Raw genomic sequence first — 70,137 nt, forward strand, 5'->3', positions numbered from 1 at the left:
CGCCCCCCTGAGCCAGCCAGTCCCCTGCCCTCAGCCGGATCAGAGCCCTGCAGAGAGGACAGGCCCCATATCCCAATCCTATCCCCCTGAGCCGGCCTGTCCCCTGCCCTGGGGTCGGATCAGAGCCCCCCCAGAGGGGACAGGCCCCGTGTCCCTCTCCTGCCCCCCTGAGCTGGCCTGTCCTCTGCCCTGGGGTCAGATCAGAGCCCCCAAGAGAGGACAGGCCCCGTGTCCCACCCCCCTGAGCCGGCCTGTCCCCTGCCCTGGGGCTGGATCAGAGCCCCCAAGAGAGGACAAGCCCCATGTCCTGCCCCCCTGAGCCGGCCTGTCCCCTGCCCTGGGGCCGGATCAGAGCCCCCCAGAGGGGACAGGCCCCATGTCCCTCTCCCGCCCCCCTGAACCAGCCCGTCCCCTGCCCTCAGCCGGATCAGAGCCCTGCAGAGAGGACAGGCCCCATATCCCAATCCTATCCCCCTGAGCCGGCCTGTCCCCTCCCTGGGGTCAGATCAGAGCCCCCAAGAGAGGACAGGCCCCGTGTCCTGCCCCCCTGAGCCGGCCTGTCCCTGCCCTTGGCCAGATCAGAGCCCCGCAGAGGGGACAGGCCACATGTCCCTCTCCCGCCCCCCTGAACCAGCCAGTCCCCTGCCCTGGGGCTGGATCAGAGCCCCGCAGAGGGGACATGCCCCGTGTCCTCTCCTGCCCCCCGAGCCAGCCCATCCCCTCCCTGGGGCCGGATCAGAGCCCCCCAGAGGGGACATGCCCCGAGTCCTCTCCTGCCCCCGAGCCAGCCCATCCCCTCCCTGGGGCCAGATCAGAGCCCCCCAGAGGGAACATGACCCGTGTCCTCTCCTGCCCCCGAGCCAGCCCATCCCCTCCCTGGGGCTGGATCAGAGCCCCCAAGAGGGGACAGGCCCCGTGTCCCGTTTCCTGCCCCCCTGTGTTGTGCATTGTGCTGGTTGCTCTGTTGTCCTCCCCCCTTCCTTGCGCACTGGGGCTGCCAAGGCCGCTGGCCCGGGCGGGGCGCGTGGAAGGGAAGGTGTGTCGGCTGGCGCCTTCGGGTCTGCCACGGGGCGCCGGAGCGGAGCCGAGCTTGGCGAGGGCTGGGCCATGTCCGGGCAGCCAGCGGGCAAGGAGCTGACCTCGAGGAGGGACAGCAAACAGACTGTGCGATAGGACTCTGAGCAAACAGCCCTCTGGAGCCAGCCGCTGCCCCGTGATGCCAGAGCATCGTAACGGTGCTTCGCTGCGTCTGGGCAGCGCCTGGCACAATGGGGCCCTGAGCCCAGCTGGGGCAGGGACTGGCTCTCGCCGTGTCTGGGCAGCACCTGGCATGACGGGGCCCTGATCTCAGCTGGGGCAGGGCCTGTCTCTGGTTGTGTCTGGGCAGCGCCTGGCACAATGGGGCCCTGAGCCCAGCTGGGGCAGGGACTGGCTCTCGCCGTGTCTGGGCAGCGCCTGGCATGACGGGGCCCTGATCTCAGCTGGGGCAGGGCCTGTCTCTGGTTGTGTCTGGGCAGCGCCTGGCACAATGGGGCCCTGAGCCCAGCTGGGGCAGGGACTGGCTCTCGCCGTGTCTGGGCAGTGCCTGGCATGACGGGGCCCTGATCCCCTGATTTTATGGTGGCACCTAGAAGGTGGCGCAGAGGCTAAGGAGTAACCTCGTGTCTGAAAGACCCCGGTTCAGGTCCCTCCGGCCTGGCTGCGTAGATCGAGTTCAGTATGAGTTCGGTGCTGAAAGCCCTTTGCAGCTCTGTGCCGGTATAAACAGGAGCTAACAGCCCCTTCTGGGGTACTGGGAGGTGCCCAGAGGCTATGGGGTGGGGGGGGTTAGACAGCCAGTGCTGGGGGGGTGAGAGGCCTGGGACCCTCCAAACCGTTTCTGTTGCCCTGTGGGGAAAAATAGCAAGAGGCGAGGGCTGGCGTACAAGCCACTCGGTCTCTCCCACCTGCCCAGCCAACGAGGGTGCCGCTGAAATCCCACCGAAAACTGCCCCTGGGGGCAATAAATCCAAAGCAATGCAACGGCAAAGCGCCCACCAGACTGTCCCGCCTCGTCGGCGCCGGTGTAAAGCCGCATTTGGGCTTTTCTACCCATGTCACAGCCTGAGTCCCTGGGCGAGCCCCAGCAAAGCGCTGTTGTGCTGAACTAAGCAACCACAGGGGAACCATCGCTCCTGACAGCCAGAAAAACTTGCATTTAGTTCTGTGAATATGTTAACTCACCTGCAGGTTAATTACTAGTCTAGTCAATTAATAGATCAGTTAGTAATTACTATTTGAATTAACCCAAACTGTTTTACATACCAGTCAATTAATAGAGAGGTTAATAATGTATTACTATCTTAATCAAAATATTAGCTGGGAAACAAATATAGTCAATAGGTTAGCTAATAAATAGATTGCTATCAAGGTGATAAATATATTAGCAATTAATAGAGTAGTTATATTTTAATATGTTTATTTTATTATTTATTTTATTTAATGTGCCAGCTGGTTAATTAATCCAGTAGGTGATTAATAGATTTGTTGATTAATATTTTGTTTAATTAGTTGTTTAATAAATACACTAGCCAATTAATAGACAGAAGTTAACCAGTCTTGTTTAATGTTAGCTAATTAATACACTAACCAATATGTATTATGAATCAATTGATTATCTTAATCAAAATAGTATATGATTAATTCATATAATACAGAATACACTAGTGAGTTTATTAGAATGGAAGTTAATATAATAGCAAGTTAATTAGCATATGTTAATTAATACATAAGATACTTAATTAATACACTAGGCAACTGATTACTATATTGGCCAATTATTATTTCTTTGTTAATTGAATGATTTCTTTTGAAAGTACTAGAAACAAATTATTGAAATCATTTCATAAATTAAATTTATTTGTTATGAAAATCACTAGAAAAATATCTAAGTATTTTAATAAATTCAATTTTAAAAATGCCTACTTAGTAATAAAAGTTGCAAAATGAAACTGCTTCCTAAAGAAAATTCAAATGCTAGTCAGTTCTGTTTATTAACTACTTTAATAATTAATATTGAATGTTCTAGAAATTCGTATTTATTATTTCTATTAAAGTAATACTGATTATTTTTCAGTTGCATTTTTCTAGTATTTTCAAATCATGTCAAATTTCACTGCCTATAGATTAAAATGATCTCCTGGGTTTAATCAATTTACATGCACTAATTAGTTAGCGATTAAACTATTGAAATAATGTGAGACTTTACATTTCACATCATTTTTTTCAAAAATATTCAAAGCATTTCCTTTTCTCAGGCCAATAAAAATAATCATGTTTAACTAATTAATGAAAGAAACAACCGAAAGACTAAGAAATTAAATGAAAACTTCCATTCCCAAAGACAATAAAATAAATAAACCTCTTCATCGAATATGATTACTTTAGGCATAAGAGCCCTGGAATCAAATAACTGAAAACACTTTGCTACATTGCATTTTAAAAAGTCACAGGCAAAAGGAACAGTATGCTTATTAATTGAATTACAAGAAACAAACAAAATAATTTAATACATTTACATTTAAATAAACTATTTAAATAATGTTATTGTTTTTTGAAACAATAAGTCATTTTATACAGGTAGCAAAATTTCTCTTTCGTTTGATTGATCCATTAATTGTTTTGGCAATTACTAGAAGCGAATGATTGAAATAACTGAATCAATCAACATTTGAATGTTGTGTCTGATATTGCTAATATCCTCGGTGCCTTTTGTTTGAGGAAGCTGTGGCTGTAACTTTGTTAACTCAGTGAATTTTCTTTTTAAAAGTGATTACTAAAAATACAATTAAAATCCTCCGAGTTTAGAGGACAACATTTCTTTTTTCTTTTTTTAAATCGGGCTTTTGCAGAAACGTCTCGTTTAATCAATAAATCTTCAGGCTTCGCGGAACTGAGGTCATCGAAAGGAAAGTCCCCCCACTGGAAATTGTTTGTTCACAAGAACCGGACAGAAAGGCAAGAGTTGCTCTTAGCAGTCGCGGTGACACACGCGTTTACCAAAGAACAATCAACACATTTGCTTTGCACTTTGGCCCCAATCCTGCAAACACGTCCACGCTAATAATCTGAGCCAGTGGTTCTCAGCCAGGGGTACATGTACCCTGGGGGTACGCAGAGATCTTCCAGGGGGTACATCAACTCATCCAGATATTTGCCTGGTTTTACAACAGGCTACAGAAAAAGCACTAGCAAAGTCAGTACAAACTAAAATGTAATACAGGCAATGACTTGTTTATACTGATCTATATACTACACACTGAAATGTAAGTATAATATTCATATTCCAATTGATTTATTTTATAATTACATGGTAAAAATGAGAAAGTCAGCAATTTCTCAGTACTAATGCGCTGTGACCCTTTTGTATTCTTATGTCTGATTTTATAAGCAAGTCGTTTTTAAATGAGGGAGCATAAACGCTGCCAAATTAAGTGCAAGAATGTAATAAGAAAAGCCAAAGAGGAGTTTGAAGAACAGGTAGCCAAAATCTCCAAAGGTAATAACAAAATGTTTTTTAAGTATATCAGAAGCAGGAAGCCTGCTAAACAACCAGTGGGGCCCCTTGATGATCGAGATACAAAAGGAGCACTTAAAGACGATAAAGTCATTGCGGAGAAACTAAACGAATTCTTTGCTTCAGTCTTCACGGCTGAGGATGTTAGGGAGATTCCCAAACCTGAGCTGGCTTTTGTGGGTGACAAATCTGAGGAACTGTCACAGATTGAAGTGTCACTAGAGGAGGTTTTGGAATTAATTGATAAACTTAACAGTAACAAGTCACCGGGACCAGATGGCATTCACCCAAGAGTTCTGAAAGAACTCAAATGTGAAGTTGCGGAACTATTAACTAAGGTTTGTAACCTGTCCTTTAAATCGGCTTCTGTACCCAATGACTGGAAGTTAGCTAATGTAACGCCAATATTTAAAAAGGGCTCTAGGGGTGATCCCGGCAATTACAGACCGGTAAGTCTAACGTTGGTACCGGGCAAATTAGTCGAAACAATAGTTAAGAATAAAATTGTCAGACACATAGAAAAACATAAACTGTTGAGCAATAGTCAACATGGTTTCTGTAAAGGGAAATCGTGTCTTACTAATCTATTAGAGTTCTTTGAAGGGGTCAACAAACATGTGGACAAGGGGGATCCAGTGGACATAGTGTACTTAGATTTCCAGAAAGCCTTTGACAAGGTCCCTCACCAAAGGCTCTTACGTAAACTAAGTTGTCATGGGATAAAAGGGAAGGTCCTTTCATGGATTGAGAACTGGTTAAAAGCCCGGGAACAAAGGGTAGGAATTAATGGTAAATTCTCAGAATGGAGAGGGGTAACTAGTGGTGTTCCCCAAGGGTCAGTCCTCGGACCGATCCTATTCAATTTATTCATAAATGATCTGGAGAAAGGGGTAAACAGTGAGGTGGCAAAGTTTGCAGATGATACTAAACTGCTCAAGATAGTTAAGACCAAAGCAGACTGTGATGAACTTCAAAAAGATCTCACAAAACTAAGTGATTGGGCAACAAAATGGCAAATGAAATTTAATGTGGATAAATGTAAAGTAATGCACATTGGAAAAAATAACCCCAACTATACATACAATATGATGGGGGCTAATTTAGCTACAACAAGTCAGGAAAAAGATCTTGGAGTCATCGTGGATAGTTCTCTGAAGATGTCCGCGCAGTGTGCAGAGGCGGTCAAAAAAGCAAACAGGATGTTAGGGATCATTAAAAAGGGGATAGAGAATAAGACTGAGAATATATTATTGCCCTTATATAAATCCATGGTACGCCCACATCTCGAATACTGTGTACAGATGTGGTCTCCTCATCTCAAAAAAGATATACTGGCACTAGAAAAGGTTCAGAAAAGGGCAACTAAAATGATTAGGGGTTTGGAATGGGTCCCATATGAGGAGAGATTAAAGAGGCTAGGACTCTTCAGTTTGGAAAAGAGGAGACTAAGGGGGGGATATGATAGAGGTCTATAAAATCATGAGTGATGTGGAGAAATTGGATAAGGAAAAGTTATTTACTTATTCCCATAATACAAGAACTAGGGGTCACCAAATGAAATTAATAGGCAGCAGGTTTAAAACAAATACAAGGAAGTTCTTCTTCACGCAGCGCACAGTCAACTTGTGGAACTCCTTGCCTGAGGAGGTTGTGAAGGCTAGGACTATAACAGCGTTTAAAAGAGAACTGGATATATTCATGGCGGTTAAGTCCATTAATGGCTATTAGCCAGGATGGGTAAGAGTGGTGTCCCTAGCCTCTGTCTGTCAGAGGGTGGAGATGGATGGCAGGAGAGAGATCACTTGATCATTGCCTGTTGGTCCACTCCCTCTGGGGCACCTGGCATTGGCCACTGTTGGTAATAGGATACTGGGCTGGATGGACCTTTGCTCTGACCCGGTATGGCCGTTCTTATGTTCTTATGAGGGGAAACTTGGGGGTAGGCAAGACAAAGCCGACTCCTGAAAGGGGGACAATCATCTGGAAAGGCTGAGAGCCGCTGGTCTGAACGATTCTGTGCCGCTCCGCAGAACAATGGCTGAGTCACACCAGCTGGGAATCGGGCTGGGCCCCGGGAGCTGCGAATGATTGACGCCAGTTGGGAGCTGGCCCATAAGTGTTTCCAAAGTCAGAGTGTAAGACAGAGCAGAGTGACTCAAGTTACGTACAACATGACCCCCCCCCCCCCAAATGAAATCCTTTCGCCCTGCTATACACGGTCTCACCCTTTTTTAGGGCTGGGTTTTGCAGGGGGCGGGTGTGCCTCTGAATATCAGTGGGAAGTGGCAGCATGTCAGAGAAACTCTCCTGTGGAAATCAATAGTGAAATCACTAGTTTGATAATTGAGACTGAGTGAAGATTCCCCATTTAGCACTTGCCTGGAATCAAAATACCCCACTTTGAAGAACTGTAGCCCCAATCTTGCCCGTTTAAAATGGGTCTAACCCGATGCTTTTTCCATCCAACGTGCCATTAACCTGTGGAACTCCTTGCCACATGATAGCCACTCAGGCCGACGTCTTAGCAGCATTGAAAACAATAAGGCGTGGCTGCTTATTTAGATAATACAAATGCCCATTTAAAATTACCAGGGTGAAATCGATCAAGGTGAGTTTGGGAAGAGAGAGAAACCAGGTTAGACGGGCCCCAGGGGTGTGTGCCTAGCTCATCCCGGTTATGTTCAAATTCTGGGATGATGGGTGATTAGGATTGATCGATTGGTGCCCATTCGTAATGAGTGCTGTGATGGAAAACAGAATAAAGAGTTCATTTTTCCCCTTTGAAATGCTGGGACCTAATTAGCTGGCTGGCTCAATCCCTCATTTGATGCCTGGATCATCTTGTGGCTGGGAGAAAAGTTGCTAAACTTGAGAGATTTACAAGAAAAGCTGAGCTCATTCCTGTCCCAGCCTCGCTCCGATCTCCGCGGTGTTGTGGGGACAGACACCCCGACCGTGAAACTTACTGTAAATGTTTGGAAATCTCATTGGGACAAACGCCAGGAGGGATTAAAGTCAAAGGCCTGCGAGAATTAACGTCGCACGGCTGATCGACACCAGCTGGGATCTGGCCCCATGGACTCCAGTGGTGTCATGGCCCATGACACCGGCTGGGGAGCCGGCCAATGGTTCGTTGGAATTTTTAGCCCAGCTGCGATAACCTTATTGACGGGCTGTTTACGGTTTCCCTCTCCTCACCTGTCCTTTCTTGGCACGCGGGGGATTGGCTGTTTCGGGACCGGGGTGGGGATGGCTGGGCTATAAACACAGCTCTGGTTTGGGGGCCGAAGTCAGCGACCAGCTCAGCCCTTCGGAGACACACCAGGGGAGCAGGGAAGGGGAGACTAGAAAAAATACAAGGCAGAGAAACATCACAATGAAGCTTCAAGTCGCCTGCGTGCTTCTCATCCTCGTCATCACTGCTAAAAACTCCTGCTGCTTCCAGGGCCAGGTAAACGCTTCCCAGACTTTTTCTTGTTTTTGTATGATGGTTGTACTGAGACGTCCCAGCTGGGATCAGGGCCCCGTTGTGCCGGGTGCTGCCCAGACACAGCGAGAGACAGTCTCTGCCCCAGCTGAGATCAGGGCCCCGTTGTGCCAGGCAGGATTATCAGCCCTTTTCCAGGCATGGGGAAACCGAGGCACAGAGCAACTGGCTCAAGGTCCCATGGGCTCTTGGCTATAGAGTCGGGAACAGAACCCAGGCATCTGGACTCCCAGCTCAGGGCGTTACCCAGTACTGACTTTCTTTAGGATTAATATCTCACACACACACACACACACACACACACAGCCCCATGCACGTTATTCCAGTCCCTGGACCTGCGCCCAGGATCTGGAATCGCAGACAGGTTTGTGGAAGGGGAAACGGCCATTTCTTTTGCACCACAAATAGTTCAGATTGATTTTTTTAACCAAAATCTCCTGTTTTCACAATATGAATGTCTTTTTTCTGGAATAAACTCAATGTTCTTAGCGGGGCAAAGACTTTTGAGCTATACAAGGGGAACAAAATGTGACGAGAAATTTTTTCCCACTGTCTATTGAAGGAAAACTTTTTTTAAAATCTTATTTGCTACTTGTTGCCCGCCTTTCCGATAGGTTTATGTTCTGAATCTGTGGCATTAAATTGCGTACACCACAAAGCAACGTACATGTCCTGAGTTGCAGAAATATGTGTAGCAAATTAGAGGAAGAACTGGGGATTGAACCCTGGTGTCCTGATTCCCAGCCCCCTCCCCCTCTAACCACTAGACCCCACTCCCCTCCCAGAGCCAGGGATAAAACCAGGTGTTCCGGCTCCCAGCCTTCCCTGCTCTAACCCACTGCACCTAGCGTAAAGCTCAAGTCTGTCTTCTCTCTGTCTCTGCAGACAGCAAATGCTGCTGGTTTGTTAACGCAACAAATGGAAACCAAAGAAGAAACTCAGGGTCTGCAGGTAAGAACTGGATGGGGGGGGGGGGGGCACTGGGCTGCAGGGGGCGGGGTGGGGGCTCTCCCCTGGCAGCCAGGGCTGGTCCTGATGCCCCTGGGCGGCACTAGGGGGCGCTGTGCTGCAGGGAGCAGGGTGGGAGCTCTCCCCTGGCAGCCAGGGCTGGCCCCGATGCCCCAGGGAAGCACTAGGGGGCGCTGTGCTGCAGGGAACGGGGTGGGAGCTCTCCCCTGGCAGTCAGGGCTGGTCCCGATGCCCCAGGGAAGCACTAGGGGGCGCTGTGCTGCAGGGAGCAGGGTGGGGGCTCTCCCCTGGCAGTCAGGGCTGGTCCCGATGCCCCAGGGCGGCACTAGGGGGCGCTGTGCTGCAGGGAGCAGGGTGGGGGCTCTCCCCTGGCAGCCAGGGCTGGTCCCGATGCCCCAGCATGGCACTAGGGGGCGCTTTGCTGCAGGGAGCAGGGTGGGGGCTCTCCCCTGGCAGCCAGGGCTGGTCCCGATGCCCCAGGGCGGCACTAGGGGGCGCTGTGCTGCAGGGAGCAGGGTGGGGGCTCTCCCCTGGCAGTCAGGACTGGCCCCGAAGGCTGCAGTACCAGGCGCGCAGTCCCTGAGCCTACAGCCCTCCGGGACGGTTCTGGGCTAACTAAATGCCAGACACAAGGGCTATTAATGAGCCAACGCACTTCCCTTGTGGCAGGCCTGGGGCTAGAAAACCAGGAGTCCTGGCTCCCAGCCCCCCCTCCCCTAACCACTAGACCCCACTCCCCTCCCAGAGCCGCAGAGACAACCCAAGAGTCCTGGCTCCCAGCCCCCCTGCGCTAATCCCTAGACACCCCCCCCCCTTCGCCGGAGATTGAACCCAGGAGTCCTGACCCTGTTCTCCCCCCGCAGGCCCTGCTCCGGAGATCCAAGCGCCACAACAGCCACTTCCCCATCTGCACCTACTGCTGCAAGTGCTGCCGCAACCAGGGCTGCGGCTTCTGCTGCCGCACCTGAGCCAGCCGGCTGGCCGCGGCCGGACCACAGCAGCGCTCGGGGGCGCCGTCACCTCCAGCCACGCCCAGCCCGGCTCCCCCCGCTGCCCCCGGCACCGCTGCCTCTCACCTCTGCCCCACCCTGCCCCGGACCTGCCTTATTTATTGCTCCGTTTGCTTCGCTGTCTTTTTGTTATTGGACATTAAACGTGGTTTTTAAAGTCATGAGCCTGTCGTCATAGTTACTGAATTGGACCCAGGAGTCCTGGTTCCCAGCTTCCCCTCCCCCCCTCCCGCTCTAACCCACTAGACCCCACTCCCCTCCCAGAGCCAGGGACAGAACCCAGGAGTTCTGGCTTCCCCCCCCACTCCCCTTCTAACCATGATACTTCAGAGGTGGCTGCATCTCAGAGCTGGTTGAGCCACGTGGCATAGCTGTGCGGTTGTTCCCCAGCTGTCCCACCCCAGAGGTGGCTGCATCTCAGAGCTGGTTGAGCCACGTGGCATTGCTGTGCGGTTGTTCCCCAGCTGTCCCACCCCAGAGGTGGCTGCATCTCAGAGCTGGTTGAGCCACGTGGCATTGCTGTGCGGCTGTCCCACCCCAGAGGTGGCTGCATCACAGCACCAGGCATTGTTTATCATGACCTTCTTCCCAGTGCTTTGGTACCCCTGGGCCTGGGCAGTGAGTGTCCAGCCACAGCTGAGCGGCTCGAAGAGCGAGGGGAACCCCTGAGGGAAACCGAGGCAACATAAAACTCTTCAGCCCGGGGAGGAGCTGGGAATGGCTTTTATTTAGCTGCAGCAGTGAAAGGGTTAACACAGGCCGACCTGCTCCGCATAACTCTGTCTGGAGTAGTAGCTGCCTCTCAAGGGTATTAGCAGAGTGGCCCCCAGCTGAGATGGGGGGGGGAAAGTGGGTGGGCGTGGCCCAAACACAGCCAAAGCGAGTCCCTGCCCCAGCTGAGATCAGGGCCCCGTTGTGCCAGGCGCTGCCCACACACAGCGAGAGACCATCTCCAACAAGCTCACAGTGTAAGTAGCCAAATGCAGTGATATACTCCCCATGTTACAGCTGAGAAACTGAGGCACAGAGGGGGGCGGGGACTTGCCCAGGGTCACACAAGCATTCCGTAGCAGAGCTGGGAATAGGTCTCAGGTGTCCAGCGTCCCAGGCTAGCACTTTAGCCACAAGGCAGGCTGGATATCCCACCGCTAACACCAGTCTCTCTTTAGCTCACTCCCTGCAGTGACCCTGTCCCTCTCTCTGGCCTTAGATGTTGGCGTAGGTGTTTTCCTCTGTGAATTGTTCCCCGTCGCCTCTCTCCATGTAGCATCTTCCTCCTCCTCCTCCTCTTCCTCCTCTCCCTTTCTTCTCAAGGGCTCCCCCTTCCCCGGTGACGTCCTGTGTGGGGAGAGACCGGATGAGCGGGGAAGAGTGGCCGCCATGCCCAGGGGAAAGGATGGGAGGGGACACCAGCGGTGGGTGCTGGAGGGGGAAATCCCAGCAGAGGGGGATTCTGGGAGCGGGGGAGGGGGTCCCAGAGCCTTTGTGGAGTTCAGGGAGGGATCCCAGCAGGGTGGGGGATGGGGCAGGGATGGGGTTGGCGGGTGCAGGGTCTGGGATAACCTGCTGGAGGGCCGGGAACCCACCTGTCTGTGGGAGGGCACCGTAGACGCTTGCTGCTCGGAGGAGTGACAGACCTGCCCATCTCCGGTCCCTTGGCACCGTCCGGCCCTGGCGGGGCCCCTGCTGCCCTGCCTGTGGTGAAACCATCATCAACATCCCATCTAGCCTGGTGTCCCACCTCCTCCCTCCTACCTTGATCAGACCCAGGGGTCCATCTATCCCGATATCTCCCCCCCCGCCCCGACCGCTGTCCCAGAGCAGCAGAGCTGCATGTGGGGGGAGCCCAGGGCTGGGCTACAAGGGGGCTGTGGGTCCGGAGTGAGGGGCACCGGCAGAGCTGGGGGGGTGAGCCCAGGGCTGGCACACCAGGGGGCTGTGGGTCGGGAGTGAGGGGCACCGGCAGAGCTGGGGGGGGGTGAGCCCAGGGCTGGCACACCAGGGGGCTGTGGGTCGGGAGTGAGGGGCAGCAGGTGGAATTTCACACTTCCAAGGAGTGATAGTTGATCTTGGGGGATCCATTTTTCCCCCCATTCCAGGCTACAGTTCCCACCAGATCCTTCTCCCGTCCTGCCCGAGTCTCACCTTCCCTTCATGACTTTCCAGGCCACTGCAGCCCCGGCACCAACCAGCACGAGGCTCCCACCAGCCGCCAAGGCCACCACGAGTGTCCGGGAGAAGCCCGCTGCAAACCAACAGCTGGTGTTAGGGGTGGGATCGGCTGGGCGGCCATGGGCCCTACAGGGCTTGTAATGAACTGGTGGGTATGGCATAGGGGGAGGGTCCCCTGAGTGGGAGAGCGGCCGAGGGCTGGCCCACAGCTCAGGACCCTCGAAGTCCCCGGGGAGGGTGCGATTGGGCAAGCGCCACTCGAGGCGGGGCGGGGGTTCCCCTCGGCCGCGCAGTGACACGTGGACGCTCCCCCGGGCCCGCGGCCCCGCACCCTGCAGTTCCCCCGCGGCAGCAGCTCCGGCGGGTCTGCAACGGGCCATGGGGTGTGCGGTGGGATTTGCCTCCTGGGACCCCACTGCCCTCCTATAGACCCCAGGAGTCCTGGCTCTCAGCCCACCCCCTGCCACTAGACCCCACACCCCTCCCAGAACCAGGGATAGAACCCAGGAGTCTGGGCTGCCAACCCCTGGCTCCCTTTAACCACTAGACCCCACTCCCCTGCCAGCGCTGGATAGGGGTCACTCACAGTGGACCTGGAGCTGGACGGCTCTGCGGGTGCAGACCCCAACCACGGCGGGGTACGTGACGGTGCAGACGAGCTCTTTGCCGTCATCCCCCGGGGCCGGCGTGAAGCTGAGCACGGAGCTATAGGAGAAGCTGCCGTTCGCCAGGGCGACCGAGACGTTCCTGGCTGTGTAGTCGAACCCCCCTGTCCAGGTGATTTGGGGAGGGGTCCGAGAGCAGGTCCATGGAGCCTGGCAGGTCACATTCACCAGCTGTCCGGAGAGCAGCACCTCGGGGACCCCCAGCACCGGCTTCTCCGTCAGCTCTAAGCAGGCGACACCATTAAAATTCAACTCAGTGGGGAATTACTGGGGTTAATCCCCGGAACTCCCTGCCCCTGGGTATTACTGGGCTTAACCAGTGGGACTCCCTGCCACTGGATGTTGTTAATCTCCAGAACTCCCCCACTGGGTATTAGTGGGGCTAATACTGCTGAGCTCTCCAGGGCCCCCCAGCCTCACCTGTCACGTCCACTAGCGGCTGGGTCTCACGGTAGGTGTATTTAAAGTCTCCCTTCACAAAGCGGAAGTAGTAGCGGGCCCTGTCACTGGCTCTCACGTCGCTGATGCGCAGGGAGCAGTCGTCCGAGGCGTTCCCCACCAGGGTGATCCGGCCCCCAGGCTCCCGCAGGGCCCTGGCAGGATCTGTGGTTGCCACAGCCGGGCTGGTGTCCTTGTTGTCGTCCCTGAGGAACCAGTATTTGTAGGCGACCCCGGAGGAGTTGAAGTTGGCTGTGAAATTACAGGGGAGCAGGACGCAGAGACCCTGCTGGGCCGTGACGTTGGACGGGACCTGGATCCGATAGACGGGCGCCTGGCAGAGCCGACCTGCAGGGGAAACAGACCAGCTCTGCCAGTGCCCCTCAGTCCCGACCCGCAGCCCCCTGATCCACCCCCACCCCCCCACAGAGCTCTGCCGGTGCCCCTCAGTCCCGACCTTCAGCCCCCTGATCCACCCCCACCCCCACACAGAGCTCTGCTGGTGCCCCTCAGTCCTGACCTGCAGCCCCCCGATCCACCCCCGCCCTCACACAGAGCTCTGCCAATGCCCCTCAGTCCTTCCCTGGGGAGAGAGAATAAAAAGACACCAACAAGGGAGTAGAGAGTGGGGTCTAGTGGTTAGAGCGGTGGATGGGCGCCAGGACTCCTGGGTTCTCTCCTGGCTCTAAGAGGGGAGTGGGTGGCTAGTGGTTAGAGTGGGCGCGGGGGTGTTTCCAAGTCACTGATGTTGGCCAGCTCTGAGAAGGAGACTCGATTTCTCAGCTGGGTCAATATTTGCCTTTATTAATTGGTGAAAGAGGAAGCAGGTTTGGGCTGGAGTCAAGGTTTTGGGGGAGGGGCATTATACTAACCAGCCCCCCTCTTCCTGGACATCTCATTCTCCCCACAGCTCTGCTGGTGCCCCTCAGTCCCGACCCGCAGCCCCCTGCCAGACCAGCCCTGGGTTCCCCCACCCCACAACTCTGCCAGAGCCCCTTTAATTCGTTAAACCACTGCAAACTTCTCTGGAAGACATGGTGGAGTACAAGCTTTGCTCAGAGAAAAGTGTAACCCTAATCTCTCCTATACACACTGCAGAGGCCGTTTTAACTTCAGGCTCTGGACAGATAATGGAGGAAACTATTAAGCAATCAATTTGCAAACACCTAGAAGACAATAGGGAGATATGAAACAGCCATCATGGATTTGTCAAGAACAAATCATGTCACACCAGCCTGATAGCTTTCTTTGACAGGGTGACAAGCCTTGTGGATAGGGGGGAAGTGGTAGATATGGTATATCTTGACTTTAATATGGCTTTTGATACTGTCTCGCGTGACCTTCTCATAAACAAACTAGGGGAATACAACCTACGTAGGTGCATAACTGGTTGGAAACCATTCCCAGAGAGTAGTTATCAGTGGTTCACAGTCATGCTGGAAGGACATCACGAGTGGGGTCCCCCAGGGAACAGTTCTGGGTCCGGTTCTGTTCAATATCTTCATCAATTATATTGATCATGGAATAGAGCAGGGGCGGGCAAAGTTTTTGGCCTGAGGGCCGCATCGGGTTTTGTAAATTGTATGGAGGGCAGGTTAGGGGAGGGGGTCGTGGCCCGGCCCCGACCTCCTATCTGCCCCCGCCCCCGGGACTCCTGCCCCATCCAACCACCCATTCCCTAACGGCCCCTCTGGGACCCCTGCCCCATTCACACACCCCCGCTCCCTGTCCCCTGACTGCCCCCGGAACCCCTGCCCCTGACTGCCCCCTGCTGCCCCATCCAACCCCCTCTCCTTCCTGACTGCCCCCCCCAGGAACCCTGCCCCCATTCAACCCCCTGTTTACCCCCCAACCACCATCCACACCCCCACCCCCGACCACCACCCCGAACTCCCCTGCCCTCTATCCAACCTCCCACCTGCTCCCTGCCCCCTGACCACGCTGCCTGGATCACCGGTGGCTGGCGACGCTACAGCCACGCCGCCCAGCTGGGGCCGGGCCACGCTGCCGCCATCGCCGCCGCCACCACACAGCACGGAGACCGGGTCAGGCCGGGCTCTGCAGCTGCGCTGCCCCAGGAGCTCCCAGCCCCGCCACCCAGAGCCTTGCGCCGGTGGTGGAGCGAGCAAGCTGAGGCTGCGGGGGAGGGGGGACAGCAGGGGAGGGACCGGGGAGAGCCTCCCAGGCCAGGAGCTTGGGGGCTGGGCAGGATGGTCCCACGGGCTGGATGTGGCCCGCGGGCCATAGTTTGCCCACCCCTGGCATAGAGAGGACACTTATAAAGTTTGCAGGTGATACCAAGCTGGGAGGGGTTGCAAGTGCTTTGGAGGATAGGATTAAAATTCAGAATGATCTGGACAAACTGGAGAAATGGTCTGAAGTAAATAGAACGACATTCAATAAGGACAAATGCAAAGTGCTCCATTTAAAAGGAACAATCAGTTGCACACATAAAAAATGGGAAATGACTTCCTAGGAAGGAGTGCTGCGGAAAGGGATCGGGGCGTCGTAGTGGATCACACGCTAAATATAAGTCAACTATAACACTTCAGCAAAAAAGCAAACATCATTCTGGGCTGTATTAGCAGGCGTGTTGTAAGCAAGACACACAAAGTAATTCTTCCGCGCTGATTAGGCCTCAACTGGAGTATTGTGTCCAGTTCTGGATGCCAATGAAGAATGTGGACAAATTGGAGAAAGTCCAGAAAAAATTGGGTGTGTTTAGTCTGGAGAAGAGAAGCCTGAGAGGGGACATGAGAACAGTTTTCAAGTACAAGTACATAAAAGGTTGTTATAAGGAGGAGAGAGGTAAATTGTTCTCGTTAACCTCTGAGGATAGGACAAGAAGCAATGGGCTTAAATTGCAGCAAGGGAGGTTTAGGTTGGACATTTGGAAAAACTTCCTAACTGCCAGGGTGGTTAAGTACTGGAATAAATTGCCTTGGGAGGTTGTGGAATCTCTATCATGGGGGATTTTTAAGAGCAGGTTGGACAAACACCTACCAGGGATGGTCTAGATAATACTTAGTCCTGCCATGAATGCAGGGGACTGAACTAGATGACCTCTCGAGGTCCCTTCCAGCCCTACAATGCTGTAATCTATTCAACTAGAACTAGTACAAGCTACAGAATCTTGAAAAGACATTTAAAAAGCCGGAAATTCAATGTCTTCATTATACTCTTTTTCTCAGCAAGAGTCCGAAAAGCCTGAACGTCTTGGAGAACGTAGAAGATGCTCCAGGACTGAAGTTCAAATTAGTCCAACCTGGGAAAACCTGCTGGCTTTCAACGAGCGATCCTTGGCTGTGGTCTTAAAATGACTGCAACCGTTATTACTGGCTTTGGAAAGTCTCTACCGAGTGGGACGAATCTAAGGAGTGAGGCTGGTGGATTACTTTTGGTACAACGTTCAGAGAAGACAACGGCTGTTCTCTCTCTTGTAACTCTACTGATGAAATCACTTGGGTTATCAGACAACGCCATTCAAACATCTGCTTCAACAGTCGTAGATTTTTGTCCAGCAATAGAAGATACACTTGGATCAATCAGAGACCTATCCACTGCAAGAAGCAAAGACTTCAGTCCGGAAGTTGACTAATGAAGGCATTTATATTGACTCCTTAAGTGAAGAGGACAAGAAGTGTCTGTTAAGCCAGCTGAAAAAGTACTACAGAGTTGTCTCTTACAAATCTACAACAGCGACTTCTGGATTCTATCAACCTCTGTGTAGCTTTTACAGATGCCTTCTCGTAAAACACCGACAATTTAGTGGTGTGAGGCACTCCCAGCAATGGGGCTGCCATGTGATCAGGACAGCAGAGAGGATTTGGACCCAGAGTGGAATGTCATACGACAAATGAATGAAGATTTGACTTCAGCTTCTTCTTCATCATCACTCGTGGCGCGACCTGATCTTTGTGCTGTTCCCTGGGCTGGCAGAAGTAGGAATTCATCTCCTGCTGCTCCCAGTCACAGCAGTTCGGGTCGAGCGTCTCTTTCCTCACCGAACAGAACGCCATGTTCTGGGGGGAGTCGCCTTCTGCCTGGTCAGGAGCAGGAAGGAAGGAGCCTGCCATGAAGGCCTGGCAGAACTAGGCACAAGCGAAGCCACCAAAGGGGAACTGACAACATTTGACAAGTCCAGAATTACAGCAAGAAGCCAAGAAGGCTGGAGCTGTCGTGCTTCACAGAAGGCTTGAGTAGCCAGCTCTAATGTGGGTGACGGTTTTACAGCATGAATTAGAGCTAATAAAATGGTTGTGACATATTTCTCAGCTGTTACCATTGTGCCATACAGCCCCCCCTCGCCCTCACGGGCTCACCCCTCATCCCCTGTGACTTCAAACCCCCCCCCCCCCATTTCAATTCCTGGGGAAAATGCTGCTTTGAAATCACATTCTCCCAACAGCTCTGCCGGTGCCCCTCACTCCCGACCTGCAGCCCCCTGCTAGCCCAGTGCTGGGCTCCACCCCCGCCCCTGCCCGCAATCTGCTAGAGCCCCTTTATTTCCCCAAACCATAATTTTTTGACCAATATCAACTCTTAGAGCAGGAGGCATCTGGGACCCAGGACTCCTGGGTTCTATCCCCGCTCTGGGAGGGAAGTGGGGTCAAGTGGGTTGGGGGGCTCGGAGCCAGGACTCCTGGGCTCTATCCCCAGTTCGGGGGATTCCTGCCAGCCCAGCTGTCTCTGCTGTTGTTCTCTTACCCTGGCAGAGCAGTGCGAGGATGATTTCAATGCAGAGCTTGGTGGAAGGGGGCATCTGGCTGGCTCCTGGCACCCACATCCTCCCGCTCCGCGGCTCCGGGGGGCAGCCAGCACCTGGACTCGGGGGCTCCACGGTTTGCTCCTTTCAGTGGGTCCCAGATCGCTGCATGGGGAGGTGCTGGTGGGAAAGAGGGTGGGGAAATGACTGAGCAGAGCGGGGGAGTGGGGACTAGTGGTTAGAGCGGGGCGGAGCTGGGGACCAGGACTCCTGGGTTCTCTCCTGGCTCTAAGAGGGGATTGGGGCGCTAATGGTTAGAGTGGGGGTGGAGGGTGTTTCCAAGTCACTGACGGTGGCCGGTTCTGATAAGCTGGTGGAAGAGGAAGCGGTTTTGGGCCAGGAGCCAAGGGCTTGGGGGAGGGGCATTTTACTAACTAGCCCCCCTCTTCCTCGACCTCTCATTCTTTCCCCAGCTTTGCCGGTGCCCCCACTCCCGACCCGCAGCCCCTCTGTTACCAGCTTTGCCCGTTACTTTGGGGCACGCTCATTTATTAGGGATACTCTTCTCGGGGGAGGAGGGAGGTTCTGTACTTCTATTAATGTGCTGCTTGTGTCACTTGTGTTCTCATTCGGAGCTCTACTTCTCCCTGCTGTAAGTCCCCACCCAATGGAGCTACCCTGCAGGGCCTCGGTTCCCCAGATGAAAACACGAAAACGAAAACACACACACACACACACACACAAGTCTGAGTGGACCGGGTCAATCAGCACTTTCAAGGGGAGCAAGGTTTGTGATCAGAGGGTTGAAATTTAAAACTGTTTCTTGTTGTTGGTCCAATTCCACTCTGTACAATCCGGGCTCATGAAATCCCTCCAAAACGGCAACGTGCCCCTAGAATTTAAACCAAATTGTTGGCCTGAGCTTGTCACCATGTGTGACCATTCACGGAATTACCCAGTCTGGGGGACCTTGCTGAGTCAGGTCATGTCCAGCTAAAGTCCAGTTCAGCGGTTCCCCATTTACAAGGAACCGTGTGATATTCTTGCCTGCTGGCGTGATCAGAGACAGCCGCAGTTCATCTCCGGGTAACAGAGGTGTCTGAGTTACACGTAGGGGCATGGTGGTTCCCCAAACAGCAGAGGAAACGAGGGCTACCCTGCACCTTCCGCCACCCAGCAGGCTGTCACTGGGTGTGTTTGAGGGTGTACGTCCTGTTCAAGACCACAACGGCTTCCAGAAGAATGGGACAGAGTCTGGGGTGGGCTAAGTTTCATAACACAACTTGAGTGACACCCTGGTGGCACTCGGCGTGCAATTGGCAACGCTTTCCCAGGGGCAACCCGAGGAGTTGCCGACAGCGTAGAACTGGTAGCGACACTGCAGGGCCAGGGGGCTGCTCCCATTCCCATAGAATCCATGCATGTGGCAAAGCAATTTGACTTCCTGGGCTCCAGCTGGCAGGCACCTCCCGAGGTTCAGAGGGATCACAGGATCAGCATAGAGCTTGGACCGCATCAAACTCCAGACACTTATGAAGAGCAGGGTGCTGGTGCAATGGTGGGATGTCCTGGCTCGTGTTCGGGACCTGCGAGAACAGAGAAGAGAGAACAAACTCCCACACTCCCCCCATATATACTGGGAGAGGCTGGGACTAATATTGCAGGGTGAACATGAAGCAGTGACCTAGTGAGGGTGGCCATAATAAGTCAAGGACTTTTCTGGACTTTTCCTGTCTCAACATCGGGGTAGGCACTGACCAGCCCACTCGATGCGTATCTTCCAATGGCCCCAAGCCATTCCTTCTTGCTGGCCAAGAAGGGTGGCCAACAGGATGGAGAAGACAGTCTTGAGGGTCAGGTGGTTTATCCTTCCACTCTTTGAGCTGTGAGGAATGAAACCATTTCCGCCAGGGTTTTCCATTTCTCCCATTCAGGATTTCTACCTGATACACACTGGGGCTGGCCCGATTCACAGCAGAGCAGCGGCCATCCCAGGTCCGTGTAAAGAGCTGCGTAGCAGTGACAGAGGCAGTGTTGGTTTTAGTAGGGATGGCTTCCACCCTGGAGCTTTTCAAAACAAAGTCAGTGGATTCATACACAGTTGAGAAACTTTGACAGCTAGAAACTGAACCAAATTTCTCAGCACCTACACTGTCGCTTGCTACAGGCAAGGATTCATTCTGAGCTAACTTAATCAATTCACTTCCACACCTTTCAGTTGCAACGTACTGCTTGCAAAAGGTAGTGTAACCCTTCTGCCCATCAGAGTTGGCAGCAACAAGCGCCATATCTAGGGCTGCCTTTTCAGTAAAACAAGGCAAAAGTGTCTCGAGCCCCCACCCAGTGACCTACACACCACCCCCCTGGGCGCCTCTAAGAGGCAATACTTCCCCTCTGGCAAGCACGGAGTCTAAGTGTAGCAAAAGTCTTTTCATAAAGGAGGGAAACAATGTGGCATTATGTTGGGGAAACACCACAAACAGGATTCATAACACAGACCATGAGCAAAGACCCACCCCCAAGTAAGTTTGGCAGTGTCCTTTCCCCATCTGGGTCTTAAGCCCAGCAACCCAAAAGTCACCCCCTCCCACAGTTTCTGACCTTGGTCAGTGCAGCCCCCAGAGTTCAGAAGTTCATCTGCAGAGTTTACCTCCCAGCCTGGGTGGAAGTGGGGGAGGTATGGGGGGCATCTTACATGCTCCGCTGCTCAGGTCCACGGCCTAGTGCCACACCTCTCCATGGGGTTCTGCTGCAGTCTTCACCACCAGCCACACCTCTCCACCAGCCACCCTGCTACCCACTCTTCTCCACTAGCCACCCGACTGGCCACTCACCAATATTCAACCACTTCAGCCTCCCCTCCCCCCTTAACACAGCTCTCAGTGATTTCAGCTGTTGGGGGGGGGGGGCAGTGCTGGCACACTCAGAACACCTAGCACAAGGCTGGTCTAATGCTCAGACCTACCTGTCAATCATCTCAGCTCTACAGCATGTAACAGTCTACTTAATGGAGTTAAAATTAGCTCTATTAAACTGATAGGAACAGATATAACTTAGACAATATTTTTACTTCAAGGTCCCAGAGACACAGACAAGGTTTTTATCTTAAGGCTAAAAGACCAAAAACATCAAGACACTTGATCATGGCCTTGGATAGACCAAGAGACTACTGTGGCTTGATCTTAGCTCATAAAGAGCCAAGGTACTACACAATGACAAGAAAACAGATCAAAGAGACACTCAGACCCAACCAACCCCCCTAGATACATATCCCACTCCCCCACCTCTCAGCTCACTGGGCTTTGGGACCCATGTCCCTTGCCTAGCGAGTGCTACTTAGTTGAGGGCGAGTCCCTCCGTCATAAAATGCCAAATACAGTTCTACTGTCCTTGATTCACATAACCAGGATAACAACACTTCATTACTCCTGCCCCAATAACAAAGAGACTGGGGGTCCCACAGCAGACAAAGTGACCATTTGGGCAAGCAGTCCCTTCATGCTAGGCAAGGTGGGTGTGCCCATGCAAACGAGATCAGCCCCTGAAGTCCTTTTCCACAGCTCACCACCAGATGTCAGGGGAGAGCTCATCCTGACTCTGCTTACACCAGCATGAGGTTTTATTCCTTCAGGAGCACCTTTAGGCAACAATTCATTTTCCCCAGACATTTTGTCCTTTCCCTTTTCAGCTAGGGGCTGCTCTACAGAAACATCTTCCTGAGCATCTTTCTGGGTTTCCGTTGAGTCCAGAACAACTTCTGAGACAACTGACATACCTTCAATCAACGTAAGCTGAGAGGCACATTCTGTCTGCTCCTCAGACAGAAGATTGGAGACAACCTCTCCCCCAGCAGATAAACTGCCATTTTTAACAGTCCCAAAGTCTGGAATTTCCTCCCCTTTGTTCCCAGACAAGCGTTTGGAGATCGGGGTAGCTCCCTCCATGGGCAAGTCATTACCCCGACAGACACAGTCCTAAGAACACTTCCTGCCTGGGTTTTAGTTGAGTCCAGAACCACATCTGGCACAACTGACAAATCCTCAGTCAGCATAAACTGAGAGGTACCTTCTGCCTGCTCCACAGACAGGACACTGGAGCCATTTTCTCCCCCAGCATTGAAACTGCTTTTCTGACTAGACAAACAGTTTGAACTTCCCTCCCCCTTGTCACAGACCACATGGCTGTTCCCAGACAAACACTGGGAGAGTGGGATGGCTTCGCCACTTCCAAGAGACAAACCACGGGAGACAGTTTCTCCCTCATACCCGTTGAGCTGAACCTGGTTAGTGGTGGGTCTCCCTTCGGAGATCCTGTCCGCTAGCAATTGGGCTAACATCCCTGGGTTCCCCACTGTAGCCCTGTAACGATGCTGGTTCTGGCAGGACCCAACCGAGAGTGCCAATTCAGGACAAATTGCTTAAACAGGGCAGTTACAGCCCAAGGCTGGGGGTTTTCCACCTCTAAGGCAAACCAAACCAGCCAGACAAAGAGGACTTTGGTCTCACCCCACTGGCTAACCACAACTCACACAAGCAATCTCCTTAGACACTCCAGTTTCCCAGTATCACCACCAGTGCCACTCGTTATGGGGACAAATGGTTATGAAAACCAATACCCCAGTAAAAGAAAAAGGTTCTCCCGATCCCAAAGGACCAAGCCCCAGACCCAGGTCAATATACAAATCAGATCTTACTCACAAATCACGCTGTTGCCAATCCTTTAGAATCTAAAATCTAAAGGTTTATTCATAAAAGGAAAAACATATAGATGAGAGTTAGAATTGGTTAAATGGAATCAATTACATATCTAGTAAATGGCAAAGTTCTTGGTTCAGGCTTGTAGCAATGATGGAATAAACTGCAGGTTCAAATCAAGTCTCTGGAATACATCCCCTGCTGGGATGGGTCCTCAGTCCTTTGTTCAGAGCTTCATCTTGTAGCAAAGTCCCTCCAGAGGTAAGAAGCAGGATTGAAGACAAGATGGAGATGAGGCATCAGCCTTTTATAGTCTTTTCCAGGTGTAGAAACACCTCTTTGTTCTTACTGTGGAAAATTACAGCAAAATGGAATCTGGAGTCACATGGGCAAGTTCCTGTATACTTTGCTGAGTTGCAAGGCGTATCTGCCTTCTCTCCATGGGCCAATTGTATAGCTGATGGTCCTTAATTGGCCATCAAGCAGGCTAGGCAAAGCTAACACCAACTTGTCTGGGATGTCTCCCAGAAGCATAGCATAAGTTTGAAATACAGACAGTATAGAGTCAATATTCATAACTTCAACTACAAAATTGATACACACATATAGACAGCATAATCATAACCAGCAAACCATAACCTTGTCTTAGACACCTCATTTGACCCCCTTTATACAAGATTTGGTGCCACGACAGGACTTTGGTTGCAACCATGTTCTATATGGTCCCAGATTATGTCAATAACGTCAACCCCTCACAGTGGGTCTCCTCCATACGTCGCACTGACATCTTGCGATCAGCTGGGGAGGCCCGCGGGGACCCTGGCATCCCTACTGCTTGGCCGACTCCCTTGAGAGCCTCCACTCAGAGGAGGGGGCAGGGATCTGGCTTTGACAGGGAGTGGGCATGGGGGATGCATTCCGTACTGGGGCAGCGGGTTGTGGGGGAGCTCCCTGCATTAACTCCTTTCTCCACATGACCTGAGACAAAGCATTAATCAGGATGCTGAGGGGCTGGCGATCATATTTTCCCATATCCTCCCCTACATTCACCAGTTCCTTCCAAATCATGTTCCTAAGGGTCTCCTTGGGTCGGCACTGCCCAGGGTTGTGGGAGGTAGGGGATTAGGATTGGGAGGGCGCCTGGCAGAGTGAGGACCATTATTTGTAAACGTGATAGCCTGCACGGGCTCTGAGGTAGTCTTTTTGCTGACTTGTCTTTTCAAGACACCAGTTTCTCGCAGCAAATCTCCTGCCTGTTTGATTTTTGCCACTAGTTCACTCCAGGTTAGGTGTTCTAAATCCACAGTCCCCATGGTCAGTTTTGTCTGAGAATTTAGTCCTGCATAAGTGCTCTGTACTGATTCGTGTCCCTGATACTGGAAAGTGACAATCCCATTCGCTTCTGTCTGGGGGAATGAATCAGAGAGAGCTGCCAGCATTTTCTTTCGAATTAGGTAAGCTACGGGGGCCTCTCCTGGCATCTGCTCTTCCATTCTATACAGTTTCTTAAGGGAAGACACAGGCAGTAATATTTTAAGAGCACTTATCATCCATTCCCGGGGTCCAGGGGCAGTCCGCTCCCGAGAACCTATGCCTATGTCTAGAGCATCCGCATCACAAGGAGAGGCGCATAATTGAGCCAATTGGGTTAAGCCCATGCCATCAGCAGAGGGGTGCATTTGCCAAACACGGGCCAGCCATGCAACGGCTGTGTCACGGTTCAGTGGCCCCCGTCTCTCCGCAATAGCCTTGGCTTGCCTAGGAGATCACCTTACTACGTCCGTGACCAGCTCTGTTGTGGGGAGATCGGCTTCTGCAACTATGTGTTTAACCTCCCTTGTGGAAACAGGGGCAACATTATGGATGTGTGGCCAATCGGGGTTGAATGGGTTTTTGGGGACAGCATCAGGGGGTATCTTTATTTTCCCAGGGGGCTCCAAGCACAATCCTCTCTCAACCTTACAGCCACTTACAGCACCTTATGTGTGCTAAGTTGGGCATGTGTGTGTTCATACGGAGCTCTACTCCTCCCTTCTGCAAGTCCCCTCCCAATGGAGCTGTCCTGCAGGACCTAGGTTCCCTAGTGCTGGGTTCCTCCAGCCCCAGAATCTCTCTCTCTCTCTCTCTCTCACACACACACACACACAGCAAGTCTGAGTGGACCGGGTAAATCAGCACTCTCAACCTGACCCCCTTATATGCCCCTGGACTCAGTAGTCTGGGTCGAGCAGCACTTCCAGGCTGCCACCCTCGTATGTCCCAGGTTCAGCACGTCCCTATCCCCACTGTCACGTTACAATTGTTCTGGTGGTAACCCACTTGATGAGCAAACCCCACAGGATTTTTGGGCGCTGCAGGGATCTTTAGCTTAGGTAAAAGAAGCGTTGCTGCAGAGTAAATGGGGAAGCTAAAAACTCAAAAGAGTAAAGTTCAGAGAGAGCGAGAGAAGCAACCAGCTTAACCATAAAAGTTATTTATAGAATAATAGTGATACCACACAAGGAGAGCCTAAGCCAACATAACAGTTACATTATTGAAGGTTACAAAACTCATATATGGAAAACTCCACCTGCCTGAGGTAGAAAAGAAAACACAAAGAGAGAGAGAGGGAGGGAGGGATCTCACCCACTCCATGAGGCTTGAACCGGTCGGGGGTCCTAGGTGATGGTGGTAGCTGAGGGTCTGGAGTGCTGGAGACAGGCAGAGCCCCCAGCACGGTCAGTCAGGAGAAGATGAAGTCCCAGTGGAACTGATGCAGATGTTGGATCCAGGCATCAGAACATTGACTGGAATGTGGGTAGGGGGTTTTGTAGGGAAACAACAATGGTCCAAGGGAGAACACTAGATTTGTTTATGGGTAAACTGATGACTCCAGGGTTTTCTTTAGGCTAGACAATAGGAGCTGATCACTCCTAGCTATGGGTGATGTTCCTTCCAGGGAGCTCACAATGCAATTCGGCTGCTTCGGTATTTTGGATTCAATCAAGGATTCATTCCTAGAATTGGTCTGATAACTGCTGAGCTGGGTGTGGGCAGGCATGGGTTCATTAACATCTGGAGCAGAGATCCCCCAGGAGGCAGTGCTTCCCTGCTTCTCTGGTCCCAGAGTTCAGTGCGGTTCTCTGTTCTCCATTCTGTATGCAAATAGAGATGTCTCCCTGTCCCAGCTTCGATGCAGATGAGGCCAGGGGAGTTCCCTTAATCCTGTCACCCTTGTCAGGAGGGGTCTAGGTGTGTTTCCCAACGCCCTTCACTGCTCTCTGCAAGTCTTTTCTCTGTTCCGTTTTGGTTCCAGCAGAGGCGGGGGTGAGGGGGGGAGTGTGTCTTTCGTGAGTCAGACAGGCTGGATACTGCGCCCTGGTTCCCCAAGAACACAGAGCTGACTGGTATCACCTCTAGATCCACCCCACCCCCACACAGAGCTCTGCTGGTGCCCCTCAGTCCCGACCCGCAGCCCACCGATCCACCCCTGCCCCCACACAGAGCTCTGCCAGTGCCCCTCAGTCCCGACCCGCAGACCCCCTAGATCCACCCCCACCCCCACACAGAGCTCTGTCCTTCCCTGGGGAGAGAGAATAAAAAGACACCAACAAGGGAGCAGAGATGAAATATGGGAGGCTTGAGGGGAGTGGGGTCTAGTGGTTAGAGCTGTGGATGGGTGCCAGGACTCCTGGGTTCTCTCCTGGATCTAAGAGGGGAGTGGGGGGCTAGTGGTTAGAGCCAGGGGACGGGGTGGGGGGTGTTTCCAAGTCACTGATGGTGGTCGGCTCTGATTAGCCGGTGAAAGAGGAAACGGCTTTGGGCTGAGAGCCAAGGGTTTGGGGGAGGGGCATTTTACTACCCAACCCCCCTCTTCCTTGACATCTCATTCTCCCCATAGCTCTGCCGGTGCCCCTCACTCCTGTCCCTTAGCCTCCTGCCAGACCAGCCCTGGGCTCCCCACAGCTCTGCCGGTGCCCCTCACTCCCAACCCGCAGCCCCCTGCCAGCCCAGCCCTGGGTTCCCTCACCCCACAGCTCTGCCAGAGCCCCTTTAATTCCCTAAACCACAATTTATTTGTCCAGTATCAGGGATTTCCCTCCCCCACAAGGGGGGGGGTGCAGCCATCCTGAAATCCCCGATCACCCCCTAGTGTAGAAACCAACCAAGGGGAGGAACATACCAGGAACCAAGACTGCACCAACTCGCCATCTGCAGCTTCACGTGGTTTATAGCATCTCTGACAACCCACATCTCAGAAGAGTTAAATGCTTGTCAATTGGACCCCAAAGAGATGCTGCTTCTGCATTTGATGGAGCTGCAAACTTCTCTGGAAGACACAGTGGATTGCAAGCTTTGCTGAGGGAAAGGTATAATCCTAATCTCTCCTATACACACTGCAGAGGCCGTTTTAACTTCTGTACCCGGAAAGATAATGAAGCAATAATTATGCAATCAATTTGCAACACCTAGAAGACAATAGGGTGATAAGTAACAGCCATCATGGATTTGTCAAGAACAAATTGTGTCAAACCAACCTGATAGTTTTCTTTGTCAGGGTAACAGGACTTGTGGATAGGGTGTTGGGGGGAAGCGGTAGATGTGGTACATCTTGACTTTAATAAGGCTTTTGATACTGTCTCATATGACCTTCTCATAAACAATACAACCTAAGTGGGTGCATAACTGGTTGGAAAACGGTTCCCAGAGAGTAGTTACCAACGGTTCACAGTCATGCTGGAAGATCATAACGAGTGGGTCCCGCAGGGATTAGTTCTGGGTCCAGTTCTGTTCAATATCTTCATCAGTGATTTAGATTATGGCATAGAGAGTACACTGATTATACTCTTTTTCTCAGCAAGAGTCCAAAAAGCCTGAACATCTTGGAGAAAATAGAAGATGCTCCAGGACTGAAGTTCAAATTAGTCCAACCTGGGAAAACCTCTTTCCTCACCGAACAGAATGCCGTGTTCTGGGGGGAGTCGCCGTCTGCCTGGTTAGGAGCAGGAAGGAAGGAGCCTGCCGTGAAGGCCTGGCAGAACCGGGCACAGGAGAAGCCACCAAAGGGGAACTGATGGCATTAGACAAGTCCAAATTTACAGCAGGAAGCCAAGAAGGCTGGAACTGTCGTGCTTCATAGAAGGCTTGAGTAGCCAGCTCTAATGTGGGTGACGGTTTTACAGCATGAGTTAGAGCTAATAAAATGGCCATGACATATTTCTCAGTTGTTACCATGGTGCCATACAGCCCCCCCTCGCCCTCATGGGCTCACCCCTCATCCCCTGTGACTTCAAACACACACACCCGCATTTCAATTCCTGGGGAAATACTGCTTTGAAATCACATTCTCCCAACAGCTCTGCCAGTGCCCCTCACTCCCGACCTACAGCCCCTGCTCGCCCAGTCCTGGTCTCTACCCCCCTACCCCCGCCCCACTAGAGCCCCTTTATTTCCCCAAACCATTAGTTATTTGACCAGTATCAACTCTTAGAGCAGGAGGCATCTGGAACCCAGGACTCCTGGGTTCTATCCCTGGCTCTGGGAGGGGAGTGGGGTCTAGTGGGTTAGAGGATGGGGGGCTGGGATCCAGGACTCCTGGGTTCTGTCCCCTGCTTGGGGGATTCCTGCCAGCCCAGCTGTCTCTGCTGTTGCTCTCTTACCCTGGCAGAGCAGTGCAATATGGCTGGCTCCTGGCACCCACATCCTCCCGCTCCGCAGCTCCGGGGGCCAGCCAGCACCTGGACTCACGGGCTCTGTGATTTGCTGCTCTCAGTGGGTTCCAGATCACTGCATGGTGCTGGTGGGAGAGAGGGTGGGGAAATGACCTAGCAGAGCAGGGGAGTGGGATCTAGTGGTTAGAGCGGGGCAGGGCTGGGAGCCAGGACTCCTGGGTTCTAGCCCTGGCTCGGGAGGGGACTGGGGACTTGTGGTTAGAGCGGGGCGGGGCTGGGACTCACACACAGGGTCTGTCTATATTTACCCAGGGCCCGGGTGATTCTGCGCCCAGCCCAGCGCTGAACGGGCACTGAACCACAGCTACTGCAACTCCCCCCTCCCACAGGGAAACCACATCCTGCCAAACCCGCCCAGCACCACACAGCGCAGACCCACGGGCCCCTCTAGTCCGGCGTCCCGCCTGCCCCCCAGCCGTGTGCACACAGAGCTGGGGGCAGTGCCCTGTCTCTGCGTCCCTCCCCCACAGCCTGTGCACTCAGCCCCCGGGCCTCCCACACCCCGGCTCTGGTTTTCACCCCAGCTGCTGGGAATGTTCACGTCTGACCGGGGTGGTGCTGTCCGGGGTGCGAGCTGGGCTGGGGAACAGCCGTGGCCCCTCCCCCCTCCAGCCCAAGATGCTGCGTTGCTGGGGGCGGTGCTGATGCAAACTGATACTAAGGGGGAGAGACACCCCATTCTGCCCTTGAGCAAGAAGCTGCTGCCCCGGGAGCAGCACTATGCGGCCATAGAGAAGCAATGCCTGGCCATGGGGTGGGCCCTTTAAAAACTGCAGGCAGATCTATGTGGGCGGCGCTTCACCGTGTACACCGACCATTCGCCCCTGACGTGGCTGCACCAAATGAAAGGGGCTAATGCCAAGCTGCTGAGATGAGCCCTGCTCCTCCAGGGGTATGACATCGAGGTGGGCCATGTGCGGGGGGGGCCAATGTTATAGCCGATGCTTTATCACGGGGTGGGGACCCTGAACTTCCCCAGGTCACTGGCGAAGTGACGCTGCTCCGTTCAGACTCGAAGGGGGGAGAGATGTGACGACGTGGGGGGTTCTCTTGGTTTTCCAATGGTTTGCATGCCAAGGGGGTGGGACTCAGTTTCCCTGGGTGTTACTGGTTTAACGAGGTGGTGGAAGAAGGAGTTTGTTGTTCCAGAGGGCCAGCCAATGGCCTGGAGAATGGAGACCCCAGCGACTGGTGACCGGGAGGCCCAGCTCGGGAGTCGCAGCCGGTTCTGGGCAGGGGGAGGACAATGGGCTGAGAAGAGAGGACCCTGGTGACCTGACCAGCCGGTTCCAGCCAGAGGGGGACAGAGGATGGATGAGAGGAGAGGCTGAGAAGAGAGGAGGCCCAGGCGACCTGTTTACCTGGATAGAAGACAATGGACAGAGGGGGGCTTGGGGCCAGTGATATCAGATGCCCAGCTGGGAAGCAGGGGGGCTCTGGGCTGGAGAGAGAGAGCAGGCAGAGCGCACCTGGATGCAGGGGAGACTTAGATGTATTGGGCTGAGGGAGGCCAGGCCTGAGGCCCTGAGAGTTTCCTGTGCTGGGTTCAGACACTCAATAAACCTCCTGTGTTACGCTGGCTGAGAGTCGCTCCGGGCTAGAGAACAGGGTGGCATTATTCCCTCTGGGAGTGGAGGCCCCGGGGGACTCCCTGAGGGGGCCCACGGCGAGAGACAGGCGTGCTGAAGGCTCAGAGAGGTGCAGTTCCAGGAGGTGGAGAGGCTTAACCCCCGAGAGAGAGTGGACCCCCAAGAAGGGCTGTCGCACTGAAGGGGGTTCCCCCCAGGGACCGTACGGGCCAAGAGTGGGCACGACCTGGGAGTCCGTGACAAGCTCCGTGTGTGGGACGGATGGAGGGATGGGTCAGGGCGTGTGGGGAGGGGTGGACGGAGGAGTGCATGTGAGGATGGACAGATGGACGGATGGATGGGGTGTGGGGAAGGGGGGCGGTTTTGTGTATGGGGAAGGAAGGATGGCACAGGGCACGTGGGGAGGGATGGATGGGCATGGGGACATGTACAGGGAGGGATGGAGTGTGGGGGGAGAGGGAGGGATGGATGGATACAAGGGGCATGCAGGGAAGGATGGATGCATGGGGTGGGGCGGGTGTCCGGAGGGATGGAGGGAGGGATGGGGGGTGGGGAGGGTGGAGGGATGGGGTGTATTTTGGAATGGAGGGATGGATGGTTGTGTGGGGCACAGCCCGGCCTCCCCCGCTCCCCCCAGCACTACTGCCTCTCATCCCCTGCCCCACCCTGCCCTGGACCCACCTTATTTATTGCTCCGTTTGCTTCTGTGTCTTTTTGTTAGTGGACAGTAAACATGGTTTTTAAAGTGAGTCTGTCATCGTAGTTACTGAATTGGACCCAGGAGTCCTGGCTCCCAGATCCCCCCCCGCCCCCCCGCTCTAACCCACTAAACCCCACTCCCCTCCCAGAGTCAGGGAGAGAACCCAGGAGTCCTGGCTCCTCCCTCTCCCCCCATTCTAACCACGACACGTTAGAGGTGGCTACATCTCAGAACCGGGCGAGCCACGTGGCATTGCTGTGTGGCTGTTCCCGGCTGTCCCACTCCAGAGGTGGCTGCATCATAGCACCAGGCATTGTTTATCATGACCCTCTTCCCAGTGCTTTGGTACCCCTGGGCCTGGGCAGTGAGTGTCCAGCCACAGCTCAGCGGCTTGAAGAGCGAGGGAAGCACCCTTGAGGGAAACCGAGGCAACATAAATTTCTTCAGCCCGGGGAGGAGTTGGGAAATGGCTTTTATTTAGCTGCAGCAGTGAAAGGGTTAACACAGGCCGACCTGCTCCGCATAACTCTGTCTGGAGCAGTAGCTGTCTCAGGTGCATTAGCAGAGTGGCCCCCAGCTGAGATGGGCGGTGGCGAGGGGGTGGAGGGGAAAGCGGGGGACACGGCCCAGACACAGCCAAAGACAGTCCCTGCCCCAGCTGAGATCAGGGCCCCGTTGTGCCAGGCGCTGCCCACACACAGCGAGAGACCATCTCCAACAAGCTCACAGTGCAAGTAGCCAAATCCAGTGATATACTCCCCATGTTACAGCTGAGAAACTGAGGCACAGGGGGGGGGGGACTTGCCCAGGGTCACACAGGCATTCCGTAGCAGAGCTGGGAATAGGTCCCAGGTGTCCAGCGTCCCAGGCTAGCACCTTAGCCACAAGGCAGGCTGGATATCCCACCGCTAACACCAGTCTCTCTTTAGCTCACTCCCTGCAATGACCCTGTCCCCCTCTCTGGCCTTAGATGTTGGCGTAGATGTGTTCCTCTGTGAATTGTTCCCCGTCGCCTCTCTCCCTGTAGCATATTCCTCCTCCTCCTCCTCCTCCTCTCCCCTTCTTCTCAAGGGCTCCCCCTTCCCTGGTGGCGTTCTGTGTGGGGAGAGACCGGGTTAGTGGGGAAGAGTGGCCGCCATGCCCAGGGGAAAGGATGGGAGGGGACACCAGTGGTGGGTGCTGGAGGGGGGAAATCCCAGCAGAGGGGGATTCTGGGAGCCGGGGAGGGGGGTCTCAGAGCCCTTGTGGAGTTCAGGGAGGGATCCCAGCAGGGTGGGGGTGGGGGATGGGGCAGGGACAGGGTTGGCGGGTGCAGGGTCTGGGATAAGCCACCGAAGGGCCGGGAACCCACCTGTCTGTGTGAGGGCGCCGTAGACTCTGGCTGCTCGGAGGAGTGACAGACCTGCCCATCTCCAGTCCCTTGGCACCGTCCAGCCCTGGCGGGGCCCCTGCTGCCCTGCCTGGGGTGAAACCAGCATCAATATCCGGCCTCTAGGCCCATCTAGCCTGGTGTCCCGCCTCCTCCCTCCTGCTCCGATCAGACCTATGGGTCCATCTATCCCAATATCTCCCCCCCCCGCACCGCCATCCCAAAGCAGCAGAGCTCCCTGTGGGGGGAGCCCAGGTCTGGGCTACAAGGGGGCTGTGGGTCGGGATTGACGGGCAGCAGGTGGAATTTCACACTTCCAAGGAGTGATAGTTGATCTTGGGGGATCCATTTGTTCCCCCATTCCAGGCTATAGTTCCCACCAGACTGTTCTGCCGTCCCACCCGAGTCTCACCTTCCCTTCACGACTTTCCAGGCCACTGCAGCCCCGGCACCAACCAGCACGAGGCTCCCAGCAACCGCCGAGGCCACCACGAGTGTCCGGGAGAAGCCCGCTGCAAACCAACAGCTGGTGTGAGCGGTGGGATCGGCTGGGCGGCGATGGGCCCTACAGGGCTTGTAATGAACTGGTGGGTATGGCGCAGGGGGAGGGTCCCCTGAGCGGGAGAGCGGCCGAGGGCTGGCCTAGCCATGGGGACTGAGCCCCCTTCCCCACCTCTCCAGGGAGGCACAGAGGTGAAAGGGGCAGGTGGGGACTGTGTGACTTATACGTGGGTTGCCATCTGTCTAAGTGGCTGGCACATAGCACCGTATTTCCTCACATATACATCTCTGCCTGAAGACGAACAGGCCACTGCTTTTAGCTAATGGCAAAACTGGATCCCATGCCCAGCCCCCGCCGGTCCCCGGTACCTGCAGGTAGAATGGGCAGCGCGGCCTGGCTCTGCCCATGGGCGTTGGTGGCAGCGCAGGACACGATGGCCAGGGCCCCAGCCGGGCCCCGCAGCTCCCCGCTCACGGCCGGGACCCGCGCCCACAAGGTCGCTCACAGCTCAGGGCCCCCGGGAAGGGTGCGGTTGGGCAAGCGCCACTCGAGGTGGGGCGGGGGGTTACCCTCGGCCGCGCAGTGACACGTGGCCGCTCCCCCGGGCCCCGCACTGTGCAATTCCCCCGCGGCAGGAGCTCCGGTGGGTCTGCAACGGGACGCAGGATGTGGGGGGGATTTGCCTGCTGGGACCCCAGTGCCCTCCTATAGACCCCAGGAGTCCTGGCTCTCAGCCCACCCCCGGCCACTAGACCCCATGCCCCTCCCAGAGCCAGGGATAGAAACCAGGAGTCCGGGCTGTCAGCTCCTGCCCCTCTAACCACTAGACCCCACTCCCCTGCCGGAGCTGGATGGGGTCACTCACAGCGGACATGGAGCCGGACGGCTCTGCGGGTGCAGACCCCAACCACGGCGGGGTATGTGACGGTGCAGACGAGCTCTTTGCCATCATCCCCTGGGGCCGGTGTGAAGCTGAGCTCAGAGCTGTAGGAAACGCTGCCGTTCGCCAGGGCGACCGAGACGTTCCTGGCTGTGTAGTCAAACCCCCCTGTCCAGGTGATTTGGGGAGGGGTCCCGGTGCAGGTCCCCGGAGCCTGGCAGGCCACATTCACCAGCTGTCCAGAGAGCAGCACCTTGGGGACACCCAGCACTGGCGGCTTCGTCAGCTCTAAGCAGGTGACACCATTAAAATTCAACTCAGTGGGGAATTACTGGGGTTAATCCCCGGAACTCCCTGCCCCTGGGTATTAGTGGGGCTAACCCACGGGACTCCCCGCCACTGGGTATAAGCAGAGTTAATCCTGCTGAGCTCTCCAGGGACCCCGGCCTCACCTGTCACATCCACCAGCGGCTGGGTCTCACGGTAGGTGTATTTAAAGTCTCCCTTCTCGAAGCGGAAGTAGTAGCGGGCCCTGTCTCCAGCTCTCACGTCGCTGATGAGCAGGGAGCAGTCGTCCAGGGCATCCCCCACCAGGCTGATCCGGCCCCCAGGCTCCCGCAGGGCCCTGCCGGGATCTATGGTGGCCACGGCCGGGCTGGTGTCCCTGTCGTCGTACTTGAACCAGTATTTGTAGGCGACCCCGGAGGAGTTGAAGTTGGCTGTGAAATTACAGGGGAGCAGGACGCAGAGACCCTGCTGGGCCATGACGTTGGATGGGACCTGGATCCGATAGACGTCTGCCTGGCAGAGCCGACCTGCAGGGGAAACAGACCAGCTCTGCCAGTGCCCCTCAGTCCCGACCCACAGCCCCCCTAGATCCACCCCGCCCCCACACAGAGCTCTGCCGGTGCCCCTCAGTCCCGACCCGCACCCCCTTAGATCCACCCCCACCCCCACCCAGAGCTCTGTCCTTCCCTGGGGAGAGAGAATAAAAAGACACCAACAACGGAGCAGAGATGAAATATGGGAGGCTTGAGGGGAGGGGGTCTAGTGGTTAGAGCAGTGGATGGGTGCCAGGACTCCTGGGTTCTCTCCTGGCTCTAAGAGGGGACTGGGGAGCTAGTGGTTAGAGCCGGGGGGCGGGGGGGGGAGGATGGGGAGCTGTGTGTTTCCAAGTCACTGACGGGGGCCGAGTCTGATAACGAGACTCGATTTCTCAACTGGGACAATATTTGCCTTTATTAGCTGGTGAAAGAGGAAGCAGGTTCGGGCTGGAGTCAAGGGTTTGGGGGAGGGGCATTTTACTAACCAGCCCCCCTCTTCCTGGACAACTCATTGTCCCCACAGCTCTGCCGGTGCCCATCACTCCCGACCCGCAGCCTCCTGCCAGACCAGCCCTGGGTTCCCCCACCCCACAGCTCTGCCAGGGCCCCTTTAGTTCCCCAAACCATAAATTATTTGTCCAGTATCAGGGATTTCCCTCTCCCACAAGGGGGGGTGCAGCCACCCTGAAATCCTCATTCACCCCCGAGTGTTGAAACCAACCAAGGGGAAGAACATACCAGGAACCAAGACTGCACCAACTCGCCATCTGCAGCTTCAAGTGGTTTATCGGCGTCCCAACAGCCCGAAGCACAAACCAAGCTACCTACTGAAGAAACCGCAACCTAAGGGCTGTTCTCCATGTTTGTCGCTCAAACGTTTCCCATTTAGTGACCGTGCAAAGGAAGCCCCTGGTGCACCTCTGGCCACAAAGCTTACGCGGAAGGAAAGCGTCTCGCTGCTACAGCGGGGAAAAGTGGAGGCGCTTGGTTTGCCAGGCCCATCAGCAAAGCCAGTGCTGACGAGCCCAGTGAAAGGGCTGCAAAACACCAAGCGTCTGGTCTGCAGGAAACCTCTGAGCCAGTCACGGGCACAGGCAGATTTAGAAGCACTTAATGCTGGAGACACAGCGCAGTTTGTGTCACACCCCAACGTGAGGCCCATGTGAAGTGCGTTGTCACTTGTTAACGCTGAATGTGGACGCTGGTTTTGAACAAGACCGGCAAACGCTCCCGAGCTTTCTGCAAGAAATGCAGCTGGCTGGCTAGAAGCAGCAGAGCAACAGTGAAAGACTCAGGAGCTGGGAAAGTGAAGAACTCTCTCCCGCATTCAGACAACGTGCAGACATGGCTGAGAAATGCACCGTGCAAATGGGTGTCAAGTACGAAGTCACTGCGGACGTTCTCCAGATGGCCGTGGGAGGCCAGTCGATGCATTTCTAGATGTTCACGTTATAGACGACACATCGGCCGCATCTCTGACAACCCACATCTCAGAAGAGTTAAATGCTTGTCAATTGGACCCCAAAGAGATGCTGCTTCTGCATTTGATGGAGCTGCAAACTTCTCTGGAAGACCTTGTGGAGTACAAGCTTTGCTCAGGGAAAGGTATAATCCTAATCTCTCCTATACGCACTGCAGAGGCCAATTTAACTGCAGGATCTGGACAGATAATGGAGCAAATAATTAAGCAATCAATGTGCAAACACATAGAAGACAATAGGGTGATAAGTAACAGCCATCATGGATGTGTCAAGAACAAATCGTGTCAAACCAGCCTGATAGCTTTCTTTGACAGGGTAACAAGCCTTGTGGATAGGGGGAAGCGGTAGACGTGGTACACCTTGACTTTAATAAGGCTTTTGATACTGTCTCATATGATCATCTCATAAATAAACTAGGCAAATACAATCTAAGTGGGTGCATAACTGGTTGCAAAACCATTTCCAGAGAGTAGTTATCAGTGGTTCACAGTCATGCAGGAAGATCATAACGAGTGGGGTCCCACAGGGATCAGTTCTGGGTCCAGTTCTGTTCAATATCTTCATCAGTGATTTAGATCATGGCATAGAGAGTACACTTATAAAGTTTGCAGACAATACCAAGCTGGGAGGGATTGGAAGTGCTTTGGCGGATAGGATTAAAATTCAGAATGATCTGGACAAACTGGAGAAATGGTCTGAAGTAAATAGGATGACATTCAATAAGGACAAATGCAAAGTACTCCACTTAGGAAGGAACAATCAGTTGCACATATACAAAATGGGAAATGACTGCCTAGGAAGGAGTGCTGCGGAAAGGGATCTGGGGGTCATAGTGGATCACAAGCTGAATATGAGTCAGCAGTGTAACACTGTTGACAAAAAGTAAACATCATTCTGGGCTGTATTAGCAGGCGTGTTGTAAGCAAGACATGAGAAGTAATTCTTCTGCTCTCCTCTGCACTGATTAGGCCTCAACTGGAGTATTGTGTCCAGTTCTGAGCACCACATTTCAGGAAAGATGTGGACAAATTGGAGAAAGTCCAGAGAAGAGCAACAAAAATGATTAAAGGTCTAGAAAAAGGTCATAGATCATGAGGAAATTTGTTTTTAAAATGGGTGTGTTTAGTCTGGAGAAGAGAAGCCTGAGAGGGGACATGAGAACAGTTTTCAAGTACAAGTACATAAAAGGTTGCTACAAGGAGGAGAGAGGTAAATTGTTCTCCTTAACCTCTGAGGGTAGGACAAGAAGTAATGGGCTTAAATTGCAGCAAGGGAGGTTTAGGTTGGACATTAGGAAAAACTTCCTAACTGTCAGGATGGTTAAGCACTGGAATAAATTGCCTAGTGAGGTTGTGGAATCTCCATCATGGGGGATTTTTAAGAGCAGGTTGGACAAACACCTGTCAGGGAAGGTCTAGATAATACTTAGTCCTGCCATGAGTGCAGGGGACTGGACTAGATGAGCTCTTGAGGTCCCTTCCAGCCCTACAATGCTGTAATCTATCCAACTAGAACTAGTATGAGCTGCAGAATCTTGAAAAGACATTTAAAAAGCCATAAATTCAAGGTCTTCATTACACTCTTTTTCTCAGCAAGAGTCCAAAAAGCCCAAACGTCTTGGAGAAAATAGAAGATGCTCCAGGACTGAAGTTCAAATTAGTCCAACCTGGGAAAACCTCTTTCCTCACCGAAGAGAACGCTGTGTTCTGGGGGGAGTCGCCGTCTGCCTGGTCAGGAGCAGGAAGGAAGGAGCCTGCCGTGAAGGCCTGGCAGAACCGGGCACAGGAGAAGCCACCGATGGGGAACTGACGACATTTAACAAGGGCAAACTTACAGCAAGAAGCCAAGAAGGCTGGAGCTGTCGTGCTTCATAGAAGGCTTGAGTAGCCAGCTCTAATGTGGCTGATGGTTTTACAGCATGAGTTAGAGCTAATAAAATGGCCATGACTATTTCTCAGCTGTTACCATGGTGCCATTCAGCCCCCCCTAGCCCTCACGGGCTCACCCCTCATCCCCTGTGACTTCAAACACCCCCCCCCCCCCATTTCAATTCCTGGGGGAAATGCTGCTTTGAAATCACATTCTCCCAACAGCTCTGCCGGTGCCCCTCACTCCCGACCTACAGCCCCCTGTTAGTCCAGCCCTGGACTCCACACACCCCCGCCCTCTGCTAGAGCCCCTTTATTTCCCCAAACCATAATTTATTTGACCAGTATCAACTCTTAGAGCAGGAGGCATCTGGAACCCAGGACACCTGGGTTCTTTCCCCAGCTCGGGGGATTCCTGCCAGCCCAGCTGTCTCTGCTGTTGTTCTCTTACCCTGGCAGAGGAGTGCGAGGATGATTTCAATGCAGAGCTTGGTGGAAGGGGGCATCTGGCTGGCTCCTGGCACCCACATCCTCCCGCTCCGCAGCTCCGGGGGGGACTCACGGGCTCTGTGATTTGCTGCTCTCAGTGGGTCCCAGATCGCTGCATGCTGCTGGTGGGAGAGAGGGTGGGGAAATGACCTAGCAGAGCAGGGGAGTGGGATCTAGTGGTTAGAGCGGGGCAGGGCTGGGAGCCAGGACTCCTGGGTTCTAGCCCTGGCTTGGGGAGAGGACTGGGGACTAGTGGTTAGAGCGGGGCGGGGCTGGGACTCACACACAGGGTCTGTCTGTACTTACCCAGGGCCCGGGTGATTCTGCGCCCAGCCCAGCGCTGAGCGGGCACCGAACCACAGCTACTGCAACTCCCCCCTCCCACAGGGAAACCACATCCTGCCAAACCCGCCCGGCACCAGACAGCGCAGACCCACGGGCCCCTCTAGTCCGGCGTCCCGCCTGCCCCCCAGCCATGTGCACACAGAGCTGGGGGCAGTGCCCTGTCTCTGCGTCCCTCCCCCACAGCCTGTGCACTCAGCCCCTGAGCCTCCCACACCCCGGCTCTGGTTTTCACACCAGCTGCTGGGAATGTTCACGTCTGACCGGGGTGGTGCTGTCCAGGGTGCGAGCTGGGCTGGGGAACAGCCGTGGCCCCTCCCCCGCTCCAGCCCAAGATGCTGCGTTGCTGGCGACCTGTCCCCCCTCCAGCCTCTGCCCACACCCAGTCTCCAGCCTGTGGCTTGTGCCACTAGCCGGCTCCTCATGAATTAAACTGCAGAGCGACCCCAGCAAGTGCTCGATCCCTGCCTCCCTCCAGCTCCCCGCTGGAGATCTGCCTCGTGCACGGCCCGGTCCGCTCCCGGTGCCGGACGGGTCTGTCAGCTCAGCAAAGGCCAATGTCCTGCCCCAGCCCTGGAGTCCCCAACTGCGGTTCCCACCCACGCCGATGTGGAGGGAACATTAACACAACCTGAGTCACTCCAGCACGATTTGTTGCATCCTAAGCTGTAGTTCATTTCACAGGCCTGCTGTTATTGCAGCCTGAGGCCCCCTTCTTCCTCAGTTCATTGGCTTCAGGTGTCTCCTGGTGGTTTCGGTCGACACATGGAAGAAGAGGAGAGGTAAAATGCAGGGCACTATCCCTTGTTTTCATACCGCTGTCCTCTTTGAGGAGTCCCCCAGCTGGGGTGCAGGCGACAAGCAGTGGATGTGGGATTTGAACTGCCACAGCGATGAAATGTACATTTCTTGTTTATACCTCTCCCCGCCCCCCCCTGGCTGGACAATGGCTCGTTAACACCTGTCTGGGGCCTGCGTGCCTTTGTCTCTGAAAAACTGGTGCGTGGGCGTTACCCAGAATTACAGTAACAATCGTACTGTAGAATCTTATAACTTCATCCACAGTATTGCTACCCGTATTTCAGCAGGACAATAATGTTCAGCAGATTATGAATTTTCGAATGACACCACCCGAGGCATAATTTGGTCAAGATTTATCGTCATTTTATGAAATGGGGTGAACATGGCGGGCAGGTTGTCACCCTTAAAGCTCAGTCTCAGTGCAACATGTCAGTGTGCCCTTCTTGTGGATTCACAGACACTTCCCAGCCCCCTGAGCCAGCCAGCCCCACCCCTGGGAGGGGGGAGGAGTTACAGATTGCATTGTATGTGTCTTTCTTCAGCCTGTTTTCAGGCCCTTACACTTGCTTTTATTTGAATCTTTAGCTCAGCCTTTGTTAAAGAAAGTTCATTTTGGGTTTACTATTGTTAGGGGCCAAATCCTAAAGTTTGTGTTTGTATTATCACTGTTTATTGTATTTGGGTGGCATCCATGTTAGAATCCAAAATGGAGTATTGGTCATGTGACCCGTGGGTTAGCTAGACTGCTTCCCGCCCTTTTCAACCGTCAGCAGTGGTGCAGTGGTAAACAAGGACCAGCTCAAACCGGTTCTGGGCGGGGATGCTACGGGGTTTCCCACCTTAGACTCTTTCTGAGGCCGGCAGTGACCTCAGTGGGGGGCTGCCCATCCTAGAGGCCGGGGCGAGCGTCTTGCTCCAACCGGCCGCCTGGCCTCCGGAGCCGTTACCCGCCACAGTCACAGCCGTTCCCATCCGCCTACAGATGCCTGCGGCCAGATCCACGAGGAGTCGCCCGAGGGCGCCTCTCCAGAAGCTCGATACGAGCTCAGAGAGAGAGGCCCTGAGCGCCCGGCGGGAGGGCGAATGTGTGTGTGTCATACTGACCTCCTACCCACATGTGGGGGTGATTTGGGTCTGGCTTCACGCCACGTGTCACTGGGTTACTGCACCTGGAGAAGAAGAGTTTTTTAACGGACTCCCAGGTCCTGGCCACTCTTGGCCCCAAGCGGTGCCTGGGGGGAACCCCCTTCAGTGTGACAGCCCTTCTCGGGGGTCTGCTCTGTCTCCGGGGTTCAGCCCCTCCACCTCCTGGAACCGCACCTCTGAGCCTTAGCACGCCTGTCTCTCTTCACTCCCAGAGGGAATAATGTCCCCTGTTCTCTAGACCAGAGCGACTCTCAGTCAGCGTAACACAGGAGGGTTTATTGAGCGTCTGAACCCAGCACAGGAAACAATCAGGTCCTCAGGCCTGGCCTCCATCAGCACAGCACATCCCACTCTCCCCTGCATCCAGGTGGGCTCTGCCTGCTCCCTCTCTCCAGCCCAGAGCCCCTGTGCTTTCCCGCTGGGCATCTGATATCACCTCCCCCACGTCCGGCCACTGTCCTTTGTCTTCTATCCAGGTAAACAGGGTCATCTGGGCCCCCTCTCCTCTCAGCCATCCTCTGGCCCCCTCTGGCTGGACCTGGCTGGTCAGGTCACTGGGGTCCTCTCCCCGCAGCCCATTGTCCTCCCACTGGCCAGAACCGGCTGTGACCTCCGGGCTGGGCCTCCCGGTCACCAGTCGCTGGGGTATCCATTCTCCAGGCCATTGGCCGGGGTCCCAAGTTCCGTCGCTGGGCCTCTGTAACAACAAACTGCCTCTCCCATCACCTCGTTAAACCAGTAACCCCCAGGGAAACTGAGTCCCACCCCTTTGGCATGCAAACCATTGGAAAAAACAAGGAAAAACCAAGAAAACCCCCCCACTTCGTCACATCTCTCCCCCCTTCGAGGCTGAACGGAGCAGCGTCACTTCGCCAGTGTCCTGGGGAAGTTCAGGGCCCCCACCCCGTGATAAAGCATCGGCTATAACATTGGCCCTCCCCCGCACATGGCCCACCTCCATGTCATACCCCTGGAGGAGCAGGGCTCATCTCAGCAGCTTGGCATTAGCCCCTTTCATTTGGTGCAGCCACGTCGGGGCGAATGGTCGGTGCACACGGTGAAGTGCCGCCCACATAGATCTGGCTCCAGTTTTTAAAGGGCCCACCCCATGGCCAGGCATTGCTTCTCTATGGCCGCATAGTGCTGCTCCCGGGGCAGCAGCTTCTTGCTCAGGTACACAATGGGGTGTCTCTCCCCCTTAGTATCAGTTTCAATCAGCACCGCCCCCAGCCCTGTGTCCGAGGCGTCGGTGAACACCAGGAAGGGTTTGTTCAAATCCGGGTTTACCAGCACCGGGCCCTGGATAAGTGCCCCCTTCTGGCACTGCTCGGTCCAGACCACCTTGTCCGGCTTTCCCTTTCGACACAGCTCCGTGAGGGGAGCTGCCAGGGAGCTAAAGTGGGGCACAAACCTCCGGTAGTACCCCGCCATCCCCACCTTGCACTTCCCAGCTTTTATGGTCAGTCCTGCATCCTGGAGGCGACCCAGCACCCTCTTCACCTGGGACACATGTTCCTCCCAGGTCTGGCTAAAGACACAGATATCGTCAATATACCCTAGAGCAAAGTCCTCCATCCCCCTTAGTAACTGATCCACCAGGCGCTGGAAGGTGGCAGGTGCCCCCTTGAGGCCGAAAGGCAGGACCAGGAACTCGAAGAGCCCTATTGGTGTGGTGAAGGCGGACTTCGCCCTGGCCTCTGGGTCCAAAGGCACCTGCCAGCAGCCTTTGGTAAGATCCATGGTAGTGAGGAACCGGGCACCCCCCAACTTGTCTAGGATCTCATCGGTCCTCGGCATGGGGTAGGCATCGGACACGGTGATGGCATTGAGCTTCCGATAGTCCACACAGAACCGGATCGACCCGGCCTGCTTGGGGACCAGCACCACGGGCGAGGCCCAGGGGCTGGAGGATGGCTGGATCACCCCTAAAGCCGGCATGTCTCTGACCTCTCTCTCCAGGTCCTGGGCTGATGGGAGGGTTGGCTCCCGTCTCCACCCAGTGGACAGCCAGGTTAGTGAGCCCAGGCCCGTTGGAGAACAGCTGCCGGTATGAATGCAGCACCTCTCTGATCTCTGCCTGCTGGGCAGGGGTTAGCTGGTCTGAGAGGGGAATTGACTCCAGCGAGGGGTTAGCCCCAGCCTCAGGGAGGAGTCCTACCAGGGGATCCTCTCCCTTCTCCTCCCCCTGCCCACACACAGCCAGCACCGACTTCTCCCTGTCCCAGTACAGCTTCATCCTGTTGACATGATACACCCGGTGGCTCTGAGCCCGGTTGAACAGTTCCACCACATAGTTTACCTCGTTTACCTGTCTGATGACCTTGAAGGGGCCGTCCCAGGCCGCTTGCAGCTTGTTCTTCCTCACGGGGATGAGGAGCATCACCTGGTCCCTGGTAGCATATGAGCGGCATGTGCTGAGCGGTCGTACCAGACCTTCAGCTTCCTCTGTGCCCTGGCTAGGTTTCCCATGGCCAAGCCCATGAGCTCCACGAGCTTTTCCTGGAAAGTCAGTACATACTCCACCACTGATTCCCCACCGGGAGAGGCCTTTCCCTCCCACTCGGCTCTCATCAAGTACAGGGCCCCCTCACTCTCCTCCCATACAGCAACTCGAACGGGGAAAACCCTGTGGATTCCTGGGGCACTTCCCTGTATGCTAATAGCAGGTGGGGTAACTACTTGTCCCAGTCCTGCAGGTGCTGGTCCATAAAGGTTTTCAGCATCATCTTTAGGGTCCCACTGAACCTCTCCACCAACCCGCTGGACTGAGGGTGGTACACCAAGGCCCAGGTGTGTCGGACCCCACACTTCTCCCACAAGCACTGGAGCAGGGTTGACATGAAGTTAGAGCCCTGGTCTGTAAGGACCTCCTTGGGGAACCCCACTCTGCTGAAGATGGTCAGCAGCGCGTCTGCCACGGTGTCTGCCTCGATAGAGGCCAGGGCCACCGCCTCGGGGTAGCGCGTAGCGAAATCTACCACCACCAGGATGTATTTCTTCCCTGACCGGGTCACCCTGCTGTGGGGCCCCACTATGTCCACGGCCACCTTCTGGAAAGGCTCCTCTATGATGGGCAAAGGTCTCAGTGGGGCTTTACACTTATCCCGGGCCTTCCCCACCCTCTGGCAGGAGTCACAGGACCTGCAATGCTGTCGGACAGCGTCAAAGACCCCGGGCCAGTAAAAGTTCTGCAGCAGCCTCTGCCTGGTGCGCCGGATGCCCTGATGCCCCGAAACGGGGATATCGTGGGCCAAGTACAACAGTTTGTGATGGTACCTCTGGGGAACCACCAACTGCCTCCTGGCCTTCCAAGGTTCAGTTCGCCCTGAACCAGCCCATTCCCGGTACAGGAATCCCCTCTCCCACAGGAATCGCTCCCGGCGGTCCTCCACCTGGGACCCTGCACCGCCGTGGACAGCCAGGGCCCTCAGTTTCTCCAAGGAGGGATCCACCTGCAGCTCCGTTTGGAATTCAGCTGCTGGGTTTGAGGATACAGCCCTGGCTGGTGGTGTCTCAGTTTCCCCACCTTGGGATGGAGGCTCCGGCCCAGCCCTGTTGAGCCCTACCCTCGGCGCTTCAGCCCCCCCGCCCTCAGGAGGTCCCTCGTCCCCCGCCGGCTCTGGCTCCGGGTAAGGACCAGGGCGCTCTGAGTGCCATCCGGCCAGTTCTCCAAGTCGTTACCCATTAGCACCTTGGTAGGCAGGTGGTCGTGCACCCCGACCTCTTTGGGTCCCTCCTTAGCCTCCCATTTCAGGTGTATCCTCACTACCGGCACCTTGACGGGGGCCCGAACACTCCCCTCAGGGTCAGGTAGGCATCGGGCACTAGCTGGTCTGGGTCCACCCCCTCAGGCCGCGCCAGCATCACCTCTGTGCCCGTGTCCCAGAACCCCTGGACGCTCCTTCCCCCCACCTCAATGGGGATGATGTGGTGATTGTCCCCCAGGGCCTGGCCCACGCTCACCCGGCGGATTGAGTACGGGCGCTCCGGACCTGGGGCCCCGCCTTCCCCTGCTGGCCTGGCGGTCCCCTCCCCATGGCACAGCCCTCTCAACTGCGGCCCCCGGGCCCGGCAGTGCCCCCTCCCGGTGGGCTTCCACCCAGTTAACACCCCGTGGATTCTGCTTGGCTGCCATTTCCTTCATCTTCAGGCACTGCGCCACCTTGTGTCCTTTCGGCCACAGTAATTACATTTCAGGTCCCTCAAGTCCTGGAGAATGGATACCCCAGCTGCTGGTATGAATGCAGCACGGCTCTGATCTCTGCCTGCTGGGCAGGGGTTAGCTGGTCTGAGAGGGGAATTGACTCCAGCGAGGGGTTAGCCCCAGCCTCAGGGAGGAGTCCCCCCTTCTCCTCCCCCTGCCCACACACAGCCAGCACCAACTTCTCCCTGTCCCAGTACGGCTTCATCATGTTGACATGATACACCCGGTGGCTGTGGGCCCGGTTGGACAGTTCCACCACATAGTTCACTGCGCCACCTTGTGTCCTTTTGGCCACAGTAATTACATTTCAGGTCCCTCAAGTCCCACGAGGGGGTTCGGCCCGGCCCAGCATTCCCGGGCACCCCTGAGTTGGGCTTCCTGGAGTCCCACCTTGGAGAGGTCTCTGGGTGACTCCCCTTCTGAGCCCCCGAAGTGGGTCTTCCTCCTGCCCCCGATCCTGCCCCATGACTGCACAGATCCTTGGACTTCCGGTCCACTAGCCACATCTTAAGGTCTGGAGGGCAGATGTCATACAGCTGCTCCAACCCCACCAGGTTATACACATCCTCTGCGGTACTGGCCCCTGCGCCCTTCCCCCACTTGCGGAGATATTCCCCCAGCAGGTTGGCGACCTCCTTGTAAGTGACACCTGGGGTCTAGCGTACACCCCGGAATCGTTTCCTGTACGCCTCAGGGGTCAGTTCAAACTTCAGCAGCAAAGCCTGTTTGAACAGGTCATAGTCCCCCGTCTCAATACCATCCATTTGGCTGAACGCCTGTATGGCTTTGGGACCCAGCAGGGGGGTCAGACAGTGAAGCCTGTCTGCAGGGTCAGTCCCGATCAGATCACAAGCCTTCTCAAAGGCTGTGGGATAGGCATCAATATCCCCCCCCCCTTGAACCGGGGCAGCAGTTTGGTGTCTAGAGTCCCCACAACACTGGCATCTCAGGGCCCTTCCCCACTACACCCCGGCAGGCCCTCTTGGCCCGCCGCTTCTCCAGCTCCAACTCGTGCTTCCACTGTTCCGCACTGTCCACCAGCCTCCGTTCCTCCAGCTCCTTCGCTTTCAGCTCCAGCTCCAGTCTCCGCAGCTCCTCTAGGGAGGAACCTGACTGGGGCCCCCCTATGCTGATTGGGGAGTCAGGTCTGACACACTCCCGGTCGCTACACAGACTGCCCCCCCGGCTACTCCCCGGCTCTCCGGGCACCCCGGGAGCCCCCCTTGGGTCTGGAACCAGTTCCTCAGAAAGGTCATTCTCTACAAGCTGAGCAATCAGCCGCTCCTTAGTGAGCCTCCCCACGCTCAGCCCCCTCTCCCTGCAGAGACGGGCCAGGTCGCTCTTACGGAGCTGGTTCTAGGCCATTTCCAGGCTGGTTCCGTTCAATACCCTCGTTCTATCGCTGGCCACCACTCACTGCAAAGCGACTGCGCCCGCAGCCAACGTCTACAGGGTGCATCCGCCAACCATCCTCTGCTGCCACGTTGTCAGAGACTCACAGATCGTGCCCACACTTGGCCCCGTGCGGTCCGTGGGGGGTGCCCCTTTCAGTGAGACAGCCCTTCTCGGGGGTCCACTCTCTCTCAGGGGTTCAGCCCCTCCACCTCCTGGAGCCGCACCTCTCTGAGCCTTAGCACGTCTGTCTCTGCCGTGAGCCCCCTCAGGGAGTCCACTCGCTCTGGACCCCCGGGGCCTCCACCCCCCGAAGGGGTTGATGCATCCCTGTTCTCTAGACCGGAGCGACTCTTAGCCAGCATAAAACAGGAGGGTTTATTGAGCGTTGAATCACCTCGTTAAAGCAGGAACGCCCAGGGAAACTGAGTCCCACCCTCTCTGCATGCAAACCATTGGAAAAACAAGAAAATCCCCCACTTACTCACAAGTGGCTTATTGTAGGGATGCACGTCTCTGTGAGTAATTATGGTAACTAGGCAGGGGGAGGCCATTCCTCACCCCTGAGCCAGCCAGATCCCCCCCCCCCACACACACACACACACTCGCTGGATGGGAGCTGGCGCCCCCTAGAGGGGAAAGGGCCTGTGTCCCATTCCCTGCCCAGCAGCAGTCCTGGGTCCCAGCCCCCCTGCTCTAAGCCCCAGACCCCACTCCCCTGCCAGAGCTGGGGAGAGAACCCAGGAGTCCTTTGATGGACATGTGAGGGGAGTCGGGGGTGTGTGTGATGAAGTGGGGGATTTTCTTGTTTTCTGTGGTTTCCCAATGGTTTGCATGCAGAGGGGGTGGGACTCAGTTTCCCTGCGTGTTACTGGTTTAACGAGGGGAGGGGAGAGGGAGTTTGTTGTTACAGAGGACCGGAGAGGCAACTTGGGACGGCAGCGGATAGCCTGGAGGAGGGATACCCCAGCGACTGGTGACCTGACGACTTGGAGGCCCAGCTCAGGAGTCGCAGCCGGCTCTGGGCAGTGGGCGGACAATGGGCTGCAGAGACAGGACCCAGTGACCTAACCAGCTGATTCCAGCCAGAGGACAGAAGCGAGGAGAGGAGGCCCGGGCGACCAGTTTACAACCCTGTTTCCCTGGAGAGAAGACAATGGACAGAGGTGGGGCTTGGGGCCGGTGATCTCAGATGCCCAGCTGGGAAGCAGGGGGGCTCTGGGCTGGAGAGAGGGAGCAGGCAGAGCCCACCTGGATGCAGGGGAGACGGGGATGTGCTGTGCTGAGGGAGGCCAGGCCTGAGGCCCTGAGAGTTTCCTGTGCTGGGTTCAGACGCTCAATAAACCTCCTGTTTTACGCTGGCTGAGAGTCTCTCCGGGCTAGAGAACAGGGTGGCATTATTCCCTCTGGGAGTGGAGGCCCCAGGGTCCAGAGCGAGTGGATTCCCTGAGGGGGCCCACGGCGAGAGACAGGCGTGCTAAGGCTCAGAGAGGTGCGGTTCCAGGAGGTGGAGGGGCTTAACCCCTGAGAGAGAGTGCACCCCTGAGAAGGGCTGTCACACTGAAGGGGGTTCCCCCCCAGGGACCGTACGGGGCCAAGAGTGGGCACGACCTGGGAGTCCGTGATAAGCTCCACAGATGGATCGAGCTAGATGGATGATGGACGATGTGTGGGACGGATGGAAAGATGGGGCAGGGCGTGTTGGGAGGGGTGGAGGGTGTGTGTATGAATGGGTGAGTGGGGGGAGGGATGGGGCAGAGTGTGTGGGGAGGGTGGAGAGAGGGATGGGATGGGTGGGGAGGGCTGGAGGTGTGGGGGAGGGCTGCAGGGATGGGGTATGTGGGGAGAGAAGGGGAGGGGCACAGGCCGGACTCCCCCTCTTCCCCCAGCACTGCTGCCTCTCACCCCTGCCCTGGACCTGCCTTATGCATTGCTTCATTTGCTTCTGTGTCTTTTTGTTATTGGACATTAAACGTGGTTTTTAAAGTCACGAGCCTGTCGTCATAGTTACTGAATTTAACCCAGGAGTCCTGGCTCCCAGCTTCCCCCGCTCTAACCCCCTATACCCCACTCCCCTTCCAGAGCTAGGGAGAGTGTCCTGGCTCCCAGACCCCCCTGCTCTAACCACTAGCCCCCACTCCCCTCCCAGAGTCAGGGAGAGAACCCAGGCGTCCTGGCTCCTCCCCCTCCCCATTCTAACCACGACACTTCAGAGGTGGCTGCATCTCAGAGCCGGGCGAGCCACGTGGCATTGCTGTGCGGCTGTCCCACCCCAGAGGTGGCTGCATCACAGCACCAGGCATTGTTTATCATGACCCTCTTCCCAGTGCTTTGGTACCCCTGGGCCTGGGTGGTGAGTGTCCAGCCACAGCTGAGTGGCTCGAAGAGCGAGGGGAACCCCTGAGGGAAACTGAGGCAACATAAAACTCTTCAGCCCGGGGAGGAGCTGGGAATGGCTTTTATTTAGCTGTAGCAGTGAAAGGGTTAACACAGGCCGACCTGCTCCGCATAACTCTGTCTGGAGCAGTAGCTGTCTCTCAGGTGCATTAGCAGAGTGGCCCCAGGCTGAGATGGGGGGAGAGGAGTGCAGCCCACACACAGCCAAAGACAGTCCCTGCCCCAGCTGAGATCAGGGCCCCGTTGTGCCAGGCGCTGCCCAGACACAGCGAGAGACCATCTCCAACAAGCTCACAGTGTAAGTAGCCAAATGCAGTGATATACTCCCCATGTTACAGCTGAGAAACTGAGGCACAGAGGGGGGCGGGGACTTGCCCAGGGTCACACAAGCATTCCGTAGCAGAGCTGGGAATAGGTCCCAGGTGTCCAGCGTCCCAGGCTAGCACCTTAGCCACAAGGCAGGCTGGATATCCCACCGCTAACACCAGTCTCTCTTTAGCTCACTCCCTGCAATGACCCTGTCCCCCTCTCTGGCCTTAGATGTTGGCGTAGATGTGTTCCTCTGTGAATTGTTCCCCGTCGCCTCTCTCCCTGTAGCATCTTCCTCCTCCTCCTCCTCTTCCTCCTCTCCCTTTCTTCTCAAGGGCTCCCCCTTCCCCGGTGACGTCCTGTGTGGGGAGAGACCGGGTTAGTGGGGAAGAGTGGCCGCCATGCCCAGGGGAAAGAATGGGAGGGGACGCCAGTGGGGGGTGCTGGAGGGGGAAATCCCAGCAGAGGGGGATTCTGGGAGCGAGGGAGGGGGATCTCATCAGGGTGGGGGCTGGGGTAGGTACCGGGGGGTCTGGGATAAGCCGCTGGAGAGCCGGGAACCCACTTGTCTGTGGGAGGGCACCGAAGACGCTGGGTGTTCATAGGAGTGACAGACCTACCTGTCTCCGGTCCGTTGACACCGTTCAGTCCTGGCGGGGACCCAGCTGCCCTGCCTGGGGTGAAACCATCATCAACATCCTGCCTCTAGGCCCATCGGGCCTGGTGTCCCGCCTCCTCCCTGCTGCCCCGATGAGACCCACGGATCCATCTATCCCGATATCCCCCCTCCCCGACCGCCATCCCAGAGCAGCAGAGCTGCATGTGGGGGGAGCCCAGGGCTGGGCTAGCAGGGGCTGTGGGTCGGGAGTGAGGGGCACCGGAAGAGCTGGGGGGGGAGCCCAGGGCTGGGCTAGCAGGGGGCTGTGGGTCGGGATTGAGGGGCAGCAGGTGGAATTTCACACTTCCAAGGAGCGATAGTTGATCTTGGGGGATCCATTTATTCCCCCATTCCAGGCTACAGTTCCCACCAGATCCTTCTCCCGTCCTGCCCGAGTCTCACCTTCCCTTCATGACTTTCCAGGCCACTGCAGCCCCGGCACCAAGCAGCACGAGGCTCCCACCAGCCGCCGAGGCCACCACGAGTGTCGGGGAGAAGCCCGCTGCAAACCAACAGCTGGTGTGAGCGGTGGGATCGGCTGGGCGGCGATGGGCCCTACAGGGCTTGTAATGAACTGGTGGGTACGGCGTAGGGGGAGGGTCCCCTGAGCGGGAGAGCGGCCGAGGGCTGGCCTAGCCATGGGGACTGAGCTCCCTTCCCCACCTCTCCAGGGAGGCACAGAGGTGAAAGGGGGCAGGTGGGGACTGTGTGACTTCTACGTGGGTTGCCATCTGTCTATGTGGCTGGCACATAGCACCGTATTTCCTCACATATACATCTCTGCCTGAAGACGAAGAGGCCACTGCTTTTAGCTAATGGCAAAACTGGATCCCATGCCCAGCCCCCGCCGGTCCCCGGTACCTGCAGGCAGAACGGGCAGCGCGGCCTGGCTCTGCCCATGGGCGTTCGTGGCAGTGCAGGACACGATGGCCAGGGCCCCAGCCGGGCCCCGCAGCTCCCCGCTCACGGCCGTGCCCCATGCCCACGAGGTCGCTCGCAGCTCAGGGCCCTCGAAGTCCCCGGGGAGGGTGCGGTTGGGCAAGCGCCACTCGAGGCGGGGCAGGGGGTTACCCTCGGCCACGCAGTGACACGTGGCCGCTCCCCCGGGCCCGTGGCCCCGCACCGTGCAGTTCCCCCGCGGCAGCAGCTCCGGCGGGTCTGCAACGGGACATGGGACGTGTGGGGGGATTTGCCTCCTGGGACCCCAGTGCCCTCCTATAGAACCAAGGAGTCCTGGCTCTCGGCCCACCCCACCACTAGACCCCACACCCCTCCCAGAGCCAGGGATAGAACCCAGGAGTCCTGGCTCTCAGCCCACCCCCTGCCACTAGACCCCAAGCCCCTCCCAGACCCATGGATAGAACCCAGGAGTCCGGGCTCTCGTCCCACCCCGCCACTAGACCCCACGCCCCTCCCAGAGCCAGGGATAGAACCCAGGAGTCCTGGCTCTCAGCCCACCCCCTGCCACTAGACCCCATGCCCCTCCCAGAGCCATGGATAGAACCCAGGAGTCCGGGCTCTCAGCCCACCCCCTGCCACTAGACCCCACACCCCTCCCAGAGCCAGGGATAGAACCCAGGAGTCCGGGCTCTCAGCCACCGCCCCTCTAACCACTATACCTCACTCCCCCACCAGAGATGGATGGGGTCACTCACAGTGGACCTGGAGCCGGACAGAGCTGCGGGTGAAAACCCCGACCAGGGCGGGGTACGTGACGGTGCAGACGAGCTCTTTGCCGTGGTCCCCCGGGGCCGGCGTGAAGCTGAGTTCCGAGCTATAGGAGATGCTGCCGTTCGCCAGGGCAACCGAGACGTTCCTGGCTGTGTAGTCAAACCCTCCTGTCCAGGTGATTTGGGGAGGGGTCCCAGAGCAGGTCCCTGGAGCCTGGCAGGTCACATTCACCAGCTGTCCGGACAGCAGCACCTCGGGGACCCCCAGCACCGGCTGCTCCGTCAGCTCTAAGAAGGCAACACCATTAAAATTCAACTCAGTGAGGAATTACTGGGGTTAATCCCCGGAACTCCCTGCCTCTGCGTATTAGTGGGCTTAACCAGTGGGACTCCCTGGCACTGGATGTTGTTAATCTCAAGAACTCCCCCCACTGAGTATTAGTGGGGCTAACCCCCGGGGTATAAGCAGAGTTAATCCTGCTGAGCTCTCCAGGGCCCTCCGGCCTCACCTGTCACGTCCACCAGTGGCTGGGTCACCACGTAGCTGTATTTAAAGTCTCCCTTCACAAAGTGGAAGTAGTAGCGGGCCCTGTCTCCGGCTCTCACGTCGCTGATGCGCAAGGAGCAGTCGTCCGGGGCGTCCCCCACCAGGCGGATCCGGCCCCCAGGTTCCCGCAGGGTCCTGCCAGGATCTGTGGTGGCCACGGCCGGGCTGGTGTCCATGTCGTCGTCCCTGAGGAACCAGTATTTGTAGGCGACCCCGGAGGAGTTGAAGTTGGCTGTGAAATTACAGGGGAGCAGGACGCAGAGACCCTGGTGGGCCATGACGCGGGACGGGACCTGGATCCGATAGACGGGCGCCTGGCAGAGCCGACCTGCAGGGGAAACAGACCAGCTCTGCCGGTGCCCCTCAGTCCCAACCTGCAGACCCCTGATCCACCCCCACCCCCACACAGAGCTCTGCCGGTGCCCCTCAGTCCCGACCTGCAGACCCCCTTGATCCACCCCCACCCCCACACAGAGCTCTGCCGGTGCCCCTCAGTCCGGACCCGCAGACCCCTGATCCACCCCCACACCCACACAGAGCTCTGCCGGTGCCCCTCAGTCCCGACCCACAGCCCCCCTTGATCCACCCCGCCCCCACACAGAGTTCTGCTAGAGCCCCTCAATCCCGATCTGCAGCCCCCCGATCCACCCCTGCCCCCACACAGAGCTCTGCCGGTGCCCCTCAGTCCCGACCCACAGCCCCCCTTGATCCACCCCGCCCCCACACAGAGTTCTGCTACAGCCCCTCAATCCCAATCCGCGGCCCCCTGATCCACCCTGCCCCCACACAGAGCTCTGCCAGAGCCCCTAAATTCTGACCCACAGCCCCCCTAGATCCACCCCGGCCCCCACACAGAGCTCTGCCAGAGCCCCTCAATCCCGATCTGCAGCCCCCTGATCTAACCCCGCCCCCACACAGAGCTCTGTCAGTGCCCCTCACTTCCGACCCACAGTCCCCCTGATCCACTCCTGCCCCCACACAGAGCTCTGCAGGTGCCGCTCAGTCCTTCCCTGGGGAGAGAGAATAAAAAGACACCAACAAGGGAGCAGAGATGAAATATGGGAGGCTTGAGGGGAGTGGGGTCTAGTGGTTAGAGCTGGGGAGTGGGGGGCTGGGAGCCAGGACTCCTGGGTTCTCTCCTGTCCCTAGGAGGGGAGTAGGAGGCTAGTGGTTAGAGTGTGTGTGGGAGTGTTTCCAAGTCACTGACGGGTGCCGGCTCTGATAACAAGACTCGATTTCTCGGGTGGGTCAATATTTGCCTTTATTAGCAGGACCGGGTTTACAATGGCGCCGGGCCCAGGCTCCAAAGGGTCCCGTCCTGGCCCGCTCTGATTGGGCTGCAGCCGAAAGCACGGCCAGCTCTTCTCCGCCCCCCGCCTCTGTCCCGCCCCCAGTGGCAGCCAAGCTCCCCCCGGCCTCCGCCTCCTCCACCGGCACCGCCGCCAAACAGCTGTTTGCTGGCGCTCCAGGAGGGAGGGGGAGGAGGCAAAGAAGAGGAAGGGGGTGGGAGGCTTTGTTTGGGGGATGGAATCGGGGCAGGACAGAGCAAAGGTGGGGCCCCCGCACTCCCCCTACCCATACCCCCCACGCCGTGAGACACTCAGGGCAGGGAGTGGGGCGGGGGGCTGGGAGCACCCCTATGACACCAGCCCACATACCCAGTCCCCTGCCCTGACTCCTGCACACCCCTCACACACACCCACGACCCCAGCCCTGACTCCTGCACCTCCCCAAGCTCCACCCCGAACCTGAGCACCAAATGGGAGCTCCTGCAGCCCCCTCCCCCACATCCCCAACTGCACCCCTCGCATCAAACAGGAGCTGCTCCAAGTAAGCGCTCCACACCCCAACCTCCTGCCCCAGCCCTGAGCCCCCTCCCTCACCCTAGCTCCTGGCCAGACCCTGCACCCCAACCCCCAGCCTGCTCCTGCACCCTAACTCCCTCCCAGACCCTGCACCCCCAGCCCTGAGCCCCCTTCTGCACCCCAACTCCTGGCCAGACCCTGCACCCCAACCCCCAGCCTGCTCCTGCACCCTAACTCCCTCCCAGACCCTGCACCCCCAGCCCTGAGCCCCCTTCTGCACCCCAACTCCTGGCCAGACCCCGCACCCCAACCCCCAGCCTGCTCCTGCACCCTAACTCCCTCCCAGACCCTGCACCCCCAGCCCTGAGCCCCCTTCTGCACCCGAACTCCTGGCCAGACCCTGCACCCCAACCCACCGCCTGCTCCTGCACCCTAACTCCCTCCCAGACCCTGCACCCCCAGCTCTGAGCCCCCTCCCTCACCCTAACTCCTGGCCAGACCCTGCACCCCAACCCCCAGCCTGCTCCTGCACCCTAACTCCCTCCCAGACCCTGCACCCCCAGCTCTGAGCCCCCTCCCTCACCCTAACTCCCTCCCAGACCCTGCACCCCAACCCCCAGCCTGCTCCTGCACCCTAACTCCCTCCCAGACCCTGCACCCCCAGCCCTGAGCCCCCTCCCTCACCCTAACTCCTGGCCAGAGCCTGCACCCCAACCCCCAGCCTGCTCCTGCACCCTAACTCCCTCCCAGACCCTGCACCCCCAGCCCTGAGCCCCCTTCTGCACCCCAACTCCTGGCCAGACCCTGCACCCCAACCCCCAGCCTGCTCCTGCACCCTAACTCCCTCCCAGACCCTGCACCCCCAGCTCTGAGCCCCCTCCCTCACCCCAACTCCTGGCCAGACCCCGCACCCCAACCCCCAGCCTGCTCCTGCACCCTAACTCCCTCCCAGACCCTGCACCCCCAGCTCTGAGCCCCCTCCCTCACCCTAACTCCTGGCCAGACCCTGCACCCCAACCCCCAGCCTGCTCCTGCACCCTAACTCCCTCCCAGACCCTGCACCCCCAGCTCTGAGCCCCCTTCTGCACCCCAACTCCTGGCCAGACCCTGCACCCCAACCCCCAGCCTGCTCCTGCACCCTAACTCCCTCCCAGACCCTGCACCCCCAGCTCCGAGCCCCCTCCCTCACCCTAACTCCTGGCCAGACCCTGCACCCCAACCCCCAGCCTGCTCCTGCACCCTAACTCCCTCCCAGACCCTGCACCCCCAGCTCTGAGCCCCCTCCCTCACCCCAACTCCTGGCCAGACCCCGCACCCCAACCCCCAGCCTGCTCCTGCACCCTAACTCCCTCCCAGACCCTGCACCCCCAGCTCTGAGCCCCCTCCCTCACCCTAACTCCTGGCCAGACCCCGCACCCCAACCCCCAGCCTGCTCCTGCACCCTAACTCCCTCCCAGCCCCTGCACCCCCAGCCCTGAGCCCCCTCCCTCACCCCAACTCCTGGCCAGACCCCGCACCCCAACCCCCAGCCTGCTCCTGCACCCTAACTCCCTCCCAGACCCTGCACCCCCAGCTCTGAGCCCCCTCCCTCACCCCAACTCCTGGCCAGACCCCGCACCCCAACCCCCAGCCTGCTCCTGCACCCTATCTCCCTCCCAGACCCTGCACCCCCAGCTCTGAGCCCCCTCCCTCACCCCAACTCCTGGCCAGACCCCGCACCCCAACCCCCAGCCTGCTCCTGCACCCTAACTCCCTCCCAGACCCTGCACCCCCAGCTCTGAGCCCCCTCCCTCACCCTAACTCCTGGCCAGACCCCGCACCCCAACCCCCAGCCTGCTCCTGCACCCTAACTCCCTCCCAGACCCTGCACCCCCAGCTCTGAGCCCCCTTCTGCACCCCAACTCCTGGCCAGACCCCGCACCCCAACCCCCAGCCTGCTCCTGCACCCTAACTCCCTCCCAGACCCTGCACCCCCAGCCCTGAGCCCCCTCCCTCACCCTACCTCCTGGCCAGACCCCGCACCCCAATGTTTTTTACATATTTTTTTTATAAAACGCTCCTATCCAAAGCGCTTTGCACGAATTAGCTAACTAGTGGTGGGGACTGTGTGACTTCTACCTGGGTTGCCATCTGTCTAAGTATATGTGAGGAAATAGCACTGTATTTCCTCACATATACATCTCTGCCTGAAGACGAACAGGCCACTGCTTTTAGCTAATGGCAAAACTGGATCCCATGCCCAGCCCCCGCCGGTCCCCGGTACCTGCAGGCAGAACGGGCAGCGCGGCCTGGCTCTGCCCATGGGCGTTGGTGGCAGCGCAGGACACGTTGGCCAGGGCCCCGGCCGGGCCCCACAGCTCCCCGCTCACAGCCGTGCCCCGTTCCCACGAGGTCGCTCGCAGCTCAGGGCCCTCGAAGTCCCCGTGGAGGGTGCGGTTGGGCAAGCGCCACTCGAGGCGGGGCGGGGGGTTCCCCTCGGCCACGCAGTGACACATGGCCGCTCTCCCGGGCCCGTGGCCCCGCACCGTGCAGTTCCCCCGCGGCAGCAGCTCCGGCGGGTCTGCAACGGGACATGGGACGTGTGGGGGGATTTGCCTCCTGGGACCCCAGTGCCCTCCTATAGAACCCAGGAGTCCTGGCTCTCGGCCCACCCCGCCACTAGACCCCACGCCCCTCCCAGAGCCAGGGATAGAACCCAGGAGTCCGGGCTCTCAGCCACCGCCCCTCTAACCACTATACCCCACTCCCCCACCACAGCTGGATGGGGTCACTCACAGTGGACCTGGAGCGGGACAGAGCTGCGGGTGAAGACCCCGACCAGGGCGGGGTACGTGACGGTGCAGACGAGCTCTTTGCCGTGGTCCCCCGGGGCCGGCGTGAAGCTGAGTTCCGAGCTATAGGAGATGCTACCGTTCGCCAGGGCAACCGAGACGTTCCTGGCAGTGTAGTCAAACCCTCCTGTCCAGGTGATTTGGGGAGGGGTCCCAGAGCAGGTCCCTGGAGCCTGGCAGGTCACATTCACCAGCTGTCCGGACAGCAGCACCTCGGGGACCCCCAGCACCGGCTGCTCCGTCAGCTCTAAGCAGGCAACACCATTAAAATTCAACTCAGTGAGGAATTACTGGGGTTAATCCCCAGAACTCCCTGCCTCTGCGTATTAGTGGGCTTAACCAGTGGGACTCCCTGGCACTGGATGTTGTTAATCTCAAGAACTCCCCCCACTGAGTATTAGTGGGGCTAACCCCCGGGATATAAACAGAGTTAATCCTGCTGAGCTCTCCAGGGCCCTCCGGCCTCACCTGTCACGTCCACCAGTGGCTGGGTCACCACGTAGCTGTATTTAAAGTCTCCCTTCACAAAGTGGAAGTAGTAGCGGTGCCTGTCTCCGGCTCTCACGTCGCTGATGCGCAAGGAGCAGTCGTCCGGGGCGTCCCCCACCAGGCGGATCCGGCCCCCAGGTTCCCGCAGGGTCCTGCCAGGATCTGTGGTTGCCACGGCCGGGCTGGTGTCCATGTCGTCGTCACTGAGGAACCAGTATTTGTAGGCGACCCCGGAGGAGTTGAAGTTGGCTGTGAAATTACAGGGGAGCAGGACGCAGAGACCCTGGTGGGCCGTGACGCGGGACGGGACCTGGATCCGATAGACGGGCGCCTGGCAGAGCCGACCTGCAGGGGAAACAGACCAGCTCTGCCGGTGCCCCTCAGTCCCGACCTGCAGACCCCCTTGATCCACCCCCACCCCCACACAGAGCTCTGCCGGTGCCCCTCAGTCCCGACCCACAGCCCCCCTTGATCCACCCCGCCCCCACACAGAGTTCTGCTAGAGCCCCTCAATCCCGATCTGCAGCCCCCCGATCCACCCCTGCCCCCACACAGAGCTCTGCCGGTGCCCCTCAGTCCCGACCCACAGCCCCCCTTGATCCACCCCGCCCCCACACAGAGCTCTGCCAGAGCCCCTCAATTCTGACCCACAGCCCCCCTAGATCCACCCCGGCCCCCACACAGAGTTCTGCTACAGCCCCTCAATCCCGATCTGCAGCCCCCTGATCTAACCCCGCCCCCACACAGAGCTCTGTCAGTGCCCCTCACTTCCGACCCACAGTCCCCCTGATCCACTCCTGCCTCCACACAGAGCTCTGCAGGTGCCGCTCAGTCCTTCCCTGGGGAGAGAGAATAAAAAGACACCAACAAGGGAGCAGAGATGAAATATGGGAGGCTTGAGGGGAGTGGGGTCTAGTGGTTAGAGCTGGGGAGTGGGGGGCTGGGAGCTAGGACTCCTGGGTTCTCTCCTGTCCCTAGGAGGGGAGTAGGAGGCTAGTGGTTAGAGTGTGTGTGGGAGTGTTTCCAAGTCACTGACGGGTGCCGGCTCTGATAACAAGACTCGATTTCTCGGGTGGGTCAATATTTGCCTTTATTAGCAGGACCGGGTTTACAATGGCGCCGGGCCCAGGCTCCAAAGGGGCCCCGTCCTGGCCCGCTCTGATTGGGCTGCAGCCGAAAGCACGGCCAGCTCTTCTCCGCCCCCCGCCTCTGTCCCGCCCCCAGTGGCAGCCAAGCTCCCCCCCGCCTCTGCCTCCTCCACCGGCGCCGCCGCCAAACAGCTGTTTGCTGGCGCTCCAGGAGGGAGGGGGAGGAGGCAAAGAAGAGGAAGGGGGTGGGAGGCTTTGTTTGGGGGATGGAATCGGGTCAGGACAGAGCAAAGGTGGGGCCCCCGCACTCCCCCTACCCATACCCCCCACGACGTGAGACACTCAGGGCAGGGAGTGGGGCGGGGGACTGGGAGCACCCCTACGACACCAGCCCACATACCCAGTCCCCTGCCCTGACTCCTGCACACCCCCAATCTCCACCCCCAACCTGAGCACCAAATGGGAGCTCCTGCAGCCCCCTCCCCCACATCCCCAACTGCACCCCTCGCATCTAACAGGAGCTGCTCCAAGTAAGCGCTCCACACCCCAACCTCCTGCCCCAGCCCTGAGCCCCCTCCCTCACCCTAACTCCTGGCCAGACCCTGCACTCCAACCCCCAGCCTGCTCCTGCACCCTAACTCCCTCCCAGACCCTGCACCCCCAGCTCTGAGCCCCCTCCCTCACCCTAACTCCTGGCCAGACCCCGCACCCCAACCCCCAGCCTGCTCCTGCACCCTAACTCCCTCCCAGACCCTGCACCCCCAGCTCTGAGCCCCCTCCCTCACCCCAACTCCTGGCCAGACCCTGCACCCCAACCCCCAGCCTGCTCCTGCACCCTAACGCCCTCCCAGACCCTGCACCCCCAGCTCTGAGCCCCCTTCTGTGCCCCAACTCCTGGCCAGACCCTGCACCCCCAGCTCTGAGCCCCCTTCTGCACCCTAACGCCCTCCCAGACCCTGCACCCCCAGCTCTGAGCCCCCTCCCTCACCCTAACTCCTGGCCAGACCCCGCACCCCAATGTTTTTTACATATTTTTTTTATAAAACGCTCTTATCCAAAGCGCTTTGCACGTGTTAGCTAACTAGTGGTGGGGACTGTGTGACTTCTACCTGGGTTGCCATCTGTCTAAGTATATGTGAGGAAATAGCACCGTATTTCCTCACATATACATCTCTGCCTGAAGACGAACAGGCCACTGCTTTTAGCTAATGGCAAAACTGGATCCCATGCCCAGCCCCCGCCGGTCCCCGGTACCTGCAGGCAGAATGGGCAGCGCGGCCTGGCTCTGCCCATGGGCGTTGGTGGCAGCGCAGGACACGTTGGCCAGGGCCCCGGCCGGGCCCCGCAGCTCCCCGCTCACGGCCGTGCCCCGTGCACACGAGATCGCTCGCAGCTCAGGGCCCTCGAAGTCCCCGGGGAGGGTGCGGTTGGGCAAGCGCCACTCGAGGCGGGGCGGGGGGTTACCCTTGGCCACGCAGTGACACGTGGCCGCTCCCCCGGGCCCGTGGCCCCGCACCGTGCAGTTCCCCCGCGGCAGCAGCTCCGGCGGGTCTGCAACGGGACATGGGATGTGTGGGGGGATTTGCCTCCTGGGACCCCAATGCCCTCCTATAGAACCCAGGAGTCCTGGCTCTCGGCCCACCCCGCCACTAGACCCCACGCCCCTCCCAGAGCCAGGGATAGAACCCAGGAGTCCTGGCTCTCAGCCCACCCCCTGCCACTAGACCCCAAGCCCCTCCCAGACCCATGGATAGAACCCAGGAGTCCGGGCTCTCGGCCCACCCCGCCACTAGACCCCACGCCCCTCCCAGAGCCAGGGATAGAACCCAGGAGTCCTGGCTCTCAGCCCACCCCCTGCCACTAGACCCCATGCCCCTCCCAGAGCCATGGATAGAACCCAGGAGTCCGGGCTCTCAGCCCACCCCCTGCCACTAGACCCCACACCCCTCCCAGAGCCAGGGATAGAACCCAGGAGTCCGGGCTCTCAGCCACCGCCTCTCTAACCACTATACCTCACTCCCCCACCAGAGCTGGATGGGGTCACTCACAGTGGACCTGGAGCCGGACAGAGCTGCGGGTGAAGACCCCGACCAGGGCGGGGTACGTGACGGTGCAGACGAGCTCTTTGCCGTGGTCCCCCGGGGCCGGCGTGAAGCTGAGTTCCGAGCTATAGGAGATGCTGCCGTTCGCCAGGGCAACCGAGACGTTCCTGGCTGTGTAGTCAAACCCTCCTGTCCAGGTGATTTGGGGAGGGGTCCCAGAGCAGGTCCCTGGAGCCTGGCAGGTCACATTCACCAGCTGTCCGGACAGCAGCACCTCGGGGACCCCCAGCACCGGCTGCTCCGTCAGCTCTAAGCAGGCAACACCATTAAAATTCAACTCAGTGAGGAATTACTGGGGTTAATCCCCGGAACTCCCTGCCTCTGCGTATTAGTGGGCTTAACCAGTGGGACTCCCTGGCACTGGATGTTGTTAATCTCATGAACTCCCCCCACTGAGTATTAGTGGGGCTAACCCCCGGGGTATAAGCAGAGTTAATCCTGCTGAGCTCTCCAGGGCCCTCCGGCCTCACCTGTCACGTCCACCAGTGGCTGGGTCACCACGTAGCTGTATTTAAAGTCTCCCTTCACAAAGCGGAAGTAGTAGCGGTGCCTGTCTCCGGCTCTCACGTCGCTGATGCGCAAGGAGCAGTCGTCCGGGGCGTCCCCCACCAGGCGGATCCGGCCCCCAGGTTCCCGCAGGGTCCTGCCAGGATCTGTGGTGGCCACGGCCGGGCTGGTGTCCCTGTCGTCGTCACTGAGGAACCAGTATTTGTAGGCGACCCCAGAGGAGCTGAAGTTGGCTGTGAAATTACAGGGGAGCAGGACGCAGAGACCCCGGTGGGCCGTGACGCGGGACGGGACCTGGATCCGATAGACGGGCGCCTGGCAGAGCCGACCTGCAGGGGAAACAGACCAGCTCTGCCGGTGCCCCTCAGTCCCAACCTGCAGACCCCTGATCCACCCTCACCCCCACACAGAGCTCTGCCGGTGCCCCTCAGTCCCGACCCACAGCCCCCCTTGATCCACCCCGCCCCCACACAGAGTTCTGCTAGAGCCCCTCAGTCCCGATCTGCAGCCCCCCGATCCACCCCTGCCCCCACACAGAGCTCTGCCGGTGCCCCTCAATCCCGATCCGCGGCCCCCTGATCCACCCTGCCCCCACACAGAGCTCTGCCAGAGCCCCTCAATTCTGACCCACAGCCCCCCTAGATCCACCCCGGCCCCCACACAGAGCTCTGCCAGAGCCCCTCAATCCCGATCTGCAGCCCCCTGATCTAACCCCGCCCCCACACAGAGCTCTGTCAGTGCCCCTCACTTCCGACCCACAGTCCCCCTGATCCACTTCTGCCCCCACACAGAGCTCTGCAGGTGCCGCTCAGTCCTTCCCTGGGGAGAGAGAATAAAAAGACACCAACAAGGGAGCAGAGATGAAATATGGGAGGCTTGAGGGGAGTGGGGTCTAGTGGTTAGAGCTGGGGAGTGGGGGGCTGGGAGCCAGGACTCCTGGGTTCTCTCCTGTCCCTAGGAGGGGAGTAGGAGGCTAGTGGTTAGAGTGTGTGTGGGAGTGTTTCCAAGTCACTGACGGGTGCCGGCTCTGATAACAAGACTCGATTTCTCGGGTGGGTCAATATTTGCCTTTATTAGCAGTACCGGGTTTACAATGGCGCCAGGCCCAGGCTCCAAAGGGGTCCCGTCCTGGCCCGCTCTGATTGGGCTGCAGCCGAAAGCACGGCCAGCTCTTCTCCGCCCCCCGCCTCTGTCCCGCCCCCAGTGGCAGCCAAGCTCCCCCCCGCCTCCGCCTCCTCCACCGGCGCCGCCGCCAAACAGCTGTTTGCTGGCGCTCCAGGAGGGAGGGGGAGGAGGCAAAGAAGAGGAAGGGGGTGGGAGGCTTTGTTTGGGGGATGGAATCGGGTCAGGACAGAGCAAAGGTGGGGCCCCCGCACTCCCCCTACCCATACCCCCCACGCCGTGAGACACTCAGGGCAGGGAGTGGGGCGGGGGGCTGGGAGCACCCCTACGACACCAGCCCACATACCCAGTCCCCTGCCCTGACTCCTGCACACCCCCAATCTCCACCCCCAACCTGAGCACCAAATGGGAGCTCCTGCAGCCCCCTCCCCCACATCCCCAACTGCACCCCTCGCATCAAACAGGAGCTGCCCCGGGTAAGCGCTGCACACCCCAACCTCCTGCCCCAGCCCTGAGCCCCCTCCCTCACCCTAGCTCCTGGCCAGACCCCGCACCCCAACCCCCAGCCTGCTCCTGCACCCTAACTCCCTCCCAGACCCTGCACCCCCAGCTCTGAGCCCCCTCCCTCACCCTAACTCCTGGCCAGACCCCGCACCCCAATGTTTTTTACATATTTTTTTTATAAAACGCTCTTATCCAAAGTGCTTTACACTAGTTAGCTAACGGTACAAACAATATGTGGAAAGATCATTAAGTGTCCGCCGAGACCCTCAGCGATTTTCAAGTGGTCTGTGGAAAAACAAGTTAGAAGACAAGAACAATCAAGGTACCGCACTTTATTTTCATTTACTTGCTATTACTTATAGGAGAAGGAGGAAGAATAAAAGAATGAAAACGGGGGGCGGGGGAGATAAAATATAAAATAAAATATATGGAGATATACCTATATCATAGAACTGGAAAGATCATCGAGTCCAGCCCCCTGCCCTCACGAGCAGGACCAAGTACAGATTTTGCCCCAGATCCCTAAATGGCCCCCCTCAGGAACTGAACTCACAACCCTGGGTTTAGGAGGGAGTGGGTCTCTGGAGGTGTGTGTATGGGGGCTGCTGGGGAGTGGAGGGGTCTCTTGGGGGGCAGTGGAGGAGGTCTGTGTGTCGGGATGATGGGCAGTGGGGGGGTCTCTTGGGGGGCGGTGGGGGAGGTCTGTGTGTTGGGATGCTGGGCAGTGGGGGGTCTGAGTGGGGTGCTGTGTAGTTGTGGTGGTGGGCTGTGGGGAAGTGCATTGGGCAGGTGTGATGCGGCTGTGTGGAGAGTGCTGGGCGGGGGGATGTGTGTGTGCAGGCCACTGTGCATTTGTGGTGGAGGGGCTGTGTGGGGGGATGCTGGGCATAGGGAGTCGGGGGCTGTGTGCCCGGCCTGGGCCCACCCCCGAGGGGAAGGGACACCCTGACAGCACAGGGCCGAGTGGGCCAGTGTGCGTCTGGCAACAGCCGGTTTGTATACAGTGCCCTGCACTGGGCTGGGTGGACCACCATGCTATGCCCCATTGCCCCTGGCCGGCCCCTCACTCTGGGGACTGACCCCCCCCCCCCCGGGCCATGCTCCTTTGCCCCTATGGGGGCCCACAAATATGTTCGGTGCCGGGCCCACAAAAGGTAAATCTGGCCCTGTTTATTAGCCGGTGAAAGAGGAAGCGGCTTTGGGCCAGGAGCCAAGGGCTTGTGGGAGGGGAATTTTATTAACCAGCCCCCCTCTTCCTGAACCTCTTGTTCTCCCCACAGCTCTGCCGGTGCCCCTCACTCCCGATCCCCAGCCCCCTCCCCACAGCTCTGCCAGAGCCCCTTTAATTCCCTAAACCACAATTTATTTGTCCAGTATCAGGGATTTCCCTCCCCCACAAGGGGGGGTGTAGCCACCCTGAAATCCCCATTCACCCCCGAATGTTGAAACCAACCTAGGGGAGGAACATACCAGGAACCAAGACTGCACCAACCCGCCATCTGCAGGTTCACGTGGTTTATCGACGTCCCAACAGCCCGAAGCACAAACCAAGCTACCTACTGAAGAAACCGCAACCTAAGGGCTGTTCTCGACGTTTGTCGCTCAAACGTTTCCCATTTAGTGACCGTGCAAAGAAGCCCCTGGTGCACCTCTGGCCACAAAACTTAAGCGGAAGAAAAGGTCTCACTGCTACAGCGGGGAAAAGTGGAGGCGCTTGGTTTGCCAGGCCCATCAGCAAAGCCAGTGCTGACGAGCCCAGTGAAAGGGCTGCAAAACACCAAGCGTCTGGTCTGCAGGAAACCTCTGAGCCAGTCACGGGCACAGGCAGATTTAGAAGCACTTAATGCTGGAGACACAGCGCAGTTTGTGTCACACCCCAACGTGAGGCCCATGTGAAGTGCGTTGTCACTTGTTAACGCTGAATGTGGACGCTGGTTTTGAACAAGACCGGCAAACGCTCCCGATCTTTCTGCAAGAAACGCAGCTGGCTGGCTAGAAGCAGCAGAGCAACAGTGAAAGACTCAGGAGCTGGGAAAGTGAAGAACTCTCTCCCGCATTCAGACAACGTGCAGACATGGCTGAGAAATGCACCGTGCAAATGGGTGTCAAGTACGAAGTCACTGCGGACGTTCTCCAGATGGCCGTGGGAGGCCAGTAGATGCATTTCTAGATGTTCACGTTATAGACGACACATCGGCCGCATCTCTGACAACCCACATCTCAGAAGAGTTAAATGCTTGTCAATTGGACCCCAAAGAGATGCTGCTTCTGCATCTGATGGAGCTGCAAACTTCTCTGGAAGACATAGTGAAGTGCAAGCTTTGCTCAGAGCAAGGTATAATCCTAATCTCTCCTATACACACTGCAGAGGCCGTTTTAACTTCAGGCTCTGGACAGATAATGGAGGAAACTATTAAGCAATCAATTTGCAAACACCTAGAAGACAATAGGGAGATATGAAACAGCCATCATGGATTTGTCAAGAACAAATCATGTCACACCAGCCTGATAGCTTTCTTTGACAGGGTAACAAGCCTTGTGGATAGGGGAAAGTGGTAGATGTGGTATATCTTTACTTTAATAAGGCTTTTGATACTGTCTTGCATGACCTTCTTATAAACAAACTAGGCATATACAACCTAAGTGGGTGCATAACTGGTTGGAAAACCATTTCCAGAGAGTAGTTATCAGTGGTTCACAGTCATGCAGGAAGATCATAACGAGTGGGGTCCCACAGGGATCAGTTCTGGGTCCAGTTCTGTTCAATATCTTCATCAGTGATTTAGATCATGGCATAGAGAGTACACTTATAAAGTTTGCAGACAATACCCAGCTGGGAGGGGTTGCAAGTGCTTTGGAGGATAGGATTAAAATTCAAAATAATCTGGACAAACTGGAGAAATGGTCTGAAGTAAATAGGATGAAAGTCAATAAGGACAAATGCAAAGTTCTCCACTTAAGAAGGAACAATCAATTGCACACATACAAATGGGAAATGACTGCCTAGGAAGTAGTGCTGCGGAAAGGGATCTGGGGGTCATAGTGGATCACAAGCTAAATATGAGTCAACAGTGTAACACTTTTGCCAAAAAGTAAACATCGTTCTGGGCGCCACATTTCAGGAAAGATGGGGACAAATTGGAGAAAGTCCAGAGAAGAGCAACAAAAATGACTAAAGGTCTAGAAAAAGGTCATAGATCATAAGCAAAGATTGAAAAAAATGGGTTTGTTTAGTCTGGAGAAGAAAAGCCTGAGAGGGGACATGAGAACAGTTCTCAAGTTCATAAAAGGTTGTTACAAGGAGGAGGGAGGTAAATTGTTCTCGTTAACCTCTGAGGATAGGACAAGAAGCAATGGGCTTAAATTGCAGCAAGGGAGGTTTAGGTTGGACATTAGGAAAAGCTTCCTAACTGTCAGGGTAGTTAAGCACTGGGATAAATTACCTAGGGAGGTTGTGGAATCTCCATCATTGGGAATTTTTAAGAGCAGGTTGGACAAACACCTGTCAGGGAAGGTCTAGATAATACTTAGTCCTGCCATGAGTGTAGGGGACTGGACTAGATGACCTCTCAAGGTCCCTTCCAGCCCTACAATGCTGTAATCTATTCAACTAGAACTAGTACAAGCTGCAGAATCTTGAAAAGACATTTAAAAAGCCGTAAATTCAATGTCTTCATTACACTCTTTTTCTCAGCAAGAGTCCAAAAAGCCCAAACATCTTGGAGAAAATAGAAGATGCTCCAGGACTGAAGTTCAAGTTAGTCCAACCTGGGAAAACCTCTTTCCTCACCGAAGAGAATGCCGTGTTCTGGGGGGAGTCGCCTTATGCCTGGTCAGGAGCAGGAAGGAAGGAGCCTGCCGTGAAGGCCTGGCAGAACCGGGCACAGGAGAAGCCTCCAAAGGGGAACTGACGGCATTTGACAAGTCCAGAATTACAGCAAGAAGCCAAGAAGGCTGGCGCTGTCGTGCTTCATAGAAGGCTTGAGTAGCCAGCTCTAATGTGGGTGACGGTTTTAAAACATTAGTTAGATCTAATAAAATGGCCCTGACATATTTCTCAGCTGTTACCATGGTGTCATACAGCCCCCACTCGCCCTCACGGGCTCACCCCTCACCCCCTGTGACTTCAAACACCCCCCCCCCATTTCAATTCCTGGGGAAAATACTGCTTTGAAATCACATTCTCCCAACAGCTCTGCCGGTGCCCCTCACTCCCGACCCGCAGCCCCCTGTTAGTCCAGCCCTGGACTCCACACACCCCCGCCCTCTGCTAGAGCCCCTTTATTTCCCCAAACCATAATTTATTTGACCAGTATCAACTCTTAAAGCAGGAGGCATCTGGAACCCAGGACTCCTGGGTTCTATCCCCGCTCTGGGAGGGAAGTGGGGTCGAGTGGGTTGGGGGGCTCGGAGCCAGGACTCCTGGGTTCTATCCCAAGTTCGGGGGATTCCTGCCAGGCCAGCTGTCTCTGCTGTTGTTCTCTTACCCTGGCAGAGCAGTGCGAGGATGATGTCAATGCAGAGCTTGGTGGAAGGGGGCATCTGGCTGGCTCCTGGCACCCACATCCTCCCGCTCCGCGGCTCCGAGGGGCAGCCAGCACCCAGACTCACGGGCTCCGTGATTTGCTGCACTCAGTGAGTCCCAGATCGCTGTCTGGGGAGGTGCTGGTGGGAGAGAGGGTGGGGAAATGACTGAGCATAGCAGGGCAGTGGGGTCTAGTGGTTAGAGCGGGGCGGGGCTGGGACTCACACACAGGGTCTGTCTGTACTTACCCAGGGCCCGGGTGATTCTGCCCCAGCCCAGCGCTGATCTGGGGGCAGTGCCCTCTCCCTGTGTCCCTCCCCCACAGCCTGTGCACTCAGCCCCTGGGCCTCTCCCACCCCAGCTCTGGTTTTCACACCAGCTGCTGGGAATGTGCACGTCTGACCGGGGTGGTGCTGTCCGGGGTGTGAGCTGGGCTGGGGAACAGCCGTGTCCCCACCCCCCTCCAGCCCAAGATGCTGCGTTGCTGGCGACCTGCCCCCCCTCCAGCCTCTGCCCACACCCAGCCGCCAGCCCGTGGCTTGTGCCACTAGCCGGCTACTCACAAATTAAACTGCAGAGCGACCCCAGCAAGTGCTCGATCCCTGACTCCCTCCAGCTCCCCGCTGGAGATCTGCCTCGTGCACGGCCCGGTCCGCTCCCGGTGCCGGATGGGTCCGTCAGCTCAGCAAAGGTCAATGTCCTGCCCCAACCCTGGAATCCCCAACTGCGGTTCCCACATGCCGGTGTCGAGGGAACATTAACACAACCTGAGTCACTCCAGCACGGCCGCTGTTAAGTGATAGGCAGGAAAGTGAGCATTGGGAACAACGGAAATCAGAAGGCTGCCTGGGCAGATTGCATTGTATGTGTCTTTCTTTGGCCTGCTTCCAGACCCTTACACTTGCTTTTATTTGAATCTTTAGCTCAGCTAAAGAAAGTTCATTTTGGGTTTACTGTTGTTAGGGGCCAAATCCTAAAGTTTGTGTTTGTATTATCACTGTTTATTGTATTTGGGTGGCATCCATGTTAGACTCCAAAACGGAGTATTGGTCATGTGACCGGAGAGTTAGCTAGACTGCTTCCCGCCCTTTTCAAAGGTCAGCAGTGGTAAACAAGGACCAGCTCAAACCGGTTCTGACTACACCTGACTAAACTGGAAAAACCCTTAGGTGTGCCCGTAAACGTTGGAACCAACCTCTGACCTGCAACCTTCCTTTATTTTCTCTGGGGGACAAATTTTATCGAGGGTAAAGATAAGGCCCTTTGGATTTTTCGTCGAGATGGACCGTGTCTTCACGCTGAAAGGATGGGAGACGGAGTCAAATAAAAATGCATTGGATTTCGCAGTTGAATTATTTGGCAAGGGCAGAAATCCATGGGAAGAGGGGGTAATATCTGGCCCTGATGCCCCGAATACCGTTAACACTTTATGGGAATGCCCCTGTCTGTATACAGCCCAGCCGAAGAAGGCAGAGGCGTAGCGCCCTGTTATATGGCTCAGCACTGAGTAGCCAAGTGCTACATAAGGAGGTAGCTAGACTGAAAACAGAAGTTCTCGCTCTCCAAACCACAATTTGACCAATTGGTTTTAGACAATAACGCAGAAGAGACAAGAAATGCTGCACTCACGAACCAAATTCTGCAGCTGGCAACGCAGGTGACGCAGGGAAGCTGCCAGGGCAGAGAGCACTGCAGAAATTTGTAGCCTGGAGCTTTAAGAGGCCCAAGCAGCCGTTAGGAGGCTGATGCAGGAGATCAGGGATAACGCTGCCCAAAAGGCGGATCATAAGGAATGCAAAAGGGTAATGGAGGAAACTGCAACTAGAACTGAGTTCCTATGAGGGTTTACATAGTGCCAAACACCGGGATCCCCTTGCAGCTGACAGAAGCAAGGAGGGGAGCTGGGAGTTTATTATAGGGACAGAGAGAGAGGACATTAACCCTCCCCTGTACACCTCATGTGATATCAAGGAGAAGACACATTCGGTTAGTCCTACAGCACCATGGAGAGAGGACACCCCTCTGATGGCCCTTATTGTGACTTCAATCACCAGACCTCATGACCAGACTGACCGACCTCCCACGCTAAAGGAGGAGGAGAAGGTTCTGACGCCACTGCAAGCCCAAGCGTTAGACCGACAATTTGGGAAGTGTAATAAGGAAGCGGTATTAGAATGGCTTACCCGTGGGTCTGTTGCACCCCGCCTGACGCAGGATGATTTTATAGCACTGTTAAGGGACTGTATGGCTGCTGAGGATTTCTTAAATGTGCCATGTGATGTTCTCATGAATACTGCCGAAAAAATCAGCGAGAGGTATTTCGAGGTGTCTACGCCATGTTCCATCCTAATGTAAACATAACTGGGCAAGCACACGCAGAGAGGCAAGCCGAACGGGAAAGACCTGAGAGATGTTTTATGCGGAAAAAGCTTTTATTCTGGCTTGCTGGGATGGTAAATGGAATAGAAACATAGAACATCAGGGACCTCAGGAGGTCATCTAGTCCACCCCCCTGCTCAAAGCAGGACCAATCCCCAGACAGATTTTTGCCCCAGAGCCCTAAATCAAGGATTGAACTCACAACCCTGGGTTTAGCAGGCCAGTGCTCAAACCACCAAGCTATCCCTCCCCACATGGTTGCCTACGATGTACCTGAATGAAGGCAATTGTTTGTTCCGGGGATTCGATTGGCCTTGGGCCCAGTAAATATCCAGGCCACTAACCTGCAAGAGCTGGAAACCAGAATCAGAGAGATATTTGAGCTGCAACACCTATTTAACCCAGCTGCAGTCTCAAAAGGCCACGTCGCTGCAATTACAGCTGACCGAACAAAATGGATGGGAAAATTAAACCAGAACTAGTCCAAACAGTATCTACTGGAAGGAGCTAAAAAGGACATCTTCGCCACCCGCAGGGTATTGGCTAAACCTTTGGCCAAATACGAACCCGGGCATGAGGTAAACAAACTCCCAGGAGATGAGATGTTTAAAAGATTGCTCTGCCACGAGCAGAAATAGCAAGGTGGTGAGCAGCCCGTAGCACCAGGACGCTCAGTGGCTGCCAAGGAGGCACCATACTGAGGACGCCGAGGCTCCCGAAGCCCCGGAGCGGTGGCCTCTCTGGAATGCGATCAGTGGGGTAGGCCCACCACTCAAATTGTTGTTAAAGGGAGTTTCGGAATCTTTTCACAGCAAATGCTGGTGGATACAGGGGGATCCATCGGTATCCTGGCAAATGGAAAACTGACACACTTACCTATTCCCATCCAGGAGATTAGATCACTGGCAAGGGAAGGCAGGTGCCCTTTACCCAAGATCTTTTATGTATGTTAGGCCCTCTGAAACAAAGGGATTTATTCTGGCTACAGTCCCTAGAGGGGCAGGGGAGCTTGGGGATGGACTGGCTTAAAAGGTTTAGGGTAATCGTGGACCTCCTTCATCGAGCCCTCTGTGAGGCAGAAGGTGGCGAGGAGGGACAGATTATTCCAGCAGCATGCCGAGTATCTGCACTCAAGGCACCACAATCTCTTATTATACCCGAGACCTGGGAAAGGGAAGTGATGGCCGGGACCGACAAACATCTTGCGGCCT

General features: G+C 56.5%; 2 protein-coding genes and 2 pseudogenes across 2 annotated transcripts; 1 reads left to right on the forward strand and 3 right to left on the reverse strand.

Moving 5' to 3' along the window:
* Positions 1-7,931: 7,931 nt before the first annotated feature.
* Positions 7,932-9,979, forward strand: HAMP (hepcidin antimicrobial peptide). The gene is made up of 3 exons (XM_065419801.1): positions 7,932-8,006; positions 8,928-8,993; positions 9,875-9,979. Exons 1-3 carry the CDS (start codon positions 7,932-7,934, stop codon positions 9,977-9,979), a joined length of 246 nt encoding a protein of 81 aa, XP_065275873.1.
* A 1,147-nt stretch (positions 9,980-11,126) lies between these two features.
* On the reverse strand, positions 11,127-18,188 carry LOC135892687 (sialic acid-binding Ig-like lectin 13; annotated as a pseudogene).
* Positions 18,189-31,661: 13,473 nt separating this feature from the next.
* On the reverse strand, positions 31,662-38,149 carry LOC135892123 (sialic acid-binding Ig-like lectin 13; annotated as a pseudogene).
* Positions 38,150-48,926: 10,777 nt separating this feature from the next.
* LOC135892224 (uncharacterized) lies at positions 48,927-66,588 on the reverse strand. The gene is given in 13 exon segments (XM_065419930.1): positions 48,927-49,058; positions 49,265-49,373; positions 49,760-49,859; positions 50,219-50,515; positions 51,013-51,315; positions 51,537-51,902; positions 55,643-55,939; positions 56,155-56,457; positions 56,679-57,044; positions 59,042-59,338; positions 59,836-60,138; positions 60,360-60,725; positions 66,510-66,588. Coding segments are annotated over 13 exon segments (3,318 nt in total).
* Between the last annotated feature and the right edge of the window lie 3,549 nt (positions 66,589-70,137).

This window comes from Emys orbicularis, chromosome 20 (assembly GCF_028017835.1).
Source record: "Emys orbicularis isolate rEmyOrb1 chromosome 20, rEmyOrb1.hap1, whole genome shotgun sequence".
NCBI lineage: Eukaryota > Metazoa > Chordata > Testudines > Emydidae > Emys > Emys orbicularis.

Coding starts and splice junctions, on each gene's coding strand:
- HAMP (XM_065419801.1), top strand. CDS start 7,932: ATGAAGCTTCAAGTCGCCTGCGTGCTTCTCATCCTCGTCATCACTGCT. Junction 8,007..8,927: donor CCTGCTGCTTCCAGGGCCAG/GTAAACGCTTCC, acceptor CTGTCTCTGCAG/ACAGCAAATGCTGCTGGTTT. Junction 8,994..9,874: donor AAGAAACTCAGGGTCTGCAG/GTAAGAACTGGA, acceptor CTCCCCCCGCAG/GCCCTGCTCCGGAGATCCAA.